The sequence below is a fragment of the Centrocercus urophasianus genome, unplaced genomic scaffold (genome assembly GCF_019232065.1).
Source record: "Centrocercus urophasianus isolate 14NV4802_14NV808 unplaced genomic scaffold, USGS_Curo_1.0 seq_13, whole genome shotgun sequence".
Classification (NCBI taxonomy): Eukaryota; Metazoa; Chordata; class Aves; order Galliformes; family Phasianidae; genus Centrocercus; species Centrocercus urophasianus.
The window spans coordinates 23,174,287-23,235,787 of record NW_024884475.1 but is presented as its reverse complement, the minus strand read 5'-3'; the positions used below and the strand labels follow the sequence as shown (position 1 = coordinate 23,235,787).

General features: G+C 34.6%; 1 protein-coding gene across 1 annotated transcript; it reads left to right on the top strand.

The window, feature by feature from the left end:
- The first annotated feature begins 1,543 nt into the window (after window positions 1–1,543).
- GABRA2 (gamma-aminobutyric acid type A receptor subunit alpha2) lies at window positions 1,544–48,705 on the top strand. Its single transcript, XM_042812013.1, is given in 7 exon segments — window positions 1,544–1,633; window positions 30,024–30,244; window positions 33,015–33,097; window positions 36,004–36,147; window positions 36,950–37,102; window positions 44,463–44,665; window positions 48,289–48,705. Coding segments are annotated over 7 exon segments (1,203 nt in total). The 3' UTR covers window positions 48,598–48,705.
- Window positions 48,706–61,501: the final 12,796 nt, after the last annotated feature.

Sequence of the window (61,501 nt, the reverse complement as noted above, 5' to 3'; positions counted from 1 at the left end):
CCCTAATTGGATATAATTGAATGAACCAGTTTTATCATGGCATCCTGACTTCAAAAAACAGTTACCTCTCAAAAATAAGCTTAAAAATGGCAGATGCACAGAACACAGAAATGCAATTTAGAAATGTAACTATCCAGTAATTAGGAATCTACTCACAGAACAGTTGTTTTACTGATATTTTGGTATTTGTTTTTTACGTTATCTGACTGTGGTTACCTATGTGGTCTGTGTAATGGAAAAACAGACTGCGATGATTTACATTTAAATACTTCCTCCATGCTGTTGAATCAGGGACCAGAATAATGCCATGTTTTTAATCATTTTATACTTTACTTGAAAGAAAGCATCACGTATACCCACTTCTTGTTTACAGTAGGAAAACGTGCTTGTCTTTATGACATAATTATTCATCCAGAATGCCCTATTCAGTAGCTTATTTAGAGATAACAAATACTCAAAATTTCAGCATAAACAAGTAGATGGCTGCAAAGAGTACAAATGTGGCACTATGCATGTAGTGTATGATCCCCTGCTTCCTTGATTTTAATACTCTGGTTTTAAGTAGGTGAGACAGATGAGCTCAGCTCACGCATTTCACATCCAAGGTACTTAAAATTTGCATGTCTAAGGGTTTCTGCGTGGAGAGTTTCCCTAGTACTTGAACCCTCTTATTTGCGTGCCCAGGTCTGGGAGGGCTGCTTTGGGCTGAGCAGCAGGTTCCTGCTGGAACGCCTAGTGTTTTCCGTAAATACATGGTCCAGAAAGGCTAGAATATCTATTTGCTGGGAAATTTTGATCCAATTGGTGATTTGTAGATTCTTCTTAATGCTTCATTTCTGATTTTTTTTCTATCAAAGTTCTATAAGATTTTCCTGCACCCAGTGGAATATCAGGTAGAGCTTTCTGTATCAAGACAGTATTTTAAAAACAGGAAGGCTATCTGCAGCTATCCTGCAGCTTGCTAGTCAGCATCATTGTTCCCACCCACCAAACACTGACATCAGAGGACTCCCTGAGCATGATTGCTGGAGTTTTCCCTCTTTAGTTCCTCTGGTCATGTACTTAACATGACCATTGGGTGGAGGCATATCCACAGGATTTATCCGAAGATAGGGTACGCTTAAGTGAAGACAGGACCGAGCTGGAAGGAGACAATTTTATGTGTGAGAAATGGGGTTATCACTTAGTAGTGTGGAAGTGACATGTCGGGGGGACCTGGGGATCTCGGGCCTTTGTACCTGGCCAGCCAAACGTGTCAGTGGAGCTTGTAGTGGTCCTCCTTGCATTACAGCATTGACTGAAATAAGAGACTACTGAAAAATGACTAGCTGGAAATTTTAAATGGTATGCCATAGATCGTTATGTTTTTGAATGTGTTATACCTATATCATGCATTTATAGATTTTTAATTACACCCTTCAAAAAGGTAAATATTTAAGGCCAGCCTTTAAAAACTGTATGTTGAATGTACATTAAAACTTACCTATCATCTTCTAAATTGTAAAATGTCCGTTTAGATCAGTGCTGGCTGACTCCCTGGAAGATGAAGCTAAGAATAACATCACCATCTTTACAAGAATTCTAGACAGACTTCTGGATGGTTATGATAATCGTCTTAGACCTGGATTAGGAGGTAATAAAAACAATTAAAGATTGATTTTGAAAAGCCGGTTTTAATGTTCAAATTTTATGCAGTGATTTTCTTCCTTTAGGATTTCTTTTTCCCCTAACCACTGCTATGTATTTCAATAAATTATTTATAACTCTATATTCACCCATGAATCATTTGAAGTTTGAGGAAGATAACATCTATGAATGGAAAGGAGGCACTTTCATACATACGTGTTAAGTAAAGAGGAAAAAAATCTGGAGATTTAACATAGTGAAATGGAATGAGAACAGAAATAACATCTGAATCTGTTATTCCAGTCAGGGAATTTTGGCTGAGGAAGAAATGCAGGCATGATTCCCTGCAGTGTGATGAGTGTATGTTTTAGAAATCTGAATAAGTGTTTGTTGTTTGTTGTTTTTTGGTGTTTTTTTTTTTAAAAAAAAAAACTGTGCGTAAAATTTACATTTTAGATTTACTCCTTGACCCTGTAAGTCCAGTGGGAATGATGTGTTTTTCATTTCCTTGAAATTAGGGCATGATGGATAATTTGCTTTTTTTCCCAGATACCTTGCATGCATTTGGTTCATTTGAAGAAAAAAAGAGGATGTGTTTGTGTGGGGGGCAAGGAATGCTGGAGGACAAAGTTCGCTATATTGTGCCATGGCTGTCAGTTTGGGTTGGGTTTTTTCTTCCTTTTCCAAAATGTCAGTTAAGCTGTATACCAGCTTGTGTAAGTATGCAAACAAGGAATTTAAATAATTTGTTTGGTCTGGGAAGTGCTGCTGTGCAGAATGATCTACATGGTATGGGGAGGGGTATAATGTTCTGATTTTGATACTGTGTTGTCTACTATTATTATTTATATGTCAATTGTACCCAGTAACAGAAATATTTATGTATCAATAACAACACTACTGTTATTATTCATAACAGCTTTGATAATGGAAATTTTCATCCTGGAGGCTGTTTCAGCTTGCTAAAACTAATTCTGGTACAAAATTCCTGGGAGCCATTTCTGCTCCCGTTGATTTCAGTAAGATCAGGATCAAAACTAGAGATCTGCTCTGACTTCCGTGGAAATTACACAAACAATTCAACTTGGCCAAATTAGGGGTTAGTTAAAGCTCACAGTTTTTAACACACTTCCATCCTGATCTGTGGCTCTGCTGCTGTTCTGGAGAACCTTGGCTTGCATCTGGCACTGCAACTGGCTGGCAACAGCTTCCTCATTATATATCTATACCTGAAGTATCTTCTCATTTTCACTTCTGGCCTCTGGTACAGTGGAAGCTTGTGAAATAGTCTACATTCAGGACTTCATAATTTACATAATCTATAAAATGAGACATACAACTGTAAAGGTATGGGAGTCTGTATAATGAAATTTACATGGAGATTCAATTTCTTTGCAGAATACTTGATTTTAAGAACTAGATATGGTATGAACATACAGTGCCTTGCAGCTAATTTATAGAAATATTTAATATAACAAAGTTTGAGTTTAATTTGTAGGGCTTTTAAAATTATAATTTTATTAAGTAAAATTATTTTTCTGTTTACAGAAAATGATATGCCATTTTATGAGAGCAGTTGACAGTTCCTTTGCATATCATGTATTCATTTGAATATTAAAAATTAGATTGTTGATAGCATGAAATCTAAAAACTACTTTTCTCACACTTTTATTTTGTATTTTTTCATCACATCAACTTCAAAATACCTCCCTCTTTTTCTCTGTCAGGCCTCCTAGTTAATTAAAATATGCTTTGGGAGCATAAAAATTAAAGAATTAACATCTGTTTGGTATTGGCATACACAGCAATCAACCCATGCAGAACATGTGTGAAATGAAACAGTGTAATGCATATTAAACCGTGATGATTCATGATGCATTAATGTTAATCTACAGGAATACTTCAGCTGTGGATTGGTGGATTCTGATAGTTTAAAAGAACACTTGTAAAAATCAGCTCAGATAATCCATGATACTAAATATGCCAAACAATGTTATTGGTAATGCTTAGTAATTATGGAGTAACCTATTTCAGGAATTTTGTAACATTTAATTCCCTTTTCTTTATTAATTTGTATTCCAAAAAGAAAAATGAATATTATTATTCCTTTTTTTTTTTTTTTTTTTTTTTTTTTAAAGACTGTGTGCTTAGTGAGTACTAATAGTTTCTGAAAGTGCTTTTGCATAGACAACAATATTTTGATCATGCCGTATGTCATTAATTTAATACAACTTAGGTTCAGTTCTGTTCCAGTTGCATTCATATGAGTCTGGAATAATTTAGTTGAAACAGTAGAACATTTACATTGCTATAGCAGCTTCACTGCTAACACTGAGATCACAATGTAGTAAAACAAAACTGTCCATGGCCTGAGATGTATTCTTTTGAAGTCTTTTGTGAAAGCAAGTGTTGTTCACCAGCCCACTTTCACTTGTTATGAAGGACATTTTTAGACCTGTCTTACAGCAAAATTTAGCTCACGATAAAGAATTATTCAGCTCACAAATATTTTTAATAACAAGTGCTAGCTAGTTATTTTAGCTAATTGTTGACATTAAAATAGAAATGTACAGGCTCTTTGAAAGGCTGTATAAAGACTCAGTAGTTGTTCAAAAATTTGTTCTTGATTATGTTTATAGATGCTTACAGAGGTAGGTTTATAAATGTTTTTACTGAGGGACTTTGTTTGGGTGTTTACAGTAGTATCTTGATGCTTTACTGATACACAGATACACCTCAGAACTGAATTATTTGGTATGCGCTATTAGGGCAGCTTTAACTTTCACTGTTGTTGCAGCACTCTTGTAAAACCAAGTTACGTCTGTTGGAAACTTCCTAACAGCTGGGATTCTTGAGTGATGTATGATCACTGTAGCGATGCAGTAACCTGCAAAATGGGTGTGGGCTGGGAAAAGTAGACACTGCATTGTCTCTTGAAGTCAGAGACATCTCATATTACTGAAGTAATATCCAGATGTACTGCATGGATGTATATATGTGGGGGTATTCAAGGGGAGATAAGATTTTCTCTGTACTCATATTATGCTAAGCATTGGATTACATCTGGAGCAGCCTTGACAACCTTGATATTTTTGATATGATCTATTTTACCTGAATATTCCATGTAATTTCTGTAATTTCTCAGATAGAGCTACATTCAAATCATCTGTATGTTCTCTTTTCTTTCCTTTGTCATTTGATCAGCCATGATTAAAGTAAACAAGGCCATAGAATAAGACAGTCCCCTCTTTGAATATTTTGATATGTGCATTAAGCATAGTAGCAATAACACACCTTTTTGTTTAAACTATATCTTTTTGTAAGTATGAAAAGAGGAAGTAAAGGAGAGAGGATGGAAATGTTGATGGGATTTTGATACTGTGTTGGATACTTCAGTAATCTTACCATACCTAGTCAGACTGGTTTCCTTTCTGACATTTGAATTTACTCTACTGTAACAGCCATAGAGTTTTTGTTGATTCATCTCTCCCAAATTATAAAATATGATTGAATACATGAATTAATTAAAAAATAAAATGTTTTAAAGTAATAAAATAGCATTTGGATGATGAAAGAACAGAGAATTGAGCTTTGTAGCTTGGATACATGATTTTCAGCAGCTATCTGATCTCATGCATGCCAAACCTGCCCATGACAAGGACCAAGTGAGGTTTAAGGTCCCTTTCAACCCAAGATGTACTATGATAATATTGACATAGAAAGGAGATACACAAATTTGTACCACTGGAGAATCCTTCCATGAACAAATCAGTTCCATCAACTTCAGGAACAACGTTGTTGTAACTAAGATCAATGTTGGTTATAAAAAAATTGAAGAAAATAAGACATTAGGTAGGTGAAGACTAAATGACACTGTGATTCCATTTTGGAGGATCCATCTTAGCTATAAGATGACTTTCAGATGTTAGGATTGCTTTATCAAGAATCTCCATTACATTTCACTTATAAACATACTGAGATCTTTTCCCACATTTTATAAATAAATTGAACAGGAAAAACAAAGAGAACAGAGAAGAACAAAGTGAACACAAAGGTATGATCATCCATTTTTGCAATACTAGATATCTATTATTGCACTGAAGTGTTGTAGCAGTGTAAGAAATGAAACTCACTGATTAAAAGTTGTGTAGTGTGCTCACTAAATGAACTAAAAGGGGATATTTCTTTTTTTCCCCAAAGCAAGAAAGCTGTGTATATACATGTGCATAAAAGAGTTGTATGTCTTCAGTTGCCAGGAAACAAGGCCATCATCACATGCTGATAATATGGAACATGCTAAGTTTAGGGCAGTATATTTATATGTTGCTGTGATTCAGAGTGTTTTGAATCAGTTTCAGAAACTTTTGTAACTGCTTTAGCAGTTCTCCAGCTGGAGATTAAAATTTTAGATGTATTTGACAATCTCATTGTGCTTCATACACATTCAGAGCAGCTTAAAAGAAGCTCTTGGACTCCTGGACTATTTTTACTGCAGAACACTACAGGGAAGCTTTCGCTACTGGTTTTAAAGGAAAGCTTTTGCTACTGTTTGTAAAAGAAAACGAGTACTGTTCACTTGCAAAGTCGAACTGCTACCTTAGACCTTCTGTGTATGCTTGTCTTTAAGGATTGTATGGAATCTGACCATAATGCTTTTAGAGGAGTCCAAGAGAGACTCATTTATTTATGTTAGAGTTGCAGGTAACGTATATCAACAAAAAAGATTCCTTTGTAAACAGATGGAAAAGCAATAAGGAGGAAGATAAGAAAATTGCATTTAACTGGTTATCTGGGACATGTAAGCAGCGCTAAAATCCAGGAACAGAACTAACTCAGTAGATGTAAGCATTCTAGGGAATGAATCATTATGGAAGTGGAATGACTGAAAAAAAAAAACAACCAACCCTCAGCCTTACTAAAAAACAAATCAGTGAAAATATTATAGAATATGACTGAAAATAATATAGAATATTGACTGAGGAACTTTTCTTTAAGGTGAAAGTTGGTGGATAAATCAGCAGTGAAGATGTGAAAAATAAATTTATTACGACTGTGAAAAATATTGTGACTGTAGAAAGTGCTACACAGTGCAACATAGCAAAATGTTATGCTTCACAACACTTAATAAAAATCTACATACTTTACTGTGATGTCTATACACCTATAAGCAATCTTGTTTAGAGGATCTCCCAGTTCACTAACCATGTGTATTCTGTAATTTTTGTCCCTGGCAGAGTATCAGCACTTGTTTCTAATACTAGGAATTATGCTGATGACACCAAGACTGTATAAATGGTATTAAGAAGGCATGAAAGAATGTGCTATGGTATTTGCAAACTCCTGTGGAGATCATTGTAACTCATTATAAATCAGATAGACAGGATTGTTTAGCTGTTCAGCCAGATTTTATAGGTTAAGACAAACAATACTTTTCTTCAGTGATAGATTCATTTTAGGTTACCAAGGAATTTGTGCAGTCGAGTGGCCTTGTAGATCTCCAAGGTGTTTACTGCTTGCCACTAAGACTTCTTACCATGTTGTAGAAATCTTACTGACAGTTTGCTATCCATAATAAGGATTTGTTTTTCACTCAGGTTGACTTGTGTTGGTAGACAAGGAGAAAATAACTGCAATACCAGAGTTCCAAAATTTTTATAACACTTCTGAAATGATACCATGTTTGAAAGGCACCTGAATTAGAATCATCAGTATTGTCTCGATAATTGAACTCTGACACGTTTTCAGGAAAGTTTAAGTATATTAGAAATTCATCCAGGAGATGTTTGGTTGATATTAGTGGATTTTCTGTATTTTTTAGTAGTGGATTTGATCTAAATGTAAAGTGAATTTAAAATGTGTAAGTATGTCGCTTACAGTGGAAAAAAAGTTGCTCTATAGCAACAAATAATAAATTTCATAATGAAAAAGTAGTACTATGGTTTGCACTAAAAATGTACTTATAAACAATATCAGGAAATACTTTAATGCTTATTGTTAAATGAGCAGTCTTGGAGTATTCTGTTTTGTTTATTCTTCATATAGGACATATACAGAAGGTTCTATTTCAAATCTTATATTTTACACCAAAATAGAGTGCTATCTGAAGAAGAAGGATGTCCTTCCTGTCCTTCAGGAAGTTGGTAAGATGGATCTTACAACTATGTTAAATTTCAGGAAAAATGATAATTAAATTTCACTTTATATCAGTCAACATCATTGTTTTAGTTGTGTTAATTTATGCTCATGCAACAGTGACCAATCTTTAAGCAAGCCATAACTATTTCTTTCAAGACGAGTTTTTGTCAAAAGTACTGACATTTTATTTTCAATCAAAACAAAGTACATGGGATTAAATAGATATCAGAAGATCTTCAGCTTCCTTGCATAGAATGAATTTAGGTGTTTTTTTTGTTTTGTTTTGTTTTTTGTTTTTTTTTTTTTTAAACCTAGTTCTTACAGCCTCTAATGGCAAATATCCATTTAATTCTATTTGCTGGATTTTAGCACCTCAGAAGTAAAAGAAGCCATGAGATGTACTGCTTACTATGTGTTTATAGTCTGCATGATATAACAATCTTCTACTCCATACTGATTGTGACTTAAAATAATGTAAAAATACTATACTTATGAGTCATAATATAAAAAGTTATAAAAAAAGAGAAGAAATCTGACTTCTTTTCACCTTAGCTTTAATAAGTAAGCTCATTACTACTAGGCCAAAGGTGGTGATTTTTATCACAGTCCCAGAAATGATGGTTGATCATAGAAGTCTTAAAATCTCCCATCTTTTGAAACGCAGAAAAAAATAAATAGATAAAATATGATCTGGTCAACCTGACCTATCCCCAGAGTTGGCTCTGCTTTGGATCTTCATTTGTCCTTTTCAAACTGAGTTGTTCGAAGATTCTGTGACTTATAGCCATCAAGACATTGAAAGAATGGCTGAAGTTTGCCATCTTAATTGGCAAGTGTGAAAAAACGAATTTTAGAACATGAGTTCTGGAAGACATAGCTGAATGAAAGTATATGCGTTGATGAGAGACTGAAAATTCGCATGGGCAGATGAACACACACTGTTGTACAGCAGTTTATAATTCATAAACCATCTTCTGTGGTGAGCAGTTTTGGAGCAAAAATGAAGGCTCAGGAGAAATGCAGAGTACATACGTTTTGATTTCCCCAAATTCAGCAGAAACTGGGACTTGGCTAACAGTCTTAAAATGGCTGTCCACCTGTTTTCCCACCATCACCATAATCTGGAGTCCTGAGGAGGTTTCAGTATGGGAAAGCATATCTCAAAGTAAAAGCGCTGCATTTCATTGGATCATTTAAAATCTAATAAAACCTGACTGGAAAGGTTGATAATGGTGCAAAGGTAACCCTCTGGCTAAATAAAAAAAAAAAAAAGAAAGGTCCTTCTCTACCAACAAATTGCATGGCCTTCTTTTCGTGCCAGTCCAATTTTGTTAACCTTGGCTAGTGGTCTGCCATAGGTCTATTGCTTTTGGTAGTATTCCTGATTGCATATTACTACTTCTGTTTTCCTGAAGAGCCATCATTTCACGACAACTTATAACAATAATCTTCCCAATGCACAAACTAGTTCATCCTATTTCTAGAATTAGTAGCATGTGGAGAGAGAGGTATTTCATCAACACGCAGTAGAATACTCAGATTGCCTATACATTGGCTGCAGCTACTTTGTTTTTTGCAGTATCTCTGCATTAATTGTTGGTATCTCATGGTAGCTCATGTTAATGGCTACTGTTAGGTTTTAATAGTAGCTTCAAAGTCTCTAGGAACAAACAGATATGAGACAGAACATAACACTACTTTTTAACAAGTTAGTATTATTTTAGCACATGACAAGATGAAAAAACACTGTGAGCAAGGAACAGGGAAAAGGGCAGGATGTCGGGCTAAAAGAGATGGAGAGTGGGGGAGAGAGAGAAAGTAGTGACATTAAATATTGGCCACTTCTAAACAACTGGCAGATTAAGATAGCAGAACGATATTTTTTTCAAATACCCATTGGAAAATTGGAAGTGGAATGAAATAATCAGTTTCACCATTAAAGTGCACTCATGTATTTAAATTTCTGACATAAATATTTTTCAGTTATGAGTCATCCGTCTCAAAATCAACTGTACAAGGTATTTCAGATACAGTTTTGGGCTGCTGTACAGTTCAACAGCCTACTAAATTAAAGCATCAACAGAAGATTTTGAATTAATATTATCAAAAGTCTAATATATTTTAACGATAAGAATCAAAACACTTTAATATGTCAAGATTAATCTTTAAATACATTTTTATGTCTGTTCTTTCAGGTTAATGCATGAATTAAATTAATTACAGGCTGAAGCAAGTTTTGTTTATCACTATTATCCTAGTAATAATTTGCTTTATAGTGCAAGATATGTTAGCACTAGTTTTCTGAAATTGTCTGTACATTAGGAAAGCATGATTCCGCTAATCTTCTGAAAGTGGTTTTGCTATTTTAGAACCATTTGTATGATTACTTTGTAGCATATAACTCTTGATTTAAATTCCATAATTCCTTGCCATATGTTGAGAGCTATTTAATAATTAGAGCACTTAACTCAGTGCAAGTAGCATAAATCAATTTCCCTCTTAGCTGAGATTATTATACACATCAAAGGACATGAAACATTTCAGTAAAGTTGAGGAGCTACAGACAGAATTTATTTTCATCTGACATTGGTTTGCCTGTATGTACATGTGTTGTTGTCCTTTGCATGCATTTCTTATTGAATTAGTAGGGATCCTGCATCGAAAGTCCTAATCTGCAATTCACTCAGGAAAAGCATGAATATGCTGTCTGCTTACTCTGTTGGTTTTTTTTTTTTTTTTTTTTTTTTGTAGAAACTTTGTCTCACAGTCTTATAATGTTATGATAATAGAATTGATTACAATCCAAATTCAGTGCTATCATTTTGTTCAAATATACAGTTCAGTAAGAATCAGTCAAAAACTGATGTATGCTATAAAATGTACATCTTCTTTATACATCTATAGCAGCTTTTCCCACAGCGATGACACTGCAAATGCATCGAAAAACAGGTTATTTTGCAGAATGTACAACCGTTATAGGATGAAGTAACTGGGAGGTATAATCTACCACTTAGTGATGGAAAAAATACATGTCTTTATTCCATATATCATGCTGGGTACTTCAATGGGCCACATAATTTCTAATACTGGTTTGATTTGAAAGAATCATTGACCAATTGATTGATCAAATCTAGGATCAACTTGGTCACTTTGGATGGAGAGGTTTATATAGAAAATATGTTCCAACAGCAAAGTTGACTTCTACATGCACTGCTTTTTGTCAGTGTATGGGAACTGCTGAATCAGGGTCTGAACCTCTGATTGACCACCTGAGGATAGCAATGAGTGAGCCCTGAGAACACAGGTGAAGGCAATTCACTTGCACTTCTGGAAGGGGTGAAGCCTGGCTCCACCTCTCCTAGACCTGTTTAAGAGCTGACTACAGTAGGAAAGGCTCTCTTTTGGTGATTGTTCCTCTTGGACTCTTAGCAAGCCTAGGATAAGGGTAAGCTTTCCATCCATTCTTCTTTGGTGTGATAACCTGTTTAGTCTCACTTTCCTGTATATTTCTGAATTACAACATCTGTATATTCATAGACTATACAGTGAGATTATTTTTTCCTGATGTGTACAGAGTAGATTGCATTTGGCATCTTTCCTGTGAATGTAGTTTCCTTGATTTACCCATTTGTATTTATCGTGTCTTTTGTTTTAATTTTGAAAATTATACCTTCTTGATCCCTTAAATACCTGACTGGTGGAAAAACAATGTGTTGTGACTGGAAGATTGTACTGTAATTAGGAATACCTCATCTCCTTGTTAGTCTCCATTTCTTCATTTTAATTCTCTCTTCTAAGGGGATAATTGTCTACCAGCACATTCCCCAATTTTTCTTTTTTGCATCCATTTTGAATCGTTCTGAGATAACAGATTCTTCTGCCAGGAGATTGGGATCCTTTCTTGTTAACCCTTTAGTCTGAGTCATTCAGCACATCAGAGAGCAAAAAGAGAGAGTCTGTGTTTGTCTTTGAGAATTTAGAGGTAGGCTGAGTAGAAAATTCCTGCCCTGAATACATCAGCTTAATTGTCTAGATATTTCTTTCTGACTGACAGTATAATGTTTACTGTAGATGCCTTTTTATTCTTAGTACTTGAAGTCACTTAAATTTTTCCATAGTTTATAGGCTCATTGAATGAGGAATAAAATTCCTTTGGATGAGAAGAAGCTGGGGAACAAACATAGTCTGGAATATATAATTAAGCAGAAACAGAAGTTTCAGTCTTAGATTCGGTGCTGTATTTGTAAAAACCCTTCAGTCATCCTGAAGGCATGCTGTGGCATTTCACTGTAGGTCCTTATCAGTGTTCACAATGTTAACTGAGTAAAAATGAACTACATGATCTTTAAACGTGAACTTGTTTGTACGTTGCCGCCTTCAGTTTCTGAACAGCAGTTTTTCTCCAGGAAAAATAAATTAATAAATAAAGATGAGAGGGTGAAATATAAATGCTTGAGATAAGGCAGTGAATTCATCCCAAATAATATCTTTCAGTCTGTGGGGTGTTACATGCTATCATAGAGTTCTTTGCTCTTTTTAACCAGGTATTTTGTCTTCAGCTGATCAGAAGAAAAATGAATAAATAATCTCTTTTGCTACTGCATAGCATAACTAAACTTAAACTAACCTACTGTTTTAAGATAAAATAATAAAAAACATATCTGTGTGTGTAAGCCTGAACAGGTTTTGAAAGTTTCATGGACAGTTAGAGGGAGATTCTTTTGTCACAGCAACCATAAAAGACAAATTTGAGGCTGCTTAATACAAACTCCGGAAGTATTGTGGGAGCATATTTTAGAGGATGTTCTGGGGAATGCTGATATCTGTAAAGCAACTTGGAGACATTCAAGTGAGTCAGCTATGGTAGTTTTGTGGTGTGCATTACACGATCTTCTAGCAGGAACATTTTTATTATTAACTAGGTAGCAAAAGAGCAACTGACAATTCTGTTACATGTTGAAGTGGGTTTTAAAAAAGATTGCCCTCATAAATGTGTTGTTATTTTTAGTTCACTTGTGGATTATTTGTTTAATTAAACTACTAATCTGAATCTCTGTTGGATCAAAGCATGAACTCGTTGCTTCTCCTGTTTAGAAAAAAGCTTAATATCCATGGTCATCCCATGAATTTTCTTGCTAAACCAAATATGTTAAAAGTTTTTTTTTATTTAAAAAAAAGACATCTTGCATCAGCAGCCAGACTAATTAGTGCTGTCTCTCAAAGACCATATCTCTCTTCTTCCTTTCTCTGTGTATCAGCAATTGCAGGGATCAAGAAAGTGTAAAGAATGTTTCTCATTTCTCACAAAACCTGTCTGCTTTGACGTGTTAACATACAAATTGCATTCAGCTGACTTGAGAAAGTCCACACTAATTTTTTTGAGAATGTTAGAGTAGACTAGGTAAATATTAATCTCCTGTGTATTATTGTTATTTCAGATATCTTAAAGTAGGATCTGCTGAGTAGATGATAGGTGGGTTAGAGTGGTGTCTATTATTTTTGACTGCATGCAACAGTCTTCTGAAATGGTATTATAACAGAGTCCTTTCTTCTCTTGCTCTCTGATGTTGTGCAGAAAGTTTCATACGCTAGAGAGAATGGAAAGAGAAGGCAGTAATGGCTCCCAGTCTCCTGACAGAAGTGGTCTGAAGAATGCTATTTCAAGACAGCTAAGAATGGAAAAGAAAGAGCAATAGTATCAAAAATATGTTCAAAGCTCCTGCAGCAAGGAGATGCACTAAGAGTGCCTACTAGTATACAGCTGCATTAAAAAAAAGGCAGAACCATTTTCTACCATTGATTCTTGTCATGCTTGAATGCAAAGCACAAATCTAGCAAATGGAAAAAGAACTGTAGATCTATTTTTAATGACCGTACAATTTATAACCATGTACTACTGGATCTGAAAGGATCTTCATTTTCAATGCTTTCTTAAGTCTGTTGATCCCCATCGGGGCATGTGAATTTCATGCCTTGTTCCGATAGCAGCAAGCCTTGGGAAGATGCTGGTTACTGGTGACAATGAGTGCTTACCAACAGAACATAGGACTTTTCTTCTCAGATTTTATCCTAATATCTTTTATCTCCATGGTTGCAGCTCTTTTTTTTTTGTGGCTGACTACAGAGGTAGCTATTCTCCAGAGACTCCACCTGAAGCATGCAATCATCATAGGAAGACTTTTTTTAGCTGACGTCAGTGAGCTATGACACGCCACTCACATGTTAATTAAATAACTAAAAGCATGATAAACACTTGAATGTTTCAGCTTAGAAAAAATTATGTGGTCCAAAGGGTGCAATCTTGTACGTATTGTGTGTGTTACCAAAGTTTTTGGTGACTCTATAGTGTGTTGCTATGAGTTTTGCAGCCATCTCACAACTTCTGCTACAGATGGGACCTCTTTCAGGGAATTATAAAAATCTACTTTCGCTGAAAGATGAAGGAGAGCTGCTTCTTATAATTAATGCTTTTACTGTGAAGCTGACAAGTTAACAGCATAAACCAAAGCGATTCCTGAAATCTAACCTGTGAAAAATCTATATTGAGTGACCTCATTTAGAAAAACAATTGGGCCTGTATACAATATGGTTTAATGTTGATGTTTTATGTCTCATTTGAATTCTGTGTAGCTTTGATTTGCAATTAACTAGCAGCTAAAATCAAGTGAGTCAGGTCAGGAGTTGCTGTACAGTGAAGTTGTACCTTAAAAAGTCCAAACTCAGCCGCTTCATGAGAGAGAGAAATTTGAGAGATTCTGCTGTTTTAAAATAATATTAATTTTATGAGTAGATGTGATTTGGAGTACAGAAGGGGCTGGCAGTGTGAGTATGTCAAATGTGGTGATTTGGAAATGCTGTGACTTGGAATATAGCAGAGATTAAACCTGAAATCATCCTGAAAGTATTTGACAGGATGTCCACAACTTTTACTATCAAGGTCACCAAATTGAAGCACTTTAAGAAGAGGGGGAAAAAAAAATCTGAATAAAAATTTCTAAAATCTGAAATAATTAACAAATTTGTTCTGCCTTACCTATCTGTTACAGTATCCTTTCCAATAAGACAAACTTCTATTGAAATGTTTTTATGGAAATAATAACTTTGCAATCCCTGCTTCTGAGACAACATATATTCAACCTGGTCCAAATCATTACTGCTTCAGTTTGTCAAAGTGTGTTCCCTTCCATTTCTGTTCTTGATCTTTTTATCTTTCTCTGTCTCATTCTTCACACAGTGTTGAGGTTTCATTTTCTTTGTCATGTTCATCCAGTTGATCTAAACAATGCAGTTGTCCCATTTATTACTCAACTTGGTTATTATATGCAATCTCTTTGCAGCCTAGTAGAAGCTGTACTGTCTAAAGGGATGCAGCTTAATGCTGATGTTTCATCTTTCATATGAATGCTATGTACTTCTGATTTCCTGCCAAATGTCTTGTCTATTAGCTAAGTTCTTTTTACTTTTGCACTTCAGTCTTTCAAGTAGCCTATCTCAGTAAGACCACATTTACTCCAGCCAAACTTCACTGTATTTTCACTTTCATGTTTCTGTTGAACTTTATTACTCAAATTAAAATGCCTCATACTTGTTTTCTTGAGCACTTTTTTTATTAATTAAAATGGAACAAATGGAAATTTAATGGATTTTGAGGAAGTCTGGGTTTATGAGAATAGATTTCCTATAATCCATATGTTTAAGTTGCTCTTCCTTTACTTCTTATCCCTATTTTTATATTGTTTCTCCCTTTGTAACATAGTCAAGACTACAGTTTATAATTACCCAACTGTCTTATTTTTATACATACAAATCATTCAAGTTATAATAATGTCTTTACAACGAACCTGTGAATTGTAGGAATACTGTTTAAAAGATGAAGAAAAAATCCAGAAATATGTCTAGGCAATTAATTGCTATTTTAATCACTTGGCAATTCATACCTCTAGGACTGAAAAAAAAAAAAAATATTGCTTGAGGTGCCAAAAGACTGTGAAATTCAGCAATAATGGCATTTGTTTTTGTGCTTCTGAATTGCTTTGAACTGTCTCTTGTGTTTAAGTACCAGCAGAATTCAAGCTAGAGATTAATTGTCCTGATGTGATATGAGCTGCACCAGTCACAGTGGTTTTCTTGTCAGGAATGCATTGCATTTTTGCTTAAATATTATTTATTCTCTTCTTGATTTGGAAAATTTATCTGAATCTATGTCTCCTGATTTCCAACTAGACACAGGACTCTTAGTCTTTCTGAGAGAGTTGCCTTTTCCACTGGGGATGTTTTAGTTTCTATTAAGCATCTATGTATATATCAGACTGTGGACTGAGACCTGTATTTTGTACTACTAGACTGTAGAACCATTCACAGTCTTCTCCAACTTGTCCCATACAGACATATTCAGCAGTGTCTAGTCTTTATGGTGTCATGTCTCCTTTGTGGAACGTGGGGAAAGATAAGTGTGTTGATAAACCTTGGAAATCGTTTGGATGTATCCTTAATCTGCAGAGAGAGCTCATAAAGCTAGTAAAGTAAGTGGGTTCTATCCAGCTAAGCATTTAATATCACTAAACAGAGGCATGCAGCAGAAGCTATTTCTTGCTCACACAGGGAAAGCATCTAAGTCTGGGCTGGAAAATATTATGTTTCCATGCTTTCTTTTCACAGTGTTTTTTCCCCTCCTCTTGCTATTCCTGCTCTCCTGAAACATGAGTGCTAAGATGAGCTGATAGCCTGATATGGTGATAACCTGTAAGAGTGATAGCACCTCTTGTCAAGTGCATGATTTAAATTAGATGCATGAACTCGGGTTACTGTGTATCTGGTGTGACCACAAAGGTGAAATTTCTAAGGTAGGACATGTTCCCTCAGCCTTTGGGAGGAATTGTTCTGCTTTGTATAAATAATCAGATATTGAGCAGAGACTTCGATTTATGTCTGCCACATCCTGTGAGTACTGCTAAGCTGTGGAATCACTCTCTTGTTTGTTTTCTAGCTTTATCTCTGTCTCTTTGGCCTAGTAAATCTGTAATTTTGTATAGTTTAAGGAATTCACTGGGACTTGGTTGAAAGACAGTTATTTCAGCTGCTTGGCAGTATCAGGATATTTTTGCCTTAAGGTGGTAATATAAGCAGCCAGGGAATTTTAGGTACTGTCAGTGCTAGACTGGACTTTGGGACTAAGTGAGATTCAAACAAACTTGAGTCCAGAATTTAGTCATTATGATTTGGACCACAGAGGGACATTCGGGTTAACTTTTATTGATTTCAGTGGGAACTTGTAGCTTAAACAGCTTTGAAAAACTTGTCCAATATGCTTGAAGAGATAAACAGGTGCCTAAGTTATGTCTTCAACCCTATCCACAAGTGACTTTCTAAAACTTGAGTTAGAATCCTATAATGTTTAAACTTAATACTGTAAAGGAAGTTAAAATTTTGCCTCAAATATTGTTTTAGATCTAAATTTTCTATTCATAGAAGTTTTTGTTTTGATAGCTAGAAACACTGCTCATGTAACTTACACTGCTATCTTACAGATAGGACAAATTTGAAAAGTTACCTGACTGTGGAGATAAAAGCTCATTATATGAATTGCAGATATGCCTTCTTTTCATGTTGTGTGCATTTCATGAGTAACTTACATGTACCTGTTATAACAGTAGCTCTTAGAGGTATTGTTCAGTCTTGCTGGTAAGCACTGTTAATGACGAGATTTGAAATAGAAGTTTATTTGAGGTTAAGAAATTGTCTTTCCAGTAAATCAAGGATAGAGTGAGGATCTTGGAAGTGGTCATATCAAGGAGAGAAATGAAGTTGCTCCTTGTACAAAATCTACTTTAGTTTTCAAATTGCAGCTGTATTTATGTATGTCTGTGCAGCTTTGAAATTGTAATTTAACATTGGGTAATGAATGGAGATGCTGAGTAGTGGGATAGAAAAAACTGCCATAGAAATACCCCTCCTCCCCCCCTCCCAAGAAAAAAAAACCAGAAAAACCACCCACAAAAACAAGAACTGGCAGAACAGTGTTTTAAAATATCTACATTCCAGAGGAATTTGCTGCTGCTTTCATGGCTTCGTGTTGCATGACCTTCTCTGACCCCCTTATTCTCTGCCAGCCAGAGAGTGACTTCAGCTGTCAACAGGCACACTAAAGAGCTTGTCAGATAACGGCAGTTCATTGAGTTCAAGCAGAGTTTGATGAATTAAGACTCTATCTGTTTCACCTGTACAATTCCTGATTTGTATTATGAATGACAATTTCAAAGCCTTTGGGCAACGCTGCCAACCATGTCCTTGGAGACCATATTACAATGTCAGAACAATGTCAATTCTAGTTAAATATTTTTAATAGCAAAATAATTAAAGTAATATCAACCTTTTGGCAGCATTTCCACAAAAACTCAGAAATCCTCAGTTAAGGTTCCCATAGCACTCCAACTTGACCTCATTTTTTTTTGTTGACGTAATTAAAAAACTGTTTCATTTCACATGCTGTAACAGCCCTTCAATTACAGTCTTTCAGTGTTCTCCTGGGTATTACTTATTCTAAATTTAAAATAATGTTTTAAAGAGAGAAATGTTTTCATGCTATGCATTAGAACTGCATATGCATGTTATAAAAGATGAGTCCCACCAAGAAGTACTTTTGATAATTTTTGATTACTACGAGGAGTTTGGCTTTTATTTTAGCTGTCCAAACCTTGGACTTAAGGTTTTAGTTCTACTGACTAAAAGTTTGAATACATAAAAAATTCCAGCTGAATCTACTAGCCTGCTTTCCTGTGCAGATAAACTCTACATATTAATAGATAATGCAATTTCTTGCGAAGGAACACTGGGACCTTGCTGATGATTCAGTTTGAAGGCTTCAAAATGAACGCACTCTGTTTATTTTAAACATATTTTGATCCTGTGGAAAATTATTTTGATGTCTAAGAGAATACAAATGAGAAAAGCACAGATTATTCCCGAATGTGAGAAATATTTAGAAAACGTGTTTCAAGAAAAGTAATTCTGTCTTTAGAGTTCTTCATGAATGGGAAAGCTGAGGTCTATCTAATCCTAAATAACTACCCCCCATCACACTGTTTATCTGTGCTGAAAGCAAGCTGAGAGGGAACATTGGGAAGAAAGCAGAAAAGTTTTGAAAATTGCCTGGTAAGTGGTGCTCCAAAGGAACTAATTCATAACGGATTTGCCTCTGTGGAAACTTCTAATTTTTAGAAATCAGTAAATGCTGATGAGGAATCTTTTCATATGACTTTTCTGACTATCTCCATATAACCATGGCAAATTTGATGCCAGGTGGTCTACTTCAGTTCATCTGCTGAGTATCAAATCATTCCATGAGAAAGGGTATGCCAACAGATGGAGATCTGGCCAAGTGGAGTGGACAAAGGTACTGATACCAACTCCAGCTAAGCTCTGAACTCTCAACTAATTTTTGACAAGTCAATGATGCTAGTGTTTTCCAGTGTGGATATTTAATGTGGAACGACTGACTTCAGATTTGGTAAAATCCTCTATGTCGTATTATTTATGCATTGCTTAATCTTTCTGCTTCAATTTCCAAAGTGTATATAGAAAATGCAGAGAATAGATTATCATCTTCAGAGAGAGGTTATGATAATTAAATATTTATAAAATACTAAATGTCATTCAAACACACAAACCTACTAGCTAAATGGAGACAAGGATCTATAAATCGGTAGTTTGGTGTATTTAATACTTTTCTTATTCTTTCATTTGTTTCAATATTGGTAGCGTGACAGATCAAGTAAGTAAAGAGAATCAGCCAAAACCAGTTCTTGAGAACCATCTGAAACAGCTTGCTTATTTTTGGCTTTTATCTTCTGAGAAACTGGCCTAAACTAAGCTATATTTCTCCTTCAACAGTTATAACTGCTAAAGTAACTGTAACATCCGTACTGTAGCCAAGATATATTTTCTGAATTTCAGAGCACTCCATGTGACAAAAGTATCTATATGTCTTATTCTGTGCTTGATAGTTTTTTCCTTAATGGAAAAATCAGATGTGAAAACTCTGTTCTTACACAATCCTGTTCCTTGTTCTTTGTTTAGCCTTCAAAGGAAACAATTCAGAGTAACTTAAGAGATCACAAGTATAAATGAGTTATCCACCCCTTCTTCTGAAAAAAGTTTGTCTTCAAAAGCTGGGCTGTTTTTCAAAAGCACTAAGGTTTCATCGATTTACAAGCTCTTGGAAACCAAGCTTTTACTGATGTGTTAACATATCGATTAAAGAAAAAAATTATTGTGAACAGACCTTGTCCTTAATTTTTCTCGCAAAAATAGACTTGTTCACAAATGCATGTTGCATTGAATGATTGTTAGTTTAGTACATTCCTTTGACTTTTGTAGAAATAATCTTGATCCAGAACTGTTTGATCACTAGGGACTGTGATGACTTTAATTGTTCTTAACAGAATATGAGTTATAAAAAGCCTGTAGCTGTGTTGCCTACTGGATGAATTCTCAACCTTAAGTCCTTTTGAAACTGTGCTTTCTTTCTGGGAATTATTTTCAGTAAGTTACTGATGTGACAAATGGTATGCTTTAGTACAGACTTCATTTTTTTTTTTAAATGAAATCTAGAATATCTGTTGCAGAAAAGGATTCACTTTTTTCTTCAAAGAGAATGATTATGAAACAATGAGCTTGTTTATAATTCAAATGAATCTTTATTGTAATGGTAAGGAAACTAACAATGAAGAAACAAGGCTCAGATTGCTAATATTAACAGATCATAAATGGAGTTATTCATTAATAGTTATACTTCTGCTTATTCCATCTTTAAGAAACAGTTTCCTTGTATGTGGAAGATATGAATAGAAACATGAAATATGCAGAATCTGAAGAGAGAGAAAAGGAAGAAGAAATAAAAATCAGCCAGTTCTTTTCTGTTCTTTAGTCCTTTCTTTTCTTGTGCCTTCCTTCGTTCTGTTTTCTTTATATCCTTTGTTTTCCATCTTCCCACCTGTTCTTATTTTTCAGCTTCTCTTGCCCCTGACAAAAGGTGGCCTGGTGAAGTATCTGCAGTTAGGATAAATACTCACTTCAGGGGAGAACATTTGGTTGCACTAGAACTTACTGCTGTCACCACTACCTGGAGCTATGCTGACTTAAGGCAGTTAATGGGGACAGAAAAAACGGCTATGATTAATTTGCATTAATTCTAATTTATGAGGCTATCATGGATGAATTTGCCCCAGTTCTTTTTATATGCATTGAAGTGCTTATCTTAATTATGATAACTCCAAATGAAGTTCTTATAACTAAGAATCTCTGGATAATGTCTCCTCTTTCCCCCCAATCCATTTCTCGTCCACTCTCCCAGTCATACATCCTCAAATCCAAAGATAGTTAAGATCCCTGATTTAAAGTGGTTAATGCATACCAACAAGAGGAGTCTTCAGGCTGTTGTAATCGCAATTCAACAACTGCAGTTAATTTGTTTGTTCTTAACTCTGTTGTCTTTGCCTAATTCTGATGGAAGGATCGATCCAGAAGTGTTTAGAAGTAATGTGTGTTATGTGTGAGAATATGGAATGTTGGTGTTTTATTGTTTTTTAATTAAAACTTAAAATGCAGGGCCAACATGAAGATCCTATGTCCTTTAATATACTATATACCAATGGTAAAGACATAATATGCCAGATGTACGCAACAACATCTTGCATTAGAGCAGGATTGCGAGAGGACCATGCTTCCAGCCATAACTCTTTTTCAGGGAGGGAGGCAGATTCAGATTTGCCAAGTGCATTTAAAGCCTTTCATAAAGTTCCTTACTACTTTATGAGCGTAATTGAATTTAGTCTTGGTTATTTACTGCTGGGATACTTGATTGTTGGTGATATATTTGTAACATAAGTGTTTTTCGTGGAACTGTAATTAGGATAGTGTTGTCATTACAGTACAGGCCAAATTTCACAGCTAGTGTCTGCAGCACTGGTTTACCCCCTGAAGAGTAGTTTATCTTGTCACTTTTCTATTTTGTCTGCCTGTGCCAAGTAACCATTTGGAGAGAATGATCCTTTTTCTGGAGACTGTCCCACTGGCATCATATGGTCACTAGTCTTCTGAACTATACCTGTGCTTTTGCTATTATATTTCAGATGTTTTCCTTATCCTTGTTGAATATTAAAAACAGTGCAGACCCAGCACTTCCTGTTGTCCATTGACTTTAAATTATTTAAGTATTTTGGAGTAGAAATCAACTCAGTTTCTGTATGGATGCCACGTATGGGATTACTGATGTCTCTGTCACACAAATAGGCATCTTGCAGGTGTGTAGGAGAATTCTGCATTTTGAACTTTCAGAGTGTGTGAATTATACACAGTAAGAGCCAGTCTTTAATTATATGCTTAAAAAGCAGAAGGGATCCTGCAAGATAGGTTATTTGGGGAAGGAAAAGAAAAAATAGCAAGATCAGATAATAGGCAGCTACATTATTTTTAGGAATGGGAAATTCTCATTTGCGAATTTGTCAAAGTCTAAATGAATTCAAATATTCCTTATCCAACTAGTAACTGGCTTTAAGGCAGAGAATTTCTTGTCTTGACCCTCTTGAATACAGACAGTAGCTGGCAATGGCTGTGAGAAACTTCCTGCAAGTTTGTGCTGTCCCTCTTAGTGAATACCATTCAATTTTGAGTCTAATTGAAAACTGACGACAGAAAGATCAGCAATTATTTTTTCCCTGCAGTACAATATTTAATATTTTGATTTCATGGCTGTCTGGCTCCAATGATTGGGAAGCACACTTATTTATAGTATTTAGAGCATCATAACAATGTCTCAGGAGCATAATGTATCAAGGGAAATAATTATTATGTTAAAACATACCAGTTAAACATGTACCCAATTAAAATGTAGGACACTGCTGAGTTTTACACTTTAGCTTTGAAAAGACTGTTCAGGATGAAGAAAACAACTTTGAATCAGAAAGACTTTAATAGGAATGATATGCAATGAGAGAGATAATACCTTTGCAACAAAGGCGCTTTGTGTTTAGAACTGTACTACCTTCTTAAGTCCAAGACAGTGTAGTTACATTTGCTGCTAGAAAAATGGGAAATGTGTGTGGTTTCTGATAGTTTATATTTCAATTTAATTGAAATATACTGCTCTGGTGTACGAATTCTTCTCTTATAACCTCTTTGTAACTGCAGTATAACTCCATGGGGTAGACACCCCCAGTGTTTGTCACAAGATACTGGCTAAAAGAAGAAAATAAGGACAGAAACTTTCTCAAAATGTCTGAAAATTTTGTATAGAGAGTTTGAATTACTATAGATTAAAAGTGATTGAATTGTTTTTTCTTTTTATATCAGATAGTATTACTGAAGTCTTCACCAACATATATGTCACCAGTTTTGGACCTGTTTCAGACACAGACATGGTGAGTTTCTGAATCTTTTGTATCCATGGTAAAAGTAAATATACTATAAAATTGCTTTCAAACTTATATTTGACTTTCACTAATTGTGGGCAAATTGGGAATAATTTTTCTGAAGCCCAGAAGTGCCAGATTCCAGAAGTTCTAAAGTTGAAACTTGGTTTATAGGCCTTACATGATACATTGTTATTAACTATTTAGTTTTCGATCAATGAATTTTCTAATTGGCTGTACTTTGGTTCATGTTCTGGGACAATCTTGATGCAGTTGAAACAAATTCCTCTTGGATGAAACTAAACTGCACAATTACTGCATGACCCGACTGAAGATAGTTTGTAATAAGTTTTCTCAAAATAATGCTTGAAAGCTGGCTCATCAGCTCAGTTTTACAGATCTGATCTGCACATTAGTAACCTAGTGATATGAAAAAAAAATCAACCAAAACAGTGGAATTCATATAAATTTAGTTATCAGTGTTTCACTTCATGAATCCAGAATTTAAGCAGAAATTTGTGATGACAATACATGTGAATACCAGGCCAGATAAACTTGTGTTCCTGAACTCAACAGCCTCAAACCAAGCGTGTATTATTTTTTGTTGAGTATTTAGGCTTTTCATAGTCATTTAGGTCTAGCAGTGTCAGCAGGGCCAATGAAATGAAGTTTATGAAATTATAAAGGAATAAACTGTCAAAATATTTCTCTGGATCAAAATTTCTTGTGAAAACAGCAATAGAGAAAAAGCTCTGAGGCAAGGGGTTTGTTGTAACTCACTGCAAGTCATACATAGATTAGGAGAATGTGTTGCACTAGTGAGGAAGATCTTCATGGATATAACACCTCTCATAGGAAAGAAGGGAGGGACAGTGTAATCAGAAAATTCATTTATCTGCTCTTGCCTTTCTTGTTGATAGGTAAGTAAGAGCAGTTTAATATCTACTACTAAAAGTTTCAGGGTTAGTTTAACTTGGTAAATTGATAATTATTAAACCACTTTGAAATGTGTGGGCAGTCAAGTTTTGAAATAATAACTTCCAAACTATTACATACTGTCAGATGTGAAGGTAATGTTGGTACAATGATTACTCTTTCATTTAGATATTGCTTTACTGAATTGATAATGTTAACTACTGTAGTGAACATTTATAGATGTTTTTCTTCTGTAAATGTTGGGAATGCTATTTTAATTTTTAAGGCTTCCTCCTAAATTGTTCAATGGAAAAATAAGTAGGATTTCATTCAAATTATCTGTATTTTTCCAGTCCATAAAGTAGTTAAGTCCAGATAAATTTGACCTCTGACTGTTTTTAGACTAGCTGATGTTGTGGTTGATAAATTCAGGAGGTAAAGTCTGAAGCTGAGATTATTCTGCAAATGCGTTTAGAGGTTTGGAGAAAAAAAAAAAAAAGGAAAAAAGATCCTCATCATGGGTTAACATGTTGTCTAAATGGGGAAAAAATATGCTACATTCTGTTCTCCCCAAGCTACTCAGCTACCAAATCTGTTGAGTCTTGGCCAGGACTCTTTTGCAAACTGCGCTTCAAATGAGCTACTACAGCTAAAATATGGTTGTAACTACAATAACTGTATTAGAAAAATGCTATCGTATATTAATTACAGTGTGTAATGTTGAAGAAAATTTCAATATACATCAGGAATTTTTGACTTCATTTTGAGGACTAAAGGAAATTAAGGAAGGTAAAGAAATTAATCATGATCTAGCAAGTTTAATTTTCACTGTTCTGTTGTCTTGAGCTGTTATTTCTCTAAAATATTTCAGAATTATGATGCTATGTCTTACAGGCTTCCAACCAGATCAGTGATATAAATTTACTTTGACATTAGCCTGAGAGAAGGAAAGCTGCATTATATAAAAACACACACAAAAAAATAAACATATAAAAAACAAAGCTTCTCTGAATTTTCTAAGAGTTATAAGGTTAAATTATGATTGAAGTGGCTAACTAAAGCATCTGCAATTAAATTAAAATCTTTCATTTTTGAAAATTCTGAAGGGTAATTTTAGTTGGAATATGGTTTTCAGGATGACAAAATGTTAATAATTTAAGCAATTAAAACTAATAGTTTCTCTTTTTTTCCCCAAACTTAGTAAATAATTTTAGACCCAATCTGATAGATTGGCATAGCTTTATAGTTATGACTTTAGCACTGTGATCATATAACTTCTACAGCTTTTTCTTAGAATTACTTTCCTTCCAGACTCATCTCAAATTTTAGCTTCTAAAATTTCCAATATAGCCTTACAAGTGCTGATCTCTTTGAGAGAATAAAATATAAATTAAAATGTTTGCTCCTCAAACCGTACTTGCTGTATGAGAGCATACAGCCACTGAGAGCCTTTATGTGAGATTTGCAGAATGCTGTGTAAACTTTTTTAAAGTACTGTCTCATAGCAGCCTTTCTAATTGTCACTGGGAACTGTCTTTCCTACTTATATGGTACACAGTTAGTAGATGACAGGACCTAAGTCAGTTTTGTCTGAGTGTTAAAATTAACAGGCTTTCCTACAGTACTGTGTTTCAATTTTTAACCTCAGCTTTTTGTTGTACTAGGAAAGCTTTGTTTATTGCGGTTATGTCTGTATTTTTCCCTTTTTCATAGAATCATAGAATATCCTAAGTTGGAAGGGACCCACGAAGATCATTAAGTATTTCTACACAATTTTTTTTTTTCCTAAATGTCTTGCTGATAGACATCTAGTTTTTCACTTTATAATTTTTGTTCAGTTTTCACTGCATTCAAAGAGATGGTTCTATTGAGTACAAAATGTAGTGTTGTCAGCTTGCAATTAAACTTTCAGTGAATGTTTTTTGCTTCTCAATTATAGTCAGCTCATAAATTTTAATGAAGGCTGAAGATCAAAGCTAGAGATGACCAAGTTTGTTATAACATTTCACTACTATTGAGGACAGTACTTCAGAGAGGCGGTTGAACTCCAGACCACATTTTTCTGATTTCCTTATTCTGTTTTGTTTTTCAGATCTTTTTTCTATAGAACTTGAAGTTTTAGCTGTTTCTAAGTGAAATATTTTCCCAAAGGTTTAAAAAAATATATTGAAATCATTTTTACTGTAGATACTTCAGTATCAGAAGAAAAAAAAAAAGACTAAATGAAAGGCCAAAACAGGAAATACCTTTGGTTTTCTATGCTATCAAGAGCCTCTAAGTTGTCTTTTAATTAATTAGTAAATGGATAGCTTTATTCCTTTTTATTGTAGACAAAGACTGTGGCCTTTGCAAGTTAAAGCCATAGGTAATTTTGAGGAGGATATCTCACATGATGGCTTGCATAATTTCTACCCTTTTTTTTCCTACTGGGAAAGACTGTTTTCTTGTGCAGTACTCTGTTGAGTAGACCAGTATTGGAGATTTATTTGTCTGATACTGTGCCCAGCTAGTGATATTAGTTCCTAGTGTAACTCCAGTTTGAATTTCTGCCCCTGGCATCAGGCATTCATTGTGTTTCAGGGTTGCCCTTTCTCCGTATCTGAACAACAAAAATAGAGTAATATGAAATCTTTGTATTTTCAGTACTGCGAATAATAAGTTGCAGACTTCAAGTTATCTCAATCTGTATCTTTCCCATTAGTCTTATCCCTCCACACTGCTTATTTTATACTCAGAGTTTGTTCTGTATCAGGTCTATGGAAATTGAGAGCAAGCTGTTCAGAGAAGCAAGTTTTCATAAATTGATTTGAATAGGAAGACATCTTTCCTCAATGTTATGATTTAAACTGGTTAAAAGTTTTTTGTTTTTTTTTTCCACAGAATTTCTAATACTTCATTTAGTTTAAATGCTTAGACAAAAAAGACTGTAGTTGGCCGACGGAGCAGAAATCAAAGGCATGAAATGAGTTCTTCAAATTGAGGAAGATCATGCTACAATTCCCTAGAAATATGACGCTATAAATAGTATTAAAGGTTGTATATATCTGGCAGACAGTATTTAAATTTATTTAAAAATGAATATAGGTATCTTTGAAATGCAATGTCAGTTAGGAAGTCACTTATGTTTTTAACAGGGATGTTATGGGTTAAAAAGAAAAGAACTACCAAAAAACCATGCAGTTTCAAATGTTGCCCAATGCAACATTTACCAAAAAGGGATACATAAGTGGGACGGGAAAGTGGTACAAAACCTTTAAGTATGTATCTTTTGGTAAATATTGATATTTTTATTGATTAGATTCAAAATATTTACGAGTTTTGTTGTTTTTCTTTTTTTCTTTCTTTTTTTTTTTTTTTTTTTTTTGCATGGTAATTGTTGTAGAGGTATTCATGAGATAAGTAGAACAGAATAGACATCAGTCAATATAGCACTAGGATGCAAAATGTATGTGTTTTGTTTTTTGTAATCATAGTGTAAATGGACAGGGACCATTTCATTTCATTGCCTCGATTTTTCTTCCTATTTGCAACTTTCTTTACAAAATGCATTGAGATCTATAGAAAGAAAAATGAGATTTTATTGCTGATGTTTTTGATGATTCACACAAAACATTGGATAACTCTTTTTCCATCTTCTCAGAACAACACAGGTTCTGTCAAATAATATTTTCCACTATGGATAAGAAGAAAAATTCTCAGAGAGCAGAATTACCTGTAGATGAGTTAGGATTTATAACTGGAATCTTCCAAGGCCACAGAACATGTTTTCTCCTGTTTGTTCTGCTTTCTAAGCTATGGCTATACATCAGATGTGCTTTCTTGAAATGTTGCTGTTTTGATTTAGTGGCATTTCATGTCTGCTTTTTTATCTTTGAGTAATTCTTTTTATATATGGTGGAAGACAGTGAGGAAATGTAACCTTTGAAATTCTTTATTGGAGGCATTATAAAAATTTATATTCTAAACATTTATGTGCAGGGGCTATTTTTCAAAAGATCTTTTAGGACTTATTACTCAATTCTCTTGAATTTTAGTGGAATTTCAAAGCTTTGCTCCCTCAGGCTCTTCTTTCCTCTTCTGTATACCTCCAACATCAATCTTCTCATGCATAGCAATGATTTCACTGGTAAAGCCTCTCAGATAGATATGATAAGGAAGATTTTAGGGCATTTTTTTTTTTTACTTGAAATAACAGATTTCTAGCCAGATTCCACATATTGTCTGTTGCTTCAAGTATGCAGTTTCTGCTGCTCCTTATCCTCCAAGATTTCAGATGATTAGTAACTTTCCTTGGTATGTAATTGAACTGTTAGATTATTTGGAATCTGTAAATGGGATTTCAGGTCGCAGGATAGTTAGCAAATAAAACAACAAATTAGCAAATAGTACAGGACAATTAAATGTGGTATACAGTGGAGAAGGAAATTATTTGTCATGAAGTAGTGCCTGTTTACATACATGTTTGCTAGAATACTAGTGTAGACAACAATTGCCATTTATGTTAATACAAAGAAATTATTTTTGGTGTATTGTGGTGTTAGGTTTGTTTAATATCTGAGTAACAATTTGAATTAGAAAAATGCAAAATTGTATTACAGTAATGGAAGGCCTCTAGATATAGATATAAATTGAGAGTTTTTTCAGGTGACTTTATAAGCATCCCATTATATCATTCTCAAAGGATCTTTCCATGAACCTAATACAGTTTTTTTTAACTACAATTACTTTCTCTCCTTCCCTTGCTATGATCTTTCAGATAGCTGAACTTTCTTTCCTTTATTCCATGTGCTTTTCTTAGATTCTGTCCCTGTCTTGGAAAAAGTCCTTGTAGTTTCTGGGCTCACAGAGGAAAAGATGAGAAAAGCTTTTGCTTCTCGCTCTCTGCTTAGCACTTGTTTGCAAAACAATATGATTGAGAAAGAACTTAAGCTTTGTTAATCAGCACACAAGGGAGACAGAAAACGGTGGTATGAACTTGATAAGTTCCTTGAAAACACTTCTGCTTTGAAGTAACTTGAAAATTTGATATTGATGAAAATTTGTCAGAACTTGTGACTCATTGCAGTGGTACAGGCTGTTGGAATATAATCATGTTTTGAAAATGTGTCTGTTTTGCACTTGCCCAATAAAACTGAAATTGTTCCAAAGTGACACTTGCCAGAACCCAGAACACAGTCAAACTTCAACAAAGCTTAAGATCTTTGAATTCCAATTTATATGCTGTGCTGACACTAGCAAACAAAGCCATTTACAGTTCAAATTTAAAGTTTGTGAACCTATATCATCAGTGTGGTGTCTTTTGCTCTTTTCTTTAGAAGAGCAAGAAAAAACAGCAAATGGAATACCTAAGTGCACTCATTTGATCCGGGTCACCAGTCTGTTTTGCTTGCATCCTTTTCTCTTTCCTTCTCAAGAATAGGCACTAGAGTTAAGCAGACAGAGTGTAGGCCACCTGTAATTCATTTGCTCCTTGTGTGTACTTTTGCTAATAAAATGTACATATTTACAGACCTTGCTTCTCTTTTTTGGAACACTGTTCTTTATATCAATCTACCGGCATATATTGTGCCATGCATTAATAACCTTGCTTTTCTTCCTTTCAGTGCATGGTATTTTCCATGCACTTAAAATGCTCCATCACTCTCCTGCAGGTGCATCTGCTGCATGAACATCATATTCTCCTATTTTTTATTTCTTATTTTAAATTAATTTAATTGAAATTACTTTTGTCATGTGTGCTATATGTTTCACGTACAGAAATCTAAGTACTGAAAAGGTTTGACACAGCCATCAAATTTTGTGATATTTACTCTGCCTTGACAAAATTTTGCTGAAGGAATTTTACAACCAGTGTTTCTCTGACTTGTTTCTCAAATGCAGATTAATTTTTCATAGTAAAAAAAAAAAACAAACAACCCACACATCTTTATTCCATTATAGGAATACACAATAGATGTCTTCTTCCGTCAGAGATGGAAAGATGAGCGGTTAAAATTTAAGGGCCCAATGAATATTCTTCGATTGAACAATTTAATGGCCAGCAAAATCTGGACCCCAGATACGTTTTTTCACAATGGGAAGAAGTCGGTTGCTCATAACATGACAATGCCTAACAAGCTTCTACGAATCCAAGATGATGGAACTCTTTTGTACACCATGAGGTATGTATTTTTATTTTTTCTCTGCTCATGCTATTTCTTGATGCAATTTTTCCAGTTATCAATTATGTAAGGTTCCAGGAAGATTCTTATTTCTTTTAGTTTGTAACCCAACACCAAAACACCAAGAGAACTTCTTCTCTGATTCTGTTACAAATCTATTCAAATAGATCAGTGTTTTCTATGTGTTCCTCAGTTCTCATGAACACATAACATATTAAAAGATACAGACAATCTGCATAAAACACTTTAAAGCCTATAGATGGGAATTGTTTTAGAACTGCTGAGGATACTCAAGCATTTATGCTCTGTCTCAGAACAATTAGACTAGCGTATAACTTCGGTCTGTTGCAGCGCACAACAATAGACTGCTTGAATCATTAGGCAGATTTATTACTGAGATCACTGGAAACAAGAAAATAAATCATAATCACAGAATGTCTTAGGATGGAAGGAACCTCAAAGGTCACCTTGCTCCAGCCCTCCTGCCGTGGATTGGGTTGCCAAACACTAGATCAGGCTGCCCCACACCTCCATCCAACCTGGCTTCGAAAACTTCCAGGGAGGGGACATTTAACATCTCTGAGCAGCCTGTACGGGTACCTTATCACTTCCTCAGTAAATAATGTCTTCCTAGCCTGCATCCTAAATCTCCTCACTTTTAGTTTAAATCTCGTTCTTGTAAAGTTCTTCCTTGTCCTACCACTATCCAACCATGGAGACAGTTGATACTAAGCTTTCCAATAAACTCTCTTCAGGTACTGGAAGTCCCCAGTGAGGTCAACCCGAAGCAAGCAGGCTTCGTAAAACAGGCTAAACAGGCCAGGCAGTCTTTAGTAGATCCTGACCACCAGTCATCCTTAATTGGTCTTATCCTGAATTTTAATCCACAAGCTCTCAATATAGTCATGGCTCTTTTTCAGAGACCTATCTTTGGAATCTATCCACTCCTTAACACAAAAAACAACTCCTCATCCCCAGTTGCCCTGCCTAGATCTTCTGAAATATTGCAGCCCATTTTTGAAAAAATTTTTTTAATTGTAACTTGATGCATTGCAACTGATTTTTATCTATTCTGTTGTATATTTTAGTGTATTTTTAAAACTCATAATTAAAGCCTGTAATCATAGTATTCCAGTTGTGAGATTTGTCCTGCCAGGTTTCTGTGGTATCAGTTAGGTCATAGTTTTCTAACTGCTCCATGGTTTCCATTTCTTTCTGCTTATTTCCTATGCTTGCACATTGGTGCAGAGGTATTCTGGCTGGATTATTGGCCTCATTATCTTCATGGATAAGCCCTACCAAATTCCTGTGGGGAAAAATCTGAGGATTTCCAGTCACTTCCTAAAGTGACATTTAAAAAAAAAAAAAAAAATTAAAGGAAAAGTGAATTTGTCTCTTCCCTATCACTCTGCATTGTGTCCTTAAATTCTTCCTAACAAGAACGATGCAGAAAATGTACTTTACACTTCAATAACTATTTTTTAATGACAGGATTTTATTTAAAATTTTCGCTTCTGGAAATGACTAGCACTTGGCTGGTAAAATATAATACATTTGGTCAGAAAAATAATTTATAAGTGTTATAAATGGTATGTATGTATAGGCATAACCAATAAGCCCTTGTACTGAATGTTGAAGGGTTGGCTGCTAATCATATTATATGGTATTCAAGAAGTAAACTGTGACCTCCATTTATACAACTAATCTCAAGTATTTCTAATTGTTTCTCTACGAAATGACTAAAATTCACTTCCTTCAGAATATACTCTAGTTACATTCTATGAAAGTAAACAACAGTGTTTGAAACCATTCTTCTCTATAATAACAAGAAAGTAGATCAAGCCAAATAGAATCACTGAACACTTTCTATTTGTTTTAAGTTCATGTTGGAAAAACTGAAAAATCTGATTGGGAATACAATGACCGTGAACCATTGGGAGTGCAGGAAAATGCAGTTGATATTTGAGGATGGATGGATGAAGAGCAACATAAAGAGCAGGAAAAATTTCAACCCAAAGGGAACCTACAAGACAGGAAGGAGAAGCAGAATTTTGATTAATTAAAGCTGAGTTAACTCACTGAGCTGAAAATAGTGGAAAATAAAAATGTCAAAACTTGTTTGAGCTGTTTGAAGTCGTTTTACTGTATTAATCCACATATTTAATACAATATTACTGGGAGTTTATCACCAGATGAGCAAACGTAACATCTTGTAACAACAGATGAGCACTGTTAACATGTTGTCATGCCTATAAACAAACACAAATGCTAATTACAAGTAACAGGATGAATAGCAGCAGTTTTTTAAAACAGTGCACTTTTTTCCCCTACAATTTCACATTCAGACTCTTAAAAAAGGATAAAAGAAATGTGGCACACAGTCTTTTGCTAAATCAACTGCATTTTATGTGGTTTTGTAATGAGATTTTCAGAGCCATATAATCACATATGTACCTCAGAATATTATGAGAAGTAAATGACAGTTCTTAAAAACCTTCAGTTACATAATTTATATTTTCATTTAAATGTCCCGTCCTCATAGTTTTGAGGTTGGCTCTTTTAATTTTTTGATGTAGTATGTCAGTGCTTTCCAAAGGAACACATAAAAGGGAGGAAGCAAGCGCTGATCTAAATTTAAATTAGTTTAATATAACATTTCAGTTTCATCTCCTAAGTATGTATGTATATATATGAACTGTTCATTTTTGTGGAATTGATTTTCTTGTCCTGCTAACTGACTTAAATGCATAGTGGTCTTTTTGCCTTTCAGGCTTACAGTCCAAGCTGAATGTCCAATGCACTTGGAAGACTTCCCTATGGATGCTCATTCATGCCCACTGAAATTTGGCAGCTGTAAGTGTATAACCAGAATTATGGCCTTTGATTAGTGAAAACCTAACATCGCTCAACCTTCATTTTAGTTAAAAATAAGTTGTTAAAGGGAGGTTTAAAACACAAGGTTGTGCTTTTTTTTTTTTTTTTTAAATGAAATTGTAACTTGACACATTGCAATTGTTTTTATCTATGCTATTATGTCTTTTAGTGTATTTTAAAACTTTCTTGGTACAATTTAACAGTAAATACTGTGCACCTAATTCAGCACTGTGCTGATCTGCTTTTATTCCGGAATGCTAAACATACTGATGAATACAAGCCTAGGTGCCCATAAACTGTGTAGAATGTACATATTGTATTAATAAAGAGCAAGTAAAGACTTGGAAGAGTGTCTTCATTTATTGAAATGTTTTCTTCCTCCTTATTTTTAATCATGTTTTCTTTTTCATTCTTTAGTTACGGCAAAAACATATGGCTTGTTTTGACTAAAAAAAAAATAATCATTCATTATCATATTGGCTAGTTAGATAGGTGGACTTTGATCTCAGTGTTGTTATTTTTAACAGCAATATAAATTCATTCACCTGTATTAGCAATCCTTCTTCCTTGTGAATTAGGATTGCGCTGTATGTATTTCCTGTTTTTTTCATTGCAATTATTTTTTTTTCTGCAGTCTATATTCTGTTTCAGGCCCAGGAAACGGCATCCTTTTTTCAAGGAAACTATGTAATACCAATACATTCTGGCTCTTTTAATTTTTACTGTAGCCCCCACAGGTTGTGAAACAGGTGATAGGCCACCATTAAGAAGATATTCACAAAATGAATGCTGTCAGAGCACTATGCACATTCTTTCCATAGCACTGGTGTGTACCATTTCTATGGAGTTTGGAGGGGAAAAAAAGCAAATTTAATCAAGTCTATGTTTCTGATTATGCTGCCACTCTAAAGGGAGGCCTTAACTGTTGAGATAAAAGATAGAAAACTAGTAATAGTTTTGCCATGGAGCCTTTTTTCCACTAAATATTTTATTACATTTATAGTACATAAGGCAACTTAACTAAATAACACAAGAAATGTTGGCCAAAACCAGCTACTGATGAATAATATTTATATATATGTGCACAGTAAGATACATGTATGAGGGAGAAAAAGACTCAATGTAGCCTCAAAACAACTGATATAAAACAAAAATACCTATAATAATGAAACTGATACTTAGGCTATGCAGTTACTTCATAGCATGACTTGATCTGCACTGCTAAGGTGAAAAAAACCTCCTGACTAGGTGTATTGGACTTTGTGTGAGATTTGCTTTTTGTTTTTCTTTTCTATTTGTTTTCACTACTAATTTGTTCTTTGTTCTATTCCTGTGGTTTCTGCATTTCCAGTAAAAAGCAGGTTTGAAAGTGTAACTGTGAGAAAAGTGATTTTAGGGAAGCTGTCTTTTCTCTTTGTAGTCACTTGTGCTCCAGCCAGTTGGCACACAGTGAAGGCTTATTTCTGTTCATTTTGAAAGGCTTAGCACTCACTTCTTTAACTAGAACTCATTTCTAGGCTTTCATTTTTCATCTTTCATTCTGGGACTGAATTTAAATGATAAATAGTGGTTAAAGAAATAAGCCAAAATCCTGAGGATTTGGTTTAGCTGAAGCAAGTCTGCCAATGGTATATGTTTGTCATATCTCCTCGTGTATGCTGCTAATCTTACATTGCTAAGAGGATCATCAGCCTGCAAGATTGTCTCAGTTTCTTTCTTGTGCTCAAGAGAAAAGCTGAGCTGGATGTACTGAAGAAGCTGTAGCTTAATAAATTGCCATTCTTTATCTTTATCAAAAAGTCTAACCAACAGTGGAGAGCATAGGGGCAAATTGGAAGTTGGCAAGGTTAATGATTTGCATTAAAGTAGAGGGCTTCTTGTGGGAATATGGGTAGTTCGAAGGGAAGTATTAAACATCTCTGCGTGCTGCCTGCCTGCTATGTTAGTCCTACAGTTTATGGCAAGTTGAATGAATAAGCATCTTTCAAGGCCTGCAGGGATTTCTCAAGTGAAAATGTTTACAGTCCAGCAAAAATATGGCTGTTTTTTTTATTTTTACCTCACTGCAGATATGGATAAGGTTTCAAATATACTTGTCTCAGTCAATCAAATGAGCACATAATTTCTTCATTGGTGTTTTACCCTTTTCCTTTCATACTCTGTTTATGAGGGTATTAGATTGGAAAAACTTGTGAGATATATTCATTATTTTTTTTTTTTTACTTGTTGAAGAGACATTAATGCTATCTAAAATACAGTGCTGATTTGCTTCCTTTTTAGTTTATTTTGACTGACTAGGATTAAATGTATGTTTTCTGATGAATGTAATGAGGAAGCAGATTGCTTAATGTCATTATGCCCTAAAGATAGATCTAAGAGGCTAAGGTACTGACCTTCTGCAGGTATTTTAAGAGCATTGTCACAGAACCTGTTTCCCCATACTTAGGTATGAATAACAAAATATTTGTGATACACTACCAAAGGGAGAGTAGGGAAATAGAAGGTGAGAACAGTGTAGAAATGAATTTAAAAAAAATTGTGTACTCTAAATGTTAAAAATCACTGTTCTTTTCATCTGACCTGACTTTTTGTGACTTTTAGGATTCATACATAGTGGATCTGTGACAGTATGGAAGAATTATTGTTTGCAATTTATACAAATAAATCATGATTAATAAATACACAAACGCATGCCCTGATCCCATGCAGCCATAAGCATTAACCCTAGTAAAGTTTTTTAAAATATACAGGTGTTTTTGCTAGACATTTTAGTTCTCTGAAGTTTCCTTTTGAAAGGTAATTAAGTAGCTCTTCAAAGTAGATGAATTTGGATGTAACTTGTCTGGTTAAAATAACTGATAAAATATCATATCTTATTTCCACAGATGCATACACAACATCAGAAGTGACGTATATTTGGACTTATAACGCTTCAGATTCTGTACAGGTGGCACCAGATGGTTCAAGATTGAATCAGTATGATCTTTTGGGCCAAACAATTGGAAAAGAGACAGTTAAATCAAGTACAGGTTAGTAAAAAAAAAAAAAAAAAAAAGTTTTAAGAAAAAGCACTCACTTCGCTGCAATGAGTGTAGGCTTATAGTAATGGTAAGCTACTGAAAAAAGTTATTAGCCGTAGTTTATTACATATAACTCAAAGCAGTGAGTTCTTTCAAGTCAAACTTTCAAGCCAAAAAGTAGCAAATAATAATAGAAGTGAACTGCTCCCCAGTGACATTTTTTTTAATACTCAGTCTTGAATACTAACAATTGTAATCCAAGGCTTGGATGGTTGTTTAATTTCGTATGGTAAATAATGCCTTTTGTCTACTAAATGGTAAAGTATTCTATTTTCAACCATTTTTTATCTGTCAGCATATTTTTTTCTTAAAAACATTTATAATAATATAATATTTAATAAGATATATATTTAATAACAGTTGGATTATTCTACTTGGCTCTAAACTATGATCCTACATATGTCAGGCGATGATTCTATGACTGTAGACAGAGTTAGGCTGCTTTGTGTGAATGCAGAGGGTTGCTTGTATTAAGAAGCCTGCAGCACCGAAATTCTTGTCAAGACATAGAACAGTTCATGTAAGTTCCTGAAAACTGATCTTTCATGGATCTTAGTGGGAATAAGATGTAATTTTACCCAAATTTAAATTTTCTTGTATACTGTAGGGTGCCTCCTACTACACAGTACATTTTGTTCAATTTAATTACAGTACATTTGGTTCGCATAAATGTGCCAATCTTTATTTTACTATAGAATCTGACTTTCTGAAGACTATAAACTTTTTTTTTTTTTTTTTTGTGGCACATTAGGTGAATATACAGTAATGACGGCTCATTTTCACTTGAAGAGAAAAATTGGTTATTTTGTCATTCAGACGTACCTCCCATGTATCATGACTGTCATTCTCTCTCAAGTCTCATTCTGGCTGAACAGAGAATCTGTACCGGCCAGGACAGTTTTTGGTGAGTACATTGAGTGGCATGTGTTATTTGCAATAGCTGAAGCTGTTAGGAAGTGTTTTTGAAGTGTGCTTGGTAGAGCCCTTTTTTTTGTTTAATTTACTTTGTAGAACGTGGCATTATTTTTAGTTGAAATAACTTTCAGCAGCATCTTACAGAACTCTAGGGAATACCAAATCTTTCAGAAATCAGCGCAAGTGAGAACTGTTCCTATATTCTTTCCTCTCTTCTGTGAAAACATTTTCCATTAAATAGAATGTAATTGTGAAATTCCCATTTAAAATTTAATTTACATTGTTTTCTGAAATGTCTTTCTTCCACTGATATTACTCAATCATTTTGATACATAATAGATGTGTACATTTCTAAGTATGCTTGTAAATTAAGCAAAATAAGGACCTGAATTATTTGAATGCATTAAAACTTGCAAACTGCAGTTCTTCAAAGTAAATCTTTTTCTGTGAGCCTAGTAAATCTTTCTCACTTATTCAAACTGGAATGTGCCTTAGGATAGTGAATAGCTTTAGTAGTGAAGTATGAAAGCATTTTTCATAAATTAAAACTTTGTTCTTTTCCTTAGTAAAGCAAAGCAACAAATGTCTTTTTAAATACATACAACTTAGAATTTTTCTAATCTGATTTTTAAAGAATAAGATAAAAGTGCAACAAAAATAATGCCTATTTGGAATCGGCTATCAAAGATACTGTATAAAATCTTACGGTTAATCATTAGTAAACACCACACAGTCTTCAAAAAATACGCCAAACTCAAATAAGTCGTGCACAATGAAGCACTCACAGTCTCTCTTGGTAGAGGAAATGCCACAAAACATATCATGAAAATTGCAGGTTTGAATATGAACCTTATTGAAGTCAGATGAAACGGGTCAGCAGTTTTAGAGGCACTAGAATTCTACCATGTTTTCCTAGTCATTTAACAGACAGTTACAATATTTTTTTCTTCAAATTCTTCTGTCAATTTGTACACTTCTGTTTATCAAAACACACTTTTTAATGAATTTTTTCCTACACTTTCCGTGTACAATGGCAAATACTATACCTCCATCCTTGTCCTTTTCTGTACCATTTCCTATACGCTTAGGACACTGTAGCTGGTTTGTCTATAAACAGCTTCCATCTTCTTTCCCCTAAAATGTAGTGTTACAGTATCACCAGCAACAAGTCACTAAGATAATTTTCCTGCAGCCTTACCTCCCTTCCTGCATATATCTTTCTTGTTCTGTCTTTATTTTTTATTTAACTTGTATTTGGGGGAAAGAAATAATATCTGTATAACAGCCTGCAAATTTAATCGGATCAGACTTAAGTGTATTCCGGATAATGAACAATATGTACTAATGAACAATGTGATGTAATCATTTTGCCTGTATCAGGATGTCTTGGAAAAACTGAGTGGAATGTCCACAAGAGCAGAACCAGGCCACCTATGACATAAAATCCAAAATATATTGACTAAGCACAATGGGTATAGGGAGCAGATAGCAATTTCTATCCTAGTATTTTATTTCTGTCAAACATGCATACACCTCAGCACTAGTTATAGCCTCATTCCCCACCTGAGACCAGCCTGGACTGGCACTTTAAACCCTGGATGCTTGCACTGAGCATCTGATGAATCTGGTCTCTGCCTGATGTAGCAGCAGTTGTACCACATGCTTAGCCTTCTGCACAGGGTTGGATGTCGCTGCAAGAGCTATTTTCTAATTTTTTTATGTTTCAAATGAGATTGTCAGCGTAAGCTGCTAATGGTTGCTCTAATCATGTAGCCCCAGGCGAATCTCCCAGTCTTTCTCCATACCTACTGGCAGCAGTTGTCACAGGGATTTCTATTGCCCTCTTGTCTCCAGCCTAAATATGTTACAAAAATGTGAAGTTATCCACACTTGTAAAACAAAGTTCCTCTGTTGCTTCTTAAAGCTTTCTGGTTCATTGAATTAATCCTGTCAGAGCTGCATGGATTCATTCAGGGTGTTGTTTGTTTGGGTGTTGCTTTCAGCTAGACACTACCCAATTATACAGAAATCCTGCTAAGATAGTAAAATCAGGTGCTTCCAGCATGAAGTGTGAACTTGCAAGAGAACTTACTATACATTTGTACTGATTATATTTAATATTTTTATATTAAGTGGTTTCTTGCAAGATACTCATCTTTGCATTGACTATAAAGATATTAAAAGTATGATTAAGATGAAAGCATTAGTTTTGATAAAGCATTTATTTACAGGATGAGATTTTTTTCAAGTATCTTAAGAGTTACCAAGTCCTGGGAAGGATTAAGTGTTTGAGTACTGTTCTTTCAAAGAAATGTAACCTCTAGTTATTCAAAGCTCCACGTATCACTTGGTATTTTATGTTTGAGAGAAGATACTATTCTTTCTATTTTCTCTTGTGATGTACTTTCAAGCTGTAGTTTAACATTATGGACTTGATATAATGAGTATTCTTTTATAGTTGAGCTCCTTAATCCCTTTCCTTATGGCATCTATTCAATATATTTGACCTAAGCTGTCCAAAAAGAACAGTGGCTTAATACTCTATTGTTTCATCTTTAAATTATTGGAAGAAAAAGAATTTATCACTGTTAAGTAAATAAGTATTGAATGTGTTTTCTCTAACAGACAAACTTGAAAAGTGTTTGTGTTTTTAATGAAAGGGAATAAGCCTGGTTTATAATTTCTTCACTTAGTGCAAGATTACCATCTATTTCATTTAGTAATGTTTTTATTGTTCTGCATTTATTATCAGCAATATTAGCAAAGCAAATCTTGCGCAGGTTATTGAATTTTCACTTCATTTTCAGTGGGTCATAACATTTAAAAACATCACATGTATTTGAATTGCAAGATTCGAGGCAAGCCACAGAAAAATAAGAAATCATCTTTCTTAGCACAGTAGGTATTGTTTTAACTCCTTCAGGGTAGGAATGAGGATATTAGAATAGATGTAGTAAGATTTGTATTCTATGATCCCCAAAGCGAGCAAGGCAAGAACTGAAATAAGCTGTGTTATTTTGTTAGTACACTTCCAATATGCAGTGTTCTAAACTCAAACTTTATTCTCGTTTTATTCTTATGCTACAACCCTTTCCCTGTTTGTTCTTGGTGTAACTTTTCTGAATCCATATCAATATGCATTTTGAAACAAAAAGCTATTTAGACCTTAAATAGACAGGCTTTTTGATTCTGCAAATACAGAAATAGGATCCTTAGACAAGTTCAGGTTGCTTATGTGGTTGTTTTTACAAGAGAATTGAATGAGGTAGACCCTGCCTTTTGAACAGTTCTGTATATACATGTATCTTTGTCCTATTTTCTTAAAAAAAGAAAAAAAAGCCTCAACTGTCTTTCTTTCTTTCAGAGGCCACAGTTTATCTTGTGTCCTTGGAGATAACCTTCCACTCAGAACTTTCATCCTATAGCTGCTTAGTAGAGGAGTTCTGTTAACGTAGACATAACACTCAAGAGGTATTCAATGGGAAGCACGTATGATAAGCAGTAGCACTTGGTTAGAGACAGAGCTGGCTGCCAACAAACTAATGCCTTCCCAGCTCAGAACTATCCCAAGACTGTAGCTTGTGTGTTAATGAAAGCATAATCATATGAGACTTGTGTGGGAGCTGGAGTAGACTGCTCTTGCCATTCAGCTTTGGGAATTGGCTTGTAGGTTGTTGGTTGTTTTGTATTGTATTCTCGTGTAATGCGTATGCACGTAAACAGTATGGTGTGTAGTCAAATTACTCTAATATCACACTATTTCCAGAGCTTATCTGCATTTGTTTAGTGCCCCAACCTTTTAAACTGTAGTAAAATTAGTAGTTATTTCCATAAAAGAGAGATCAGACATTACTTTCTCTTGTATTTATTAACCTATTCAGTTATTTTTTTTACCAGGTTAAGGGATCTAATTAACCTTAAAAAAAAAAAATCAATCTTTTTTTGTTATATATAACAAGTGTGATAAAAGATGAAGTTGTGAAAAGAGCAGCGTATTTTAAGATCTGAAACACAACTTAAGGATTTTATGCAGATTATTTGAAAAGCTGAAGTACTTATTTTGTTACAGAATGTCCTTTTTGTGATTTGTAGGGTTCATTTTCAAAGGAGATGTTTACATTCCAATACAATACAGATAGGATATAATTTAGACAACTAAGTCTGTTCAAATTAGAAAATGAATTTGTTACACGAGGAGTAGAATTAGGATCTGAAAGAACCTGTCCTTGCTAAGGAATAGGCTGAATTTGCACACATACATCAGCATGAGCCTAGTCGTCATCACTGAATTTAACTTCATTATGTATGTGCCAGCTCCTTCAATTTCACTGTGTTTTCAGTTAGGTATATTTTGGGTTTCCTTTTTCAGTCATTGTCTGGCTGTTACCTATACTGTTTAGCAACAGACATTGTTTGCTGAAAGGAAGCTGCCTAGTTTTAAACAATTCTTGAATAATATCTGTGCATTCTGGGATCCAGAATATGTCAAAGCCAGTATTTTTCACAGATGCAAATTTAATGTCAGTGAGAGATGTTCAATTTTACAGTCCTGTAGATGTATATCTTGTATTCAGTGAGCAGATGCGGTTTCAAAAGCTCCACTGTAAATCCTAGGCAATCAGATAGCTCCATTCTTAGCTTGAATGGATAAATCTGAAGTGCTAAAAGATTTTTTTTTTTTTTTTAGCATTCGTAGGCATATACCTTCATGTTACTACAACTTTCCTTCTCAACAGTATATTTGCCATCAAGTACAGAATGATTGATCTTATTAAGAGAAGAGAAATGTTATCAAAATGATCTATTAAAGGTTTCATTTCTTGACCTTTTTTAAAAGCAAACTGATGAGTATTTGTTGCATCTTGTAAGATAGTGCTTGCCCCTGTTTTTCTGACACAGTGCCATCATATGATGGCAGTGTGAATGAGAGGAATTATAGAAGATAGTTCTCGACCTGTACATAAAGTGTAGTCTTTCTTCATCATAGTGAGGTAAGATTCCGTCACTACATAGCCTTTGAAATTATTTAGACTGTTCAGAGTAATTTATGATTTAGTGTAGGAGATTGTTTCCCTCTAATATTTTGACTGCCTCTTATTGTAGGGAGAATGCTTTATATTAAAACTTTAGTTCATAAGTGTTACTGCTAAGCAGCAATAGGGAAAAGGTTATTTTCATTTATTCCTTTTTCTTAAAGATGGCTTGAAGTTGCTGTTGTTTCAAGTTACCTAGTATGCAAAATCATCTGTTGTTTGACTGAAGAATAGGAAATGAAAATTGCTGGAGTTTTCTAAGATCAGAGTATCACAGACTAAACTTTCCATATATTTTTTTTTCCCATTCAATTCAGGTTAAATGAATGTGATAGCTTGAATTTAGAGAATGAAGGAATAAATTAAAATACATTGGCAGCTGTCTGACAATATACTGAAACACAGTCACAAAGTTGCTTGGCTTGTTGAACTTTGCAGAGAAATTGTCAGCTGGTAGCAAGATGCACGATGTAAATTCATGTTGTTTTAATTGAGACTAGAAAAGGTCAACAGTTAATCTTAAATAAGATTTCTGAAGAAGACAATGGATCTTCAAGAAGCTTAGTTTATTCTAAAATGTAGGTCTTAAACAGGAGACTACCTTATCAACTGCATATATTTGCATATGGATAAGGTCATTGTATTTCTGAGAAACAATCACTTCACTGATACTTCTGTGTAATTAAAATTATTTCTCTCTAGCTCAAGACCTGTGTTAAAATTTGCATGTGATAATTTTGAATAGATAGACTACATTTTCCCTGAAGTGCAGAAAATAATTAAGCCATATGTTGCATGTCAAAGGAGAAAAAATTCTTCACAAAATACATTGTCTACCCATTTCCATACAACAAAATGTGCTTCCTTGTCATTGTACAGGCTTTAGATAACAACAGCACAACTGACTCCAGACTAAATCCCCTTCTTTAATATGTGCAGGCCAAAAAATAGCAATTAATGAACTATGTCTACTTAAATTTGTGGATACTGAGTGAATCAGCAGATGTTTCTGTGCCTTGTCTTCCTTTTGGAATTATGACCTCTGGAAGCACTTATTGAGAGAGCAACACAGGTTGAGTCCACCGCTTTGCTCTGTCATCCTCTGTAACAGCCACAGAGGTGAAAATTCTTCACAGGAATGATAGAAATTGCAACGCCTGAAAAGGTCTGAGTAGGTATAGCTGCTGCTTCTCTTCCCTCTACCATGGAGGTTAAAGTGTTTGTCTTCTAGCAGAAGAAAAGTCTCATCTAGGTTGATCCTGCAGAACCTAGGTAAAAGATTGCTAACAGCAGAGGATCTGACTTAGGGAGTGTGACTTTTCTGTAGGGATTCCTGTGACAACAATTTTATGAGTTTGCAGTTGTTGAAGCTGTTACTAATTTCACTGCTGTGGAAACTCCTTAGCCTGTCAATCAAGTACAAGTTTGCTGATCTATGCTAAGTATTTTACTTTGTCTTGCTTTTTTTTCTGGAAACATCAGTAATGGTGTGCCACAAAGGGAATAGTTTAGTTTGTCTAAGTGTGATTCAGCCTTGGGTGTGAGAACTGATTTGCCTAAGGAATGAAGATTTCATTTCTGGCTGTGAGTTTCTTCATGCTAAAATATTCAGAATAACGGTCTAATCTTTCCTTCAGAAGTATCCCTTTTCTGATTATTTTTTTTTCTTGTAGAATTTCTGGCTTCCTGCTGGGTTCTCATTAAGCATTGTAAAGTGTTTTTAACAACTGTTACAATGAAGAAGAGCACTCGTGGATCAAGTCTTATTTTCTCACATATCATATACAGTTGTAAAAATCTCTTAAAATCGGTATGCTGTTTTCTAGGAAAAAAAAAACCTTGTCTGAAAATCTGAATGAAAAGTTAACCTCTTTAGGTCTTCAACTGTGTCGTTGGTTGATTGGTAAGAAATTGAATTGAAAACATATATATTTAATTATCTCTACTAAAAAGAGTGTCAGATTTTATATACTGTTGGAAAGATGAATGCCAGACTTGTAGCCATTGCAGTAAAAACAGGTATTTGGTAGGCAGCTGTATAAAACTTTTCTTATTAAAATACCTAAGAAAAAAGGGTGTAAAAGAATATCTGTAAATAAAGAGATCTGTAAACAGTTTAAAATTAAATTTAAACACTGACTTTTAAATAATGATCTTGGACTTAAATTCTTCAAAACAACTCCAGACACTGCCTTTAATACGACGCCACCTTAGATAAGCAAATTTCCACTTTGTTTTGTTTTGTATTTTAACATTCAAAATCCAAGTAAAATTGTTGTTGGTTTTTTTTTTTTTTTTTTTTTTATCCCCTTACAGGAGTTACTACTGTGTTGACAATGACAACACTGAGCATCAGTGCTCGAAATTCACTCCCCAAAGTAGCATATGCAACAGCTATGGATTGGTTTATTGCTGTTTGTTATGCATTTGTATTCTCTGCACTAATTGAATTTGCAACTGTAAATTATTTCACAAAACGAGGATGGGCCTGGGATGGAAAAAGTGTAGTGAATGATAAGGTAAGTCCTAAAGAAATAGCCCTATTTCTAATAAGAGTAGTAAACAACTATAATACTTTTTTAAAGTTGGCTATTACTAGAAAACACATGATCTTTAAATCATAAGAAAAGACATTGATAGGTGAGGGAAAATAAAGGATGAATAAGGTAGGACTGAGAATACTATTTAGAACTTCTAGAAGTAATTTTCTTCATCATATTGGAGCTTAACTAGCACCTTTATCTTTGGATCACTTTGAAACATAAATCATACATAGATTCTGAGAAGTTGCTAGCCAAAAATATCCGGTCCTACTGTACAATCAGATCATTCACTAATCGTTGCATTTGAGGTGAGTAGTGTCATTAGTGACATGAAAAAAAGTTTTATCTGGGCTTCCTGAATATATGCAATATACATGTACGTATACATGTGTATGTATCTGCATCATTTTCATGCCATAGTTATCAATTGGTCATTTCTTTAATCCATATCATTTAATATGTGAGGAAAAGCTATATAAGAATTTTTCTTTCTCAAAATGAGGCTACTTCAATTTTTAGCAGTGTTTAATATATTTTCTTCCCCATTATCAGCTTATAATAGCTTATTCTTGCGACAGTAACCTTTTGATAATGTTTCTGAGGAAAGCTCACAGCAGTTAACAAGAAAGCCTGGTGAGGTGACAGGATTATTATCCTGTAGCTTGTGACCACACTGTGTCACAAGGTCCTAGCCATCTAGCTGTACACAATACAAAACAGAATGAATTTCATTAAATGACTGGCCCTTGTCTGGGTTACCTGCTAATTTCTTTCAGGGCAAGTCTTACATGCATACTTTAAACCAGAGTAAAGGAAATCATCAAACAAACAAACCCTAGGAACTCTATATCTTTGCTTATATTTATTTAATTTTATAAATATTTTGTAAAATCTAATGGAGTTGTGAAGCATCTGGGCGAAATCTTGTTCAGTTGCGTTTTCACTTTGAGACAAGCTTCCCTGCACTGTACCAAACACTGTCTGCTAAGAATCTAAATTCAACACACAAGGCTTGCTCTGAAAGTATTGCCTCCTATATTATTATTATGGCCCATGACATTAAAGGACCATGTTGGCAGAATGGCAGTGTAGAGGTTCAATCTTCCCATCAATATCCTGTTAAATTTTCTTGCCGTGTGAAAGTGGCAGCAATGGGGCAGCCTAACAAAATGATGTCTGACATGGAAGTATGCATGAAGCAAAGTTATGTCACTGAATTCCTCCTTATGTTAAAAAATGGCACCCACTGACATTCATGGACACTTGCTAAATGTTTATGGAGATCAAACAATGTGAGTTTAGTGAGGTGGTGGGTGATGCATTTCAGCAGTGGCAACAGCAACAGTGAGCCATCTCCACTGGTTCAGATTTGTATGAGTGCAGCACAAAAGTTTTTGTTCATTGCAGGTGAAAATGCATAGTTAATGGTGGTTACTGTGTTGAAAAACAGTGTTCTGTAGCTGAGAATTTGCTCAAACAGTCCTGTTGTGCTCTTTGTATCTGTTGTAGTTTCCATAGATATAAATAGGAACATTACTTTCAGAGTAACCTATTTATTTTGTATTCCTTATTTTTTCAGGAAATAGGTTATGGGAGTATAATTTTATTCCACAGAAAATGCAAGAGTGTTATTGTGATCTCTATTAATTGTGATTACTATCTCTGCTTTTAGAGATGTGATGCAAGCTTCAGCAATATAGGAACCTTAGTGGCATATTAAAGCCCAGAAGAATTCCTAGGAAGCAACATTTTATGATTAAGAAAATAGTCTATTCCTATTTTATGTAGTAAGAGAAAGTGTTTAGACAAGGCAGTGAAAAGTTTTTTATCTGCATGTGCAAGCCAGGGGTATCAAACTATATTTGAGCTGCAAGATAAATTATAACTGTTGGTTGTTTTTTTTTTTTTTTGTTTTTTTTTTTGGTGAAAACTTAAGCCTCAATTTTTCCTTTTATACCTTGGAACAACTTTCAAGAATTGGCTTTGAAGGTGCATGCAGAAAATCAAAGTATGGATAGCCTCCTATGCATAGAAGGAATAAGACATGTTTTGTGTGCCTACCTGCTTTGTGTACTCACTGTTGAAAAGTAATCTTATGCTCCTGTATCTCTGCTATGCTGAAATGTGCTGCAGATCTTTTAACCTTCAACAGTGTAAACCAGTTTGGAGACTTTAGCTGACTTTGAGATGCATACTTTGTTATGCTTCACAAAGAAGTTGACTTGATAGAGCATTTTATTATTACTGTTATCAACATAGTATATCAGCAAAAATAAAAGGAGATATTTATACTATATCAAGAACATAAAGTTGAAACTGAGAATCATTAAACCATAAAAGTATTTTCTTCGGAGGCAGTTACACTCTATCATCTTTTATTTAAGAGGCATCTATGTGATCATTTTTGTCTTTGAACTATGAATTTATATCACATTAAGCCTGAAAAATCTTTACTAGTGTGCAAAGCTCCTGTTGAAGGCAACAGGATTTTTGTCCTATTACAAATTTAAGATTTAGCCCATACCTGCACTAAGTATAGCTAATGTTGTTTGGTGTCAATAATCCAGATTTAGTTATCTCATACATGTTTTTTTTTTATATTGGGAGACATGTTTCTGGTTTTTTGTTTTTTTTTTTTTTTATATTGAGAGCTATCTAATTTATTTAATGACTCCCCAGATAAAACTCTTTCTCCAGTCATTCAGAAAATTTAATCCATATGATATCAGTTGACAACTTTATTATTATTTAATCCAGTTGATTTGAAGAAGAGAAGAATGTTAGAGGAAGATATTACGTATATTAACTTGTCAGTAAGGATCAGAAGAGCAGCTGAATACACCTACACACAAAAACTATTAATAACATCTAATTTATCTAGAAGATTGGAAGTTTTTCAGAATTCTGAAATTTATCCCTAATGTTATATAAACAGTAACTTTTAATTTAAACAGCTGTTCTACAAGATTTTGATCACTTCACTATAAAGAGTGCACGGAATCACAAACATGCCTTAATTTTCTGGTATTGATAGTAAGGTAAATGTGACAACATGTAGAAATTTTAAGCAGACATAACTTCTTACTTGCTGAATAAAATTAACTGGTAATACTCCTAAATTTGTGTCAAATTTATAGTTTATCACTTTAGTGTCACAGAAAAAAATGTTAAAGCAGACTGTTCTGATTAAATAATTTTGTCCTATCTCAATCCCTAATGCTACTAAAGGAAAAGTAATTCTTTTGACAAAGAGTACTCTTACTTGTATCCTAAAATTAGGATACACTAATTTTTTGCTTCTCAAATGATAGTAGTACAGGTGAAGTTTAATTTACTGATGGTTTCTCAGTATTTTGAATGCATGAAGAACAATATGTAATAGCTTAAAAAAGTAGACTGTTACTGAAATTATTGGGGGTGACATATTATACCTTCTTTTCAGGTAGGATATGTTTTTCTTTAAATTTGAATTTACCACTGTTATACCTGACATTTATTTTAATATACTTATTGTTTGTTTTGCGTTTGCAATCTTTATTATGCTAAGTCTGATATGGCAAATACACATTAACTATTTAACTTCATGCTGTCTCTAATAGAAAAAAGAAAAAGCATCTGTCATTAAGAAAAACAATGCCTATGCAGTGGCTGTTGCCAACTATGCTCCAAATATTACCAAGGACTCAGTTCTACCAACCATCTCCAAGAGCGCTACAACTGCAGAACCCAACAAGGCAAAACCAGAAGCGAAGCCACAGGAAGCAAAGAAGACATTCAACAGTGTTAGTAAAATTGACAGAATGTCTAGAATAGTGTTTCCAGTCTTATTTGGTACTTTCAATTTAGTGTACTGGGCTACATATTTAAACAGAGAGCCTGTCTTACTTGGCTTTGCACCATCAACCTAAAACCTGAATTGCACTAAGGACTTAAAACATCATTCTAATCAGATAGGTTGTCCTCTATGTACAGTACGACTAATAACTGCTAATATGTGAACCATTATGTACAGAGTGTATATAGATGTCTTATCTGTGTATCTCCAAAGGAGGCACACAGTGTTAATTCATGGGTTTGTAAACAGATAGCACCCATGGCAAAAATAGCCAACTCTTTAAAAGTTATACCCAGGGGAGCTCTGTTAAACTAGGATTCAAATATACAGAATTATATTCTCTCCGTACAAAGAAATAAAGATATGATCCTACATAATTATTTAGGAACAGTATTTTTTTAATTTAAAGTTAAAATATTTTTCTATAAATAACTAATTCTACTTTAATGAAATGAATTGTCATTTAAAAATGATTTTTTTAAGAGTGTAATTGTTTCATACAATAGCAGTACCCATGTACATAAGAGTACGGAGGTCATACAGTTCTGTTCACAATAATTCTGGATACTAGATAGGCTGAGGAGGTAGTAAAGGCTACTATATTGCAAAAGCCACAAGTTTCTTACTTCTGTCCTGTTTGAAGTTGTTAATAAACTACTACAGTTAATTTCACAGAAAAGCGTTGATCAGATTTCTAATATTAATCAACTTTCACTCTTTACTGTTTTCTTAATTTGACGTTGTTGAGCCAGACAACCTGGTTTAGCAAAGTTGGATTTTTCTGTTTCTTGATTTTTCTGCTTCTTGACTTTATTCTTAGTCAGATTATTGTCAGGTTCATAAAAGCACTCAGAAATTTTTCAAGGTTAAGTATATCAGTAACATAATACATTCTTTTCCTTGCTCAGTGTTATTAAAAAATCTGCCATTAAAGGATTTGCCTGCATTTTTCCCAGGAAGCAATGTTTTCGCAGGAAACAAGAATTCATGATTTAAGTTCAGGAAACTGTCCATATGAATAAAATTTACTGCTGCTTTTGTAAATTGCAAATTTACATTTCGCTGACATAAATTTACAACAACTTTGTATACTAGAAATGGTTTTGCTAAGATTTGAATGTTATTTTTCTAATAAAAGGTCATGCATCATCAGTAGGTATCACCTGTATTTCATACATATGAATATAACAGAACTGGATCTGCCATTTGCAATTTTATATGAACATTTAATACTGATCAGTAAATTGTTTTTCATCTGAGCCTTTGCAAAGATTCTTTATGCCCCTAAAGGCCTGGTAAATCATGACGTAAGTAGTAATTGTGTACTCCATTTAGAATTTAGTATATGTAGCCAATCAAAAATATTTTGATTCACACATACATTAGCAGTTATTAGTTGACCGTTAGAAAAAGATACACCTTTATGATGATGTCTTCTAGTAGACATATGTAGTCGTATAGTGTCATTTATTGCAGTTTTGTACAGTACTTGAGTATAGTGCATAAAATAGGTATGTTCAGAGTTTAATAAAGTTGTAAAAATATTTCTAAAATCAAATAAAAGAGTATCTTAAGACATGGAAATGTGCTAAAAACAACAAAAAGAAACACTGCTTTTATTTGTTGTTTTATTTTCTTGCATTTTCTTTGCTTTTAATGTGATTCTGTTTTGTACTTTGTGTGACTGTATAGATGCCAAGGTCACAAATGCATTTTATGAATAGAATGAATAGTTAAAAGAGTTAACATCAGCAAAATAAAGAAGTCAGCAAAATAAAGGGAGAATTATGGACAAGGTGTGTACCCCTTTAAGTCCCTCTGATTAAACTTTCAGATTAAGCCTTTTTCATCAACAGTAGTTAAAGAGCACTTTACTCATAAAATTAAAATAAAAATATCCTTATTTTCATATATCTATATATAAATGTAGATCTTCCATGTAATATGGAGATGTGTGCAATAGTGTGATTATAAGCATAAGGCTGGAAGGCAAGCAATAAAAGAGGTTTCTTTCATGATATAGCTATACATTTTTAAAATGTTTTATTTGTAATTATTATTATCCCTTTATTGTCACATTGTCCAGGTATGAATATATAAATATGTACATATGTACAAATAATTGTAAATATTAGAACTGTAGAAAATCCCCTTCACTTTTAACTCTGTTTTTGGCAAAGGGCTCTGACTGTATAGTTTAATGGAGGCCCATGCTTAACTGCTCTTGGACTTGAGTAGCTTGATTATGTTTTCTGTAGCTGAGGTCTTTCTGTGACCTAGTGCGAGTTCTTACCTTCAGTTCATGCCAGCAAGATGTAAGGACTCTCTGAACCTCACTGTCTGGGCTTTGAGAAAGAGAAGTTTGTGTTTCACCCTTCACAGTGTTCAAATAATCTGCATTTCTCTGTGGATGATACCATGTAGACAAAACTCTCCCCACTGCAAACATGCCTGTACTCAGTCACATGTTGGGTTACCTAATAAGGAAGGATTTTGGAAGGATTTTTCGTTCTTAGAACAGATACCCTCAAATGCTGTTACCTGTACAAGTCCTTTTTTTTTTCTTTCTGATAAATAACATCTGTGTAATTTTCAGCTGCATGCAAAAAGCATTTCTTCAGTTTGCCCAAGAAGCCTGGTGCAGTCTCATATATTAGCCAGCTCTGCTACTACTGCTTCTATTGGGTGCAATTGTTTCTTCACTCACTGACCGTTTTCTCTCTGTCTTACATCTAGAGACAATCAAGCAAAAGAAGAGGCATTTATCATATACTGAAAATACTTTTATCACACACTAATATAGAAAAATAGGCTGACTATATAAATTCACTCAGTTAACCATGTTAAATAGCCACATGCAGTTCCTGTGGGCTTCAGCATGGTTTTAGAGTGTGTACACTACATAAAAGGTTCATTTTCACATTTAGTTTGGTTGGTTTGCATTCAAGCAATATCATGTGGGAGAAGAGTCTGCTTTGTTATTTCACTAATGAAATATTGAAAATAAGTAAATTGATTACACATAAATTGCAATCTTGTAGGACTAACAGCCAGCTAAGTGAATGTAGGCATCCTGTAGGGAACAGTGAATATAGGCCTTCTTTCCATTTAATGGTATAACCTCTGTGTATGTGAATTTAAAGCTTGTTTCAGAAATGCATGTGCCAAACACATGAAATCTTCTTTTATTTCAAATAAGACTTGCTGATATTAAATACTTAGAGGGCATGAGTGAATAAATGCAGGTCACTAGTACCCGAGACTTGCACATGGAATCTACCTGTGAAATTCTGATTAACATGCTAGTTTAATTTATTTTTCCTGTTATTCTTGGATCAGAGTCAATCATTTCAATGATTTTTTCATATCATTTTTTTAATGTAACTTAAGGAACAAATAGATAAATGCAATGATACAATATTGCAGTAAGCATGGATTGGAATTATCTTAAATCTGAACAAGGTTAATAGAATAAATTTCCAGTGTAGTACTGGAATGTAATTCTGGATGCACGCGGTCAGTAATTTAACAGTAATTTATATGTCAGCATGAAGAATATAGAGATCAGCAGGGTTTATCAGCCAGGGTTGTCTGCTGGAGGCTTCCTAACAGATTGCTTTTAAAACAGGAGCTTCCAGAATTTTTGATCATGTTGTAGCCAATGAAGTTAACTTTACTTTCTATATCTGGGCAAATCAACTCTTAACTGCTGCACTACTGAATATCTTAAAAAGGTGTTACAGTAGGTGCTGTGAGATAGGAGCTTTAGCTTGGGAGACTACTCATACCACTGAATATTATACTAAATTAAGGAGCTGGTCTGCTTTTATAGTCATGGGAGAGAGAACAAAAGAGCTTCAATAGTCACCAGACAGGAACGTTACCAAATCACCTTCTCTTCCCTGTGATTATAGATAACATGGGGTGGTGAGACTTTAAAGTGGGCTGACTTTTACCTGTGTGAAAGCAACCAGCAGCAGCTGGAGGAAGGTATGGATATATTGAGGAGGAAAGGGTTAAAGAGAAGAAAATGGCAGTGTTACTGTGTCTGTGGATTGTAAGATGGTTGATGAAGAAATTATTGAAGAAGGTAATGTATATTTTTATTCAGGTTCAGTTCTCAGCTTTCATTGCTACATGTGAATTAAGAGAAAGTAACTTTTAGAGTGTAAAATTGAAATACTTCATGTATAATTCTGCTGAACTTGAGGGAAATGATTTGTGCCTTTGAAATGGAGAGGCTTCTACTGACTACTTGAAAAACATGCAAAATCTTGTGTTTTCTGCAATTTCTGAGAACTAAGGCAGAAGGAGGAAAGAAGCTTCTGGAGTAAAGTAGAAATTTGTGAATACCAGGCTTTATTTGCTTAAGCGGTGTGACTCACTTATGCACAGATAGCCAATATTTATTCTCCACACTTCTCATTCCTATTCTGAAAAGTCAGTAGGGCATAAGTTCTTGTTTTTGCTTTTTATAAAACAAATAAAATTTATACTTCTGTCCATTCCTGGTAGATTTAAATGAAAATGAACTTCAGTATGGACATGAACAGATCAGCTCATTACGTGCAAACACAGAATGCTAAAGTAAGTAGGGAAATACAGTGAGTTTTGAAACAGAGTAAGATAACATTCAAAAAATGAACCACAAAAGTTAAATGGTTTCATTAAAACAAAAATCAAAACAAAACAAAAGCAGAGTGTGATAAAAATGCAATTGTCTGAACAAATCTAAATAGAATCTCTGAAAGTGGTAAAATTTACCTTGAAACATTGAAATAAGAAAAAAAAAAAAAAAAAGGCATGTCACACTACAGCCTCCAATAAAGTGGGTGGTTTTTTAGAAAGTAGATTTTCGGGATTCCTACCACCCCTTCAAAATGACAATATATCTTTAGCTAGAACGCTGTCAATTTGCAGTATAACCTTAAGCATCCCTTTAACATTTCCTTCTTTTGTATTTTTTTCTAGTCCTGGGATCCTTCCTTACTTCATTTCTGTAGGTAACCCGAACTCCATACCAACCAGAACTTTTAATTCTGCTATTATAAATTCTAATATTAGTTCCAGCCTTCTGAAAATCCATGTCGTCTTCACTTTAGAACTTCAGTAGTTAAATTCAAGTTAGTCTCAAAAGTTTTTTTCATTGAATGGCATACGTTAAGTATAGAAAAGGTTGTTTTCCTCTACTCATTTAATTTTCCTTCTAGATTTAGATCTCTCTAGGTGAATTCTTGTACTCAGTAAGACCTAATCAGGTCTTACTGGGGGAGGCTAAGCTTTGAGGGCTTGATCTCTTTGAATGAGATCAGGGCAAAACTTGGGCTGAATTTAAAGGAAACTGATTAGGATTCCAAGCATATTCCTTTATATCACTGCAGTCGCTAAGTTGTTTTTCCAGAAGGCCAATACGCCTTGGAGTACACTTGGGCCCTTGTTTGGATAGAGAGTTCTTTAACCCAAGAAAAATTTTAGAGGAACCAACCATACTAAAATATGAGAATTGATGTCCGTTTTAGCCATGGCACATTTTAATGCCTTTTAAGAGTATTTTGAAAGTGCTGTGTGTTAGAAGTGAGTGCTAACGCTCTCAAAAATGAATTTGGAGGATGTTTTAAAATATGCAAGATTATGTACTCTCTTCCTCTAGTGTTGGTGTCTACATAAATATATATGAATATATTTATATTGTTGTATTATTTAAAAGTTATATTCTGTTTTCAAATTTAAAATCCTTATATAAGAATTCTTCACTTGATCAAGTTGCCTGGAGCATGTGTTTATGCATTCAAGATGTTTAATGATTGCTCTGAGTACTTGCATTCATCTGATGCACAAAGAGGTAAGATTCAACAAGTTGAAGTGTATTTCTTTTCTAGTGTTTCATCCATCTATTTATTCTGTTGGGGATGGAGAGTATGGAACAAGAGATAGCTTTGATCAACTGCTTTTGATATTCTTTAGTAGGTATTCATTTTTTGCTGAATTTATCAGTTTATAGGCTAATATAGCTTAGCATTAGCATGGAATGCAATCTTGTACTTTACATCTATTCGAATACACACATACAATATTCACCATCTCTATAAACTGTTAAAAAATGAGTTCATAAGCATTCCTTCACCCTCTACCTTCCAGCATAGTCACTTTACTAGGAAAACTTTAAAAGCACTTTAATTTTAATGAAAGTAATTAGAATAAATCTTGATTAAAGAAAAATGATAAAAATATTGTGGAGTCTGATTCAGACGTTAACAATTTCTCAGCTGGACTGTGGTCAGAAAAACGTTTATATATTGAATAACAAATTTATTTTAGTGAGTCACTTAGACGTGAAAATGTATGGGAGTATGAAAATACGTGTTTCCAGTGTATTAACAAGAGATAACAGAAAAAGGAAGAATGGAGCCAATAATTCTAAAGAAAACTGAACACCAAATATACAAATAAGAAACTGCATGATAAATGTAAGTATTCTTAACCTTGAACATCAATGTCATATAAAAACTTCTGGGTGAAAGATCACTTATTTAGTAGGTTTCATAGTTACAAATAATTAAAGACGATGATAATATTCTGTAATTTGTGACCTTGTTTTAACTGGAAAAACTTGTTACTTTTCTAAAATGTAAAAGAAATAACTGGATTTATGTTTGAATGTGTCACTTTGCTTGCTATTGAAGAATATTTATTAATCACATGCAAAATATTGCTTAACATTATCTTTTTGTACTTCCTATTAAAGTTAATTTAAATATAGCACACTTTGTATTTTCGTTTTTAATGCCTTGATGGCACAAACATTTAATTCTTCTCATGGCTTTTCTCTCAGGATTTGTATGGGGGTTTTCTTGTTTGTTTTTCTTTGTTTGTTTGTTTGCTTTTAAACAACCCATTACAGCCTCTGCAAAGGTGCTTTTTTATTACAGATAAAATTTCCCAGGGAAAGAAAACAGTAGTTTGGAAGTAAAAAGCTCCTTGGCTTCATTAGCATTTAACAGGCTTTTCTATTTATAAAATGAGAATGTCCTCATGTATTCACATTACACGTAACAATGTTTCATGATTTCAAAACCTTATAAGATCTAATGCTGTAGGATACACAATGAATACCAGCTGGTGAGGAATGTAAGAAACCTCCTTACACCGAACTTAGTTCATCAATGGGACTAGATAGGGGGTAATCAAGCTTACCAGGAAACAGCTTAGTTTGTCAGCTACCACAGGCTATTAGTAGCCTGTTGCTCTGCTCTAATGGGAGATTGCCATATATGTTTCACTCAAAATCTATACCTTCCTTTTAATTCTTTTTTAAAAAGCAGTATACGCATAGCTCAATATAGACTATATATATATTTCATGAATATAAATAGTATATACGTAGAAAATTAAAAGATATGTGCAGTTATCTTGTTGCATATTTTAAGATCTTCTGTGACAGCAGGGTGTTCTGCTATGTTTTAAATCTTCTGTATTCCAAGTCTTTCAGTAAAATGGGTAAGCATTTCAGGATAGTCTGAATACTTTTCCTGAACAGCTGCAGTATCAGATGACAGGCACATAAATGGTCTTTATGGAAGATGGAAGTGACTTGGCTGATAAGCAGGGACGGGGGACTCTCCTGTATCAGGGCTGGAGTTATGCAGTGATCTCATGGAATACCTGGGAATGCTAGATCAGCATGTGAGCAATCTACACTGAAAATACATAAATGCAGTAGTTTTAGTATCTTACACTGGAAAGAATCTCTGCAGGTTATCCTGTAAAATTTCCTGCAGGAAATGCAGCTACTCCGTATAAAGTTTTATGAGACCTCATTCATTCGTTTGTTGAGTATCTCCAAGGATAGAGATCCCACAACATCTCTGGGTCTATGATCCTCTGTCACCGCCCTCATATCAACAAAAAACAAACAAACAGACAAACCGAAAAAACCCACATTTATTCTTTTTATTATTATTTTTTTATTTCCCAGGTTGCAATTTGAATGAGTTGCCACTCATTCAATCACTTTGGACTTTTGAGACAAGTGTCTATATGTATATAGTCCAAGCTATAGCCATACATTGCATTGTGACTTAGTACAGTACCCTCCGTGTGTGTCTGATGGATGGTCAATCAAAGTGATTGAGTGGAAGAGACTTCCTACCACATATTCCTGCATAGTCACACTAGATGATTTTACACTTGCTTTAGGACGGTCACTTTTCATGTACTAAGGTGCTAAGAAATGCTCATTATATCAGGTGATGAAAAATCTCTCTTTTATGGAATGGAAGCTCTGACTTCCATTCATGAGGTAGAGGTTATAACTATTTTTTTTAATTTCAAATGCATGTACGTACTTGATTATGGAGACTGCATTCCTAATACAGCCTGTGGAAGATAAAAAGATACCACATGGTGGCTGGTGAGTGGGAAATTTACCAACAAGCACATGCAATCATGCAATTGTAGGTGTCTGCCAGGGAATATAGTCTACTTCTAACTGTCTTCTCAGTCTGCTAGATTTGAAAGGAGAAAAAAATGTGAAGAGTAAACAAATGTCGATAAAAGTAACTGGTCTTTCAGATCAAAATATTATTTGCAGCATGTCTTTAACTGTATTTGCACTGGGATGCATACTCTATCTGTTGATAGGTGCATGCTGAGTGAGGGCATTGCCTTTTTGTTAATGGACTAGCTCTCTGCTAGATTGCTTTGGGATTGATCAAAAGTGGTTTTGTTTGTTTGTTTCTGGAGTGGGTTCCTTTCATCATGTTGGTTGGTTAGTTTGGTGCTGCACTTTGCATAGGTTGCAAAGAACCTTTTTTAGAGATTGAAGTAAAGTGCAAGATTGTGGAGAGACAATATATAATTCTCCATCATTTCTCAGCCACATAACAGCCATTCATAGGGGTTACTTCCCCACGTAGAGTACCACTCAGTCATGGGCATGGCCAATAAAATCACCAGATGCTTGAGGGAGGGCAGACATTTCTCTGCTGAGTCAGCTAGTGACTCATTATGTTCTCACTCCTAAATGGTATATTAGTTCACTATATTCTTATACTTATTCAATTTTGCTGATAAACTGAGTTTGTTATTCTTTGCTTCCTTCCACCATGTGTTCTGATGTCTGGATAACACCACAACTGCTGTCTGGTTTCCTAAACTTCCTGAGAATAGCCTTTATGATCTCAGTGAGTTTCAGTCCTTGCTCAACACTGCCAAAAACAAATTTCAAGGAAAAGTCTGTGAGCAGGACACACACAGCATATATTAGGCAATACACAGGGCAATGTGTGAGGCTCATACCTGATCACTTCTTAGGCTGGCATTTCTTCCAGTGCTCCAAAACTGGAGTCGTGCTGAGAGTTTTGCTGATCCCAGGAAACATCAGATTCACAATAGGGTGAAGCCAAAAAAAGGCCGATAAAACATATTGGTAGATGGGTCTCTCTGCCATTTCTGCCCTGCTCCCTGCTTTTCCGTAGATCTGTAAAGCCCTTTGTGTCTGCAAAGAAAGGGACCAATCTCAGTTGCATGACTAGTGCATTTCTTATGTATCTATTCATGGCATTTTCTTATTAAGAGATTTACTGATTTATTAGGACGTTACAGATAACACCTCCTGGAGCCACAGGATGAATTTGACTTCCTCTTCATTTCTTCCCCTGCAGAGACGATACCATAACATAAAGCAAGGCAACATCCTAATGCCGAGATAAAAATAAGGATGAAGTTATTGGTGAGGATATGTTTGGTTCTGCTTGTCTATTCATACATTTCCTTCTTTGTGGTTGCAAAAATGTATGGAGACAAAATATGCTTGGAGGGTAAAATATACTTGTAATACTTTCTTATTAGCAGCTGCCCAAAATAGCTGTTGTTCCACTGGAAGGTGTTTTTCTTTAGTTAGATTTTTTTATTCCCTGAACATTTTATAGAAATGAAAGAGTATTTTAATGTTCTGATTAAATGCTGAGAGATAAATAGCCATGAAGAAAGCTGTCTATTACACAGGTTATAATTTTTTCAGAAAAATTTTATACCAAAACTCAGATTCTGATGAGTAAGGATTTTTTAAACAGTATGGCTTATGTACATATAAAAAGTAAACAGGGGGCCTGAGAAGGTTTGCAGACTGCAAATCATGTGGGAGAAGTGTTTAACTAGATATAGTGTTTAAAATATTTTGAAGAGTTGTCCTTTTTATTCGTAGTGGATAGGAGCAATAGTGAAAGTGACGGATGAATATCCATAGCATTTTAAATACTGAAAGCAACTCTGCCTTAAATTTCCTTGCAGATATTTTGAGACTGTATAAATCACTAAGAGGAAGGAATTTGATGTCTTTTCTACTTTCCAATAACTAGCATATATGTATATATATTTTTTAATATAGTACCTCCGTGGCAAATGAAAATGTATGTCCGAGTTTGAAGATAACTGGTTTGTGCTGAACAACTTGTTTAAGTGCTGCTCTCCAATATTCATTGTTAATATTTCAAGACAGTCAGAACTGGCAATGAAACTCTCCTCAGTTTGTCCTTGCATGTTGCTGTTCAATGTTTTTAATGAAATGCACTTTCCTTCAAGATCCCTTTCTCTTCTTCCTTTCTATTACAGCCACCTCACACCAGTCTATCGTTTCCAGTAATGACAGTGATTTTAAACAAGAGTTTGAAGTAAAACTGTGCTTCATACTGCATTACAGTTAGAGTTCAACTGCTTTAACTGACTGTGGGCTGTGCACAGCAATGTTTCTGTTTTGTAAAAATAAGTTCTGACAGAATCAATACACTAAAACAAGTGCCTAGGGATGAGCCAGTGGCCAGGTGGTACTGGGAATATCAAAGTCCAAACACATCCTGTCAAGCTGCCATTTACCAAAGGTGAGCATATTTCATGCTTCTCATCAAGAGACACCTTAAAACAAAATAGTGAGAAAAAAAACGAAGCAAAGCAGGAGGTTTCTGTAATGCCCTGATGAGAACTTCCTCAAACAGGTGATGGAGTGGCCAGAGAGGGAAGATGTACTGCTGGACTTGCTTGTTTTGGTTTCATTAAGTCTCTTAACACTGTCTCCTAAAGCATCATCATAGACAAACTGGTGAATTACGGGCCAGGTGGACTGAAAGCTGACTGAACTGCTGGGCTCAGAGAGCTGTGATCAGTAGCTCCATGTCCAGTTGGAGGCAAATCACTAGGGGTTGATACTGAGGCCAATACTGTATACAGTCTTGAAAAATGACTTCTTTGAAGGGACAGAGTGCCCTCAATAAATTCTTAGACAATACAGAACCAGAGGGAGTGGCTGATACACCTGAGGACTGTGTTGATGTTTAAGGGGAATCTCGACATGTTGAAGATCTAGGAATTCTGAAATCTGAGAGGTCAGTAAAACTGGAACAGATAAGCATGGAAAAGGTGCAGGGGGTACCTTATAAAAGTAGATAGGCATCTGATGGGAGGAAATACAGTAGATCAAGCTAGATTGTTCTCAGTGATATCCAGTGAAAGGGCTAGTGGAAGAAATTGAAATACAGATTATTCTGCTTATACATAGAAAATCCCTGTTTTACTGTATGAGTGACTAAGCAGCGACTGGCACATGCTGCCCTGAGAGGTTATGAATATCTCCTCAGAAACACTGGGAACTCGAATGGGCATGACTGTGAGCAGCCTGTGCTGGCTGTGCCTGTATGGAGAAGGAGAGTTGAAACAGGTCAATTTCAGAAGTTCCGTTCACCTTCAGTCTGTGCAAAAACTGTCAAAGATAATGCTAGAAAGAAAGCTGAATTTGTAAGCTTTAATTATCTTTTGAAAGAGCCAACCAAATCACTTTGTCTCTTATGGCACAAAATTAAACAAGCTCTAGGTTCAGTCTTATTTCCTCTTCTCAGTGCGTTTTTAACTTTCCCAGCTTTCTGCCTTGGAATTTGCCAACTGCAAATTCTGTGTTAAATTTGAGCTATATAAGTCCACAAAATGAGTGATTCCCAGCTCTGCGGATCTTTTCTCCTGGCCAGAGGAAATAGCTTCAGCCTCGCAGATCATGCATCTCCACTGAAGGCTGTTTTCTGCGGTGAATATTGGGACCAACAATGGTTTTCCTCATAACACATGGCTGCAAATGTATATGTTCTTCCCTTCTTCACTTTCAAAATCTGTAGGAATTGCAAGCAGGTTTTCTTCAGATCCCACTACAAACACAATTATATAATGAAAGAGTGAATAAGCTGGAAGTCACAGTGATAACTCAGGAAGTAGATTGACTTGAATATAAATCTATTGCAAAAAGAAAGGAATACCTGCCTTTTTAAAAGCCACACTGAGAGCTTAATTCACTATATTCCTGAGGATATATTGAGCCTTACAACTAAGTCTGAGGCAGCATATGACTCGTCCTGCTTTCTGTCACCCTCTGAGTGACCTAGCCAATCTGAAACAATCAGGATTTTCTTGTTGGAAATTTTATCATAATAAATAAATGAATAAATATATTCATATATTGTCACATATAAGTGGTAAGCTAAAAATAGCATTGATTAAAATAAACAAAACAAATGAACAAACTAAATTAAAACTAAATTTAGAAAATAAAAAGCACCACACAGTTAAAAGTAGGAAGGTGTATTGACTATATACAAATGCATAAATTCCCATCTTTGAATTCTAAAGCACTGAATAACATTGCTGTACACATCAGAGGAAATATATTCGTGTAAGGGAATAAACATAGCTTGTTACACTCCAGAGAGTGATTTACTTTCTCCTTTAGGATGTGAGGAACCTGACATGAAGGGAGTGCTGACTGTGAATGAAGGGAAAGGATTCAGCACAGCTTGAGTTAACATGCACCTTTCCATTTTGCTAAACCTGATCAAATTACAAGTCTTTCACATCTCTTTGGTTAGTGCCTGCTTTCGGATCACACATCCCATTGAAAGCAAACGTATATAATGTCAATTGGCAGAAAACCAAGAATTTAA